This window comes from Phascolarctos cinereus, unplaced genomic scaffold, assembly GCF_003287225.1.
Source record: "Phascolarctos cinereus isolate Bilbo 61053 unplaced genomic scaffold, phaCin_HiC Scaffold_1;HRSCAF=81, whole genome shotgun sequence".
NCBI classification, from domain to species: Eukaryota; Metazoa; Chordata; class Mammalia; order Diprotodontia; family Phascolarctidae; genus Phascolarctos; species Phascolarctos cinereus.
This window is the reverse complement of record NW_027555514.1, coordinates 615,304-684,451: the sequence shown is the minus strand read 5'-3', so window position 1 is coordinate 684,451 and position 69,148 is coordinate 615,304. Positions and strand designations below refer to the sequence as shown.

Sequence of the window (69,148 nt, the reverse complement as noted above, 5' to 3'; positions counted from 1 at the left end):
ATTGTTTCACATGACAGTATAAGTATAAACCATATCAAACTGCCTAGTTTTCCAGAAGATGGGAGGGGAGGAAGGGAGGGAGGGACAAAATTTGGAACTCAAAATCATGCAAAAATGAATGCTAAAAATTTCCTTGACATGTATGGGGAAAAAATAAAATACCATTAAACTTTTACATTTTAATTTTAAATTTTAAAAAATAAATGAAGCTGAATTTAGGTTACATTAAATGAAAGAAAGCCACATTTATCAGCAATGCTAATCAGCTTTCCTAGTGCCTACTCACAATTCTTTGCAATAAGAAGCTCAACTCCAAGTCCAGTTTTAAGTGATTGCATAGAGTTTCCTCCACGTGGGCCCCACCCCCGGATGGGTCTCCCTTCCCTCCGCTCTGGCCCCACCCAGCCCAGACCTGTGGAAGGCCTCAGGGTCCCTCAGAGGTGTCAGCAGGGACGCTGCCACACCAGACGGCATCTGATCAGACCGCAGTGCTTGTTTGCTGTACGTCAACTTTGCTGACACTTGTCTGGGCTTGGCTGAAGTCTCCTGATCATGGGAAGACTGCAGCCTCAGCTAACCTTGTCCACCCTGTGGAACGTTTGGTCCTTTGGGCCTTGGCACCTCCCAGGGCCAAACCCCGGAGACCACAATGGGGACTTGGTGCTATTTTTCCTGTGGCTCCCAAGGGCAGGAGCACCCTAGTCCCACCTTCCCTCCAGTCTGCAGACTTTCTTGGCCTGCTGGAGGGACCACACACAAGCATCTCCTTTCCCCTGGCTGGAGGGGGGTGGGATCTGCAGCCCAGCAGGAACAGAGCAGGGAGAGGAGGGAAAGTCCTGGGCCAAGACCACCCTGGCTCCTCCAAACCCAGGCTCATCTGGGCCTCAAGGTTACCTGGCTCCCCTAATCTACCTGCAGGCTCAGCTGTTTCTGGGCACAGCCCAATGACCCCGAAGGCCAAGCATGGGCCAGACTTAGAGGCTGTTTGTATACACATGAAGATAAGTCTCCCGGTGCCCCTTGTTTGAGGCCCCCAATGGATAGGGGCTTCCGTTATTTGCAAGGCAGGGGAGTGAGCATCTCCCGGGAGACATTGAAGTGGACCTTCACCCAGCTGTAATGGCTTCATTAAAAAGCCACTCTTGCTCAGTCTTATCTGGGTGAGAGCTCCAGCTTATCAAATGGTACTGGCCCAGAATTTCATAAATGGTGTTTTCATCCCCGAAGAGGATGGGGTGGGGATGGAGAGCACCTGGTCTGACCTGGGAAATGCCTGAGAGTTTCTGAGGAAGATCTGGGCCCCATAGTGGGATCACCTGGAGGAAACCCTTGGCCATCCTGGGATCTGGGGGTGGGGAAGAACTATAAACCCTGAGGAGGCCGTGAGGACCTCCCCATTGAAGAAAAAAGATAAACTTGAGAAAATCAGAGAGGCCTGGCTTAAAATCACAAGTCAGAGGACACCAGCAGCCACAAGGCAGAGCCATTCCCAGGCAAACTCCAGACCCCAGCTGGTTGTCCCTCCACAAATCCTCCTCTCCTGCCAGGCTCACCGTCCAGTACAGAAGGCCAGAGTGGAAGCAATGAGGGAGCAGAAGCCAGGGTCTGGGGCTTCCTCATCTGGAAGCAGGACTTGACATCTATCCTTCAGTGTCCCCCGTTCTTCCCTAGGCAGGCCTAGGAGTGGTCGGGGTGTCTTACCAGCCTCTGTCAGGATTCTGTCTTCTTCTGGACAAACCCTGATGTCTAAGACGAGCTCCTCTTTGCTCTGCCCACACCCTTCCTGTGCTATTGGTGTCTCTTTTCTCAGCCCCTTAGGGAAGCATCTGGGAACTGGGCAAAGATCTGGCTAGGGTACCAAAGACCTAAGTTCACATCCCACCTCATGCACTGACTTACTAGCTGTGTGTCCCTGGGCAAGTCTCTTGACTGCTCTGTGCCTCAGTTTCCTCACCTGTAAAATGAAGGGATTGGACCTGCCTCCAACTCATGTGTAACTGAATTATTACCTCTTCCCATTCCAGCACCAGAATCCTCTTCTTTTCCTTTATTGCCCCTTCCCTTGGCCCCCTAGGAATGGGATGAGCTGATGCTCACTGAGCTTCCCTCGAGGGGCATCTCAGGGGCTGAGGAAGCCCTTCCTATTCCTCTCACCTTGCCCTCTGCTCCTCCTGGAATGTGATGCCAATCTAGACTCTGTCCACTCGAAGCAGAATAGAAGCCTGCTGAGGACAGGGTCTTTGCCTCCCCAATCTCCCACCCCCCACCCCAAGCCTAGTGAAGAGCTTGGCACAGAGGCAGCTTTGGCCTGATGTCAGGAGGTGAGATTGGTGTAGGGGGACCCTTGTGCAGTCTGTGGCCAAGAGCCTTCCTGCTCAGATCCAAAGTGGACGAGGAGCCTGAGGCTCTGAGGTTCTGTCATTCTAGGGGTGCTGGAGAAGAAGCCTAGCAAAGCCAGGTCACCTCAGCATCCTTGATAAAGGGAATGAGAAGGAGGAAAACAAAGGGCTGGAAAGGTCTGCCACCCCTCTCAGGGAGGCCAGAGGCCCTGCAGAGTGTGGCCACTTCACACTGGGGCAGATGCAGAGTCATCGACCCATCAGCTCTGTTCCAGAGTGAACTCAGAAAAGTGAAGGTGATGTGAGCCCCTTCTACCCAGGGACCAAGGTGGTAAGACAGGGAATGTGTGCCTCAGGTGGGATTTTCTAAGTAATCATCTCCCTATAAACTCTAATCAATGCTAATTTACTAAATGTAACTGGAATGTTAATCCCTGTTGGCTAATAGTGGATGGGAGGGGAACACCTCAGAATTGGGGCTCTGGCCCCAACCATTCAGGTATGCCCTAGACCCCTGAAGGGAAGATGTAGCTGGCTTCATTGTGGAATATCCCAGGCTTAAGGATAGATTAAGACCACGAAGTGGCCAGAGAGTATCTGAGAACAGGTTCCTTCTGCAGGAGAATGGAGAGGCTAGGAGAGGACCAGGTGATGTTCGGTGCGGCACCTGGGTTTCACTGCTAGGTTTCTGTAAGTGTAAGGCCCTCTGCCCACCACCCACATTGTGCGCATTGGTGAGAGAATGTAACTCAGGCTTATAGAATGCCTCTTAAGCTTTCTTTATTCCTGCTCTGTGGGGAGCACACTGGTGGGGGCCCAGGAGCTCCAGAGATGAATGTCTATATTTTTCCCCCGTACTCTCTGGTCCCTAGAGGGAGTTGTAGCAGCATAGTAGCCCTTTTGAGGAACCCCCCAGACCTGTACAGGTCAGGTGAGTGTGAATCTCCCCTAGCCCAGGGATAGTGGGGAGGGAGAAAGGGGGGAGGGGGGAAGAGAGAGGGAGAAAGAAAGAGAAGAGAGAGAGAGAGAGGAGACAGACAGACAGACAGACAGGGGCTATGGTGGGGGGAGGCACTCCATAGGTGGTGCACATTCCTTGAGAGATGCCACCAGAGCCATAACTTTCTGTGCTCCTCTAGAGCAGTACCAAGTGAGATATAAACAGAGAAAGCTCCTCACCAGGGTCTTTGCTGCTGGGGTGGAAGAGGACTCCACACGGGTGGTGAGACATCATGTTGATTGTCTCAAACCCCTAGAATATTGCCAAGCCTCCTTGCTGAGCTGCCCAAGCACCAAGAGCTCAGCCTAGCTGGCAATCCCCCAGGAAACACAAATGGATGAGGAATGCATGTCCAGACAACAAAACCACAGAATCTCAGTCAGAAGAGACATCAGTGGCCATCGAGTCCAACCTGGGCCACCTCCAATGTCGTGAGTATTTGGTTGGAAGACCTGCCGCCCGTCAGGAAGAGGAGCCCATTCCCTTCTTTCCACAGTGCTGTCTTAGAAGCTCCCATACCTCTCAGCGACAGGATCACTGATGGCTACTCTATGGATCTAGTCAATCACCACTGTGGGATCCCCTGCCAACATTCTCAGGGAGCCCACACAGCTCCATTCTTCCCACAATAATAGCATGAGACAGGCTTCGTGGAGGTGAACTTTTTCAACAGCAGCCCCTGGTCTGCAAGTTCAGTGACTCTTCTGTCCTGACCTCATCTTCATGAGGGCTCACTGTGATCATTGCTTCCTTCTCTAGAGCTCTCTAGCCATCTCTTCAATAATAAATTCGAGTTTTGCCAAGAATTGCAGTCAATCTCACTGGCCTGGAGTTTGCAGATTCCATTCCCCCATCTGCTTCCCCCACCCAACGCCACCCCCAAAATGGGATTTCCATCCTTTTGCATCCATATTCTTTAAAATATCCTTGACAGATGTAAGGTCTGGAATTCCCCTAGCTGGGGAACCCTATACCTCCCCCATAACCACGGGGTGAGTTTTTATACCAAAGGAAGAGGCCAAGAGGCTCCAGATTGATTATAAGAGTTTAATCAATCACTATAAATACTTACAAACAGGGGCGATCTGGGACAGCTGCCAGACAATTCAATGGATCCCCCAGCAAAAGACCCCAGGAAAGCCCAGTGACAATTATAGAACTCAGCCAAAGGGAGGAGGAGCCAAAGGGCACTATCCACTTGGGGGATATTTTGGGGTTTTCTGCTTAATAATGAGAGTGGACATTAAGCCAATGCTGTGCCCAAACACAGGCTTTGTTTATTGGCCACGTACCACTCGCATGCGGGTCATGATGTCCTTCTTATGGCTTTCATCTGTCATAGTATCCAAGTTATGACTCAGGATCTAAATTATGACTCAGTAGCTAAGTTATGATTGTTAACAGGTCACCACGTCTGTGCTTCCACCTTTCCCAGAGTTTAAGTTTTACGGTTTTTCCCTTATTACTGCATTTTAGAGCTTTTCCCCCAACTGGAACCCCACTATAGAGGTTCAGGCATCACCTCCTTGGTTCTTCCAGTGCATCAGGGGCAGGTCACTCCCAAGTGCTCCCTCTCCCTATCATCTCACTTATCGTAGCCATCAAATTGTGAGCCCTATTTGTTCTGCTCTTCCCAGTCCAAAGATCAATCTCCTTAGTGGAGAAAACAGGTCAAATTGGACCTAAGGAGTTCATCTCTCACTATTATCATCCCTTCTCACTGGGGCAGGTACAAGTCTTGTCTCCTACCTGTTTTGTCTTCCTCTTCCCCAAGAGAGCTAAGAAACAAGCAAGCAAGTCTTTTCCCCTGCTTTCCTTTGCAGCCTCAGCTCCTGATTCTTACAAATAGGGCCACCCCTTGGGGCTCTTCTTCTGTGACAAGCCCCTGCTCCACCTTTTGGGAGCACCTAAGGGGTCACAGATTCCCTGTGCTAATGACAGGATACAGGCCCAAACCAAGACCTTTGCCCCTTGCCCCAAAAGAATTTGGGTCCCATTTGTTTGAGGAGGGAAAGATGGGGTACAGGTTCTGGAAACCCCTTCCTTGAATTCTCCTTGAATTTCCCCCACTTGATTAAGTCTCTATTGTTGGCCTGAGGCTATAATCCTATCAACTGATCTTTCATTATCCTATGCTCCATCTCCCAATTCTCTATTACATTAACCTAGACCAGCCCTCCATTGTCCTCGGGCTGGCCCACACTACTTCCCACCCTTGATCCCATCTAGACCCTATTCTACCTCCCAGTCACTCCCATCAAGATCCTCCTAGACCCTAAACTACTTGGCCACTCTTAGATCCCTCCCATAGTCTTTCTGCATATAAGGTCCATCTTGTCTCCATTAAGGTGCTCAGATTCTTAAAATCTGGCCAATGGCTGAGATTCAACCTAGCCTGCTTGTCAATATAATCATTACAAACACTCAGATTCCTTAAGAGTCTGGCCAGTACAGCGGATCTTTAACAAACCTTATCTTTGGCTGAAAGAGGGCTTGGGTCAAATTCATTCAGGCAGGACCCATGTGTTACTATTTCGGGGTCCCAGCACCCCCAGCACTCCTAAACCTCAACACTTCCACATTGCCTTCTCCCTTTGGGTCTTCAGAATGTCATTCTTGTGTTTCCCATCCCAGACTAGGCAGGCTTCTCCCGTGCCTCTAACCCATGGGATCCTGTCCTTCCTTCCTCTGAACCTTTTGGACTCTGCTTTCCCCAAATCTGGGGAGCAAGTGAGCAAGGGGGCCTGGCTGCCCTGTACTCGAATCACAAACTCAGGTGGAGAGATTGCTTCCCTCCAAAGTTCATCATTTCCACACACCTCCATTCCCACCCCACCCCCATCCTAGTAAGTTTCCCGCTACTTGTTTAAATGGACAGCGCTGGGATGGAGGCTGCATAGTCCTGACAAAGGACCTCATGCCGCTGCTCTTCACCAACCTCCTCTCCAGTGTCTCCTGCCTTTGCACTCCTAGAATGTGGTGGTGGCAGCTGCTGTTCACTTGTTTCAGTTGTGTCTGATTCTCCACAGCCCCATTTGGGTTTTTCTTGGCAAAGATACAGGAGTGGTTTTAGCCATTTCCTCCTCCAGCTCATTTTACAGATAAGGAAACTGAGGCAAACGGTGCTAAGTGACTTGCTCAGGGTCACACAGCTAGTGAGTGTTTGAGGCCAGATTTGAACTCAGATCATCCTGGCTCTGAGCCCTTCCATCTATTCACTGCACCACCCAGCCACCCATAACCCAGGGTTATGCCCTGGAAAGTTTTGACTCCTCGACTCTTTCTCAGGCATTCCTAGCTTTCCTCCCCACTCTTTCTGTTTGGGCATTATTCTTTATACAATGCCAGTGGCCAACATTGTCTTTGGCTCATCCAGGATTTGCAGCAATGTTATTTTGATGTTCAGTTAACCTTTAGCAGTGCCTTACACTTTCACTGATGGAAGCCTGCTAAGCCTCACTTCACCTAGTCACAGTCTCATACACATTCCACTAAGGAGACAAACGGCCTGGGATGGGGGGAAAGGAAAGGGATTTGCGTTTCTTTAGCACCTGCTAATGTGCCAGGCACTGTGCTAAGCACTTGTATTTTTATTATCTCTTTTGATCCTCATAACAACCTAGAGGGATAGGTACTATTATGACCTCCATTTTACAGTTGAGGCAGCTGAGGCAAACAGGGTGAAGTGACTTGCCCAGGGTCTTCCACACCTAGTGCTCTATCTCTGCTTCACAGCTCTCCCTTCTGTCCATCCAGTTTCAAACTCATAAACATTACTCTAAGGAGAAAAGCAGCCAGCAGGGACTTCTGAGGGTCCGAAGTGGCTTCGAAGGATCAGTCCCCTCTTCTTCATTTGTCAAGGTCCATGGAGAGCATGGACATGGCCATATTTCGCCTTCCCATGAGTCCCCCAGGGCTGAACCCCATTCAGCCTTTTATTTCATGGGGCGGTTATTTGGCAGCAGGTTAATGGGAGCATCATGGCCCAGGGAAAATGGTTCTGGGTTTGGAGTCAGAAGCTACGGATTCCAACTCGGCTCTGCCTCCGATGACCTCTGGGCTGCTCCATGAGTTACTTCCTCTCTCTGGGCCTCAGTTTCCTCATCTGTATAAGGACTGGGTTGGACTGCACAGCTTCTAAGGTCCCTTTTGGCTCTAGGTCAATAAACAAGGGATACCATGAAAAGTCAGGGTAGAGGAGGAGTGTTCCCCAGGTGGGAGAAGGGAGAGTCCTGAGGGAGCAGGGAGAGCCCTGGGGAGCTGGGGGAGGAGAGAGAATCCTGGGAGGAGGAGGGAGAGTCTTGGGGAGGTGGGAGAGGAGGGAGAGTCCTGGGAGAGAAGGGAGAATCTGGGGGAGCTGGGGGAGGAGGGATGGCAACAGCTCCAGGCCCTCGTTCTGTCTATAGAGGTCACCTTCAAAGCACAGCAGCCTCTGGGAGATGGATTCACACCCTCTCGGTGCTTGGGGCCCTCTAGACAAACTGCCCAGGGCTCTCAGACCCACTGAGGGTAAAAGAGCCTCAGAGCTTCCTTGTTTGCCACCAAACAGACCCTGAACCCAAGAGCGGGTTAGAGCAGGGCTGAAATCCAACCGAAGAAAATCCCAAGGGGATAAAACACTCTCCTAGCAGGCAAGGGCAGACATGAGGGGGTTGTGCGGGCTCTGGGACAGGCCGAGGGGGGTGGGAAAAATGGGGGGAAGCCTGTCCAGGTGATCTCTCTGGGGGCCTGGGGCATTTCCCTCACTTTCCCTAGAAGGCGCTTTCTTCCGTTGCCTAGTAGCCTGGCTGCAGCCGGAGCAGCTTCCAGGCAGCGTTTGAACAAGAATTATTATTGTTGTTGTTCGTATTGTTGTTATCAATCCTTCCTCCTGGGTTCCTCCACTAAAAGAAAGTCCAATTCTTGTCGGCTGAGTCAGCCACCGCTAGATGGTCCATACCCCTCTTGTCCCTACTCCCACTTCCGAGCCCGATTTAGCAGCACGAACCACAGGCCCTGAGCTGCTGTCTCTAGGGGGCTCCTCCCAAGAACAGTCCTGAGGAGGCACTAGGCCAGATAACCGGGGCCGACAGGCTGGTTCCTGAGGGGTCTGGGGCTCGCTACTCTCCTGTCAGGGGATGTGGACCTAGGCCCGATGCCCACTCCCTCTCCACCTTGCCCTCCAGTCCCCCTGTTCCGGCAAAACCAGGGCCTCGGGGTTGGGAAGGCAGCTCTTGAAAGCATTTGCATCTTCGATGCCTTGCCTAGGTTTTCATGCGTGAAAAAATTGGGGTTGAGGGTGGAGGGGAAGAAGGAGAGCAAAAAGGGGGAGGGAGCAGGGGGAGGGGGGCCTGCGTCTTGGTTTCTCTTTGAGCCCTCCCGAACCCGCCTGCCGCACGGTCCTCAGGAGTCAGTCTCCTCAGCTTTTTTTCCACTGCGGCTGCCAAGTGAGTGAGGAACGGTGAAGGGGGAGATGCGAGGCGTCGCCCGGGCTGACCTTTCTCCTACTGAGGGCCCTTCCCAGCTGCAGCACTGGCTCAGCAGTCCGTCTCCTGGAAAGTCCTTCGCAACAATGACCCTTCACCTACTAAACTCTCTTCTCCAAGAGGGCGCCTTCGAACAGGATTGGGTCGGGGCTGACCTCTCACCCACTTTTCTTGCTTCTGGCCGGCCTTTTCCCACATAGGCGGGCGGGGGGAGGGGGTGACTGCCGGCTTTCTCAGAGCTCCTCGCTGGCACACATTTTATTTTCGTCTCAGAGGAAAGGAGCGAAGTGAGAAGGGAAGAGAAGGGAATAAACGCCTGCTGTGAGCCAGGCCCTAGGCTAAGGACTTTACAAGTTTTCTCATTTGCACAACAGAAGAATCCCTGCAGAAGGAGAGAAAACACAAACTTTTTTCCGTTTGGGTCCCCCCAGGCCTACTTCACCACCACCACCCCCAATCCAATCCGAGACTCCAACAAAGAGGCGCTATCAATTGTGTGGCGGAAGGAGGGCGGAGGGTTTGAGGTCCGTCTCTGTTATTCCTCACAGGACTTCTCTGGGTCTCAGTTTCCTCGGTTAGGAAGAAGGGAGGAGGTCTCTGCCATCTCTCAGATTGTTTCTCTTTTTTGACCTTGGAGCTAGAATGCATTTCTCAAATACTGCCTCCAACTGTAACCCTAAAGGCGGACAGTGTCATTCTCAGTTAAAATTTAACAGGTGAGGAAACCTGAGTTCTGTAGGGACACGCAGCTGGTTGGTATCCGAGGCTGGATTCAAACCCAGACCTCCTCACCACAAGTTCAATCTCCCTTATTTGGGACTTGGACGTGAGCATTTCCCTCTCCTCCTCCCCCACCTCTTCTCTCCTTCCTTCCTTAGGGCCTCACTTTCCTCCTCAGCTCCCTCCGGCTGGGTACGAATCAGCAGGTTCAAAGTCAGTAACACTGCGTTCCAAGCCACAGCAGCACATTTCTCGGTTCTGCGGCTCAGCTGAGCCTGGCTTGCTTCCAGCTGGAGAATTGGGAAATGGAAAGGACCAGGCTCACGCTGGAGGTACTAGGCAGAGAAGGGGCCTTGGGGTGCCCCCTGCCCTGAAGGGGGATGCCTGCATGACACAGCCCAGATATCCCGAAGACACTGTTTGAGTCCCAAAAACTCATGGGATGGCTCAGCTGGAGGGAAACTTCGGGGTGATGAAATACAGGCCCCTTGTTTTCCAGGGAAGGAAACTGAAGCCCAAAGCCAAGACATGAACCTCGGCCCTTTGACTGAACCATGCTGTCTGCAATAATGCTTGAGCTTCAGGCAGCCTTAGCCACGAGGACTGTGATGCTAACCACAGAGAGGACGGACACGTGGTCTACCACTGCATGCCTCACAAATCCTCTCAGTCCTGATGAGGACCCTTGTGTTTTTGAGCTGCTCACAGCAGAACGGGCAGAGTGGGCAGACGATTCCCCAAATCCCCAGATGCCCTCCCTGGATCTTGCCCTTTCTTTCCACCCTTCCCCTCCCAGGGGGGAGAATCTAAGCCTAAGCCTAAGAATCCCAGAAGAAAGAAAAAAGCCATCTGGATCCAGTGTTTAAGAGGAAGGATAGAATATTAAAATTCTTCACCTCTTAGAACAGGACCCCAAGTGGAAGGCAATGAATGCTTGACCCAAAGGTCTAATGGACTGCAAAGAGCAGTTGTGGGAGAAGTCCTTGGGGAAGGGGACCAGCTGACTCTGGTGTTCCCAGTAAAGTTTTCATGGGGATTGATACAACCAGCACAATGATCAGCAAACCAGGCATCCTGAGGAGCTTGCAATGCCATCCTCTGTGTTGATCTCATGCTGAGCAAACATCATCTATGTCATTGGCACACACCTTTGATAAATATATCTCCCGGTTTTGTTCCTTGCTTGATATAAGTGACCAAGGGGTCATGAAAGTTGTTTCTGTGGTGGCATCTAGCAAAAGCTCCAAAAGCCATGATCCTACGAGTTGTGCCTGGGAAGATCCTCCTGGAAGGAAAGCCTTGAAGGCCAGGTCAGGCCGGGGTCCTGTTCTCTGCACTTCCCAGTCGATCCTGTGGCTGGACAGACATGGTATTCTGTGGAACATTGTTTGGGACAGCCTACCTCTCCCTTTCTCATACCTTCACCAAGGATGTCCTCGATCACCCTTGTATTTCCAGAACTTGTATAGTAGTATGTAGGGGTCAGTTGTGATTAGTGCTTTCTCAGATGCCTTTTCTGGGTAATCAGCCACCTGTTATTTTTCCATTCTTTTAGCAATTTGTCCTCTGGGAGGTATCTCAAGAAATGATCCCCCAGGGCTGGCCCGGTCCTGTCACCTCCAGTATGGAATTAGTTGTTCTCGGTGCTAGCTCATATCCATCCGGGTTTCCCCACCTCTTTTCCCCTTTCAGGCCTTTTCCACTTCCTCATCAGGGCCTAGGATTGTTGTTCAGTTGTTTGGATCTTGTCTGACTCTTCATGGCTCCACCTGGGGTTTTCGTGGTAGAGATACTGGAGTGGTTTGCCACTTCCTTCTCTAGCTCATTTTATAGGTGAGGAAACTGAGGCAAACAAGGTTAAATGACTTGCCCAGCATCCTGAAGCTAATGAGTGCCTGAGGCCATAAGTGAACTCAGGAAGATGAGTCTTCCCCACTAGGGGCCCAGTGCTCCATGCACCATGGCACCAACCAGCTGCTCTGATGGCAGAAGCCAAATGGGGGTGAATTCACTGTCATCCCTGGAGAGATTAAATCTTAAGTCACAAGAGCTCTGGATCCCAGATCTGGCACTGGAAGGAACCCTGAGCTCATTGAGTAACACGCCTCTCCTTCTACAGATTGGGAAAGTGAGTCCCCAAGAGATGAAATGAAGTGACTTCCATGGACACATGGAAGCAAGGGGCTGAGCCAGGTCCCTTGATCCCTTTGAGTTTCCAGTTCCATCCATTAATGCTCTGGGAGTGATTCGGCTTTGTCACCTTCCATCACAATCAAGTTTCCTTTTCCTGACCACCATTTTTTACTGTCTTGTAAGACCATGTGGCCTACAGTCCCATGCTATCGTCCTCTATAACATTTTGCAAATGAGCACATATTCCAAATTAATAACGCTTTTGACCACCATATCTCTTCTTGGCAAAGAGAGCAGATGTATGTCACCTTTACAAGAGAACTCAAGCTATTTGAAGACAGAGACTGTCATTTTTGTCTTTGTATTCCTATCATTTACTGCACTGAGCACACAGTAGGCACTTAAGAAAAGCTTCTTAAATGAATGAATGGTTGACAGTTTCTGGACTCAGCCTCATTGTTGGGAGGACTGTTTTATATCAGGTAAACATCTCAAAGAAATGGTGATATTTAGAGCCCATATCTTAGCTTTTACCCATTTTCCATTTTCCAAAGTAAAAACCTTAAATAGGTTAATTTGGAACTGTTGTAATTACCTTCAGCATTATCTTTTGGTAACGAGATCCTAGATTTACTCTCTCAACCTACATACACACTAACAGGTTGAGTCCCTAGAGAATGACTATCTTCTTCTCCTCAGGGCTCTAGGGGTGCCCCTGAGGGAAAAGTGGGGTTCTTCTAATGCTATAGGCTGGAGGCCCCATCTGGTGTGTTTCCCCAATACCACTGCCAGTGATTAGTGCCACAATATTATTTAACTCATTGACATCTCCCACTGATAACCAATTAATTAACTTTTCACCAAAAAAAATCTTAACTGATAAGATCTATCAAGAACCATAGTACATCCACTGGGATTCTACCTTCATCTATAAATTCGCCACTTCTGGGGGAGAGTAGATTCCTGTTACAACTCATTCCATGGACAAGTCACTCCTCTGCTTGCAAGGCAGAGCTTCTCATTCAGGTTGCTGCACAGAGTGGCTCCTGCCTGTGCTCTGCGGCTGGACCTCTGGTGGCCCTTCTGATCTGTTGAAGCTCAAGAGGTTTCAGCCTGCTCCTTTCCATCTCTGATACTCACTTGTCTAAGAGCAGAAAAGGAGAAACCCATGAATGAGTGGTAGAAGAAACCGCAGCAGCCTAAGATCAAGGAACCATGTGAGTCTCAGGGGAGATGGAAGCTAGCTAGCTCTTTCCCCATCTGGAGGCTTACAAAGGTTCTTGATTCATCACCACCAGGGAAGAGAGAGAGTAATTTTCCTCCTTAGAGCTTTTCATCTGACACTCTGTTCTGCCTTAGCAACCAATCAAAAGTCTTTTCTTCACCCCAAAGTAATCGCATAAGAAACAGTCACAGGATACATGCTGAGTGTCTGTACCTGAGGTGGGGTCCCCTCCATTCTGTGTCATCATTCACTTCCAAACCCTGCCTAGGGCTGGCAGCCAGAGGTGCTCTGAGAGTGCCCTCAGGCACGTGCTTCACACTCTCCTCTTTATCCTTCCTGTTAACTTGATGCTGATTTTGCTTTTGCTTTCAAGCAGCTCTAACTGACCAGTGACTACACAGACAGCTAGCTGACTCTGTCCCACATTAAGAACCAGTTACTTCCCATTTATCCTGCTTACCTCCACTTCCTCTCCTTTCATTCTCTTCTCTCCCCTCGCCAAGCTGGCTTTCAACTACATCACTTCTCTGAAACTGCTCCCCCAAATGACCTCTTAGTTGGCACATCTGATGATGGCCAACTCTGGCACCCTCCTAAGCTCTCTCCAGCCACTGACATCGTCTATCAGCTTTTTTCGCTTGACACTCTCTCATCTGAGTTTTCACGGCAAGGATGTCTCTTGGTTCTCTGAGGTGGCACAGAGGACAGAACATGGGGCCAGGAGTCAAGAAGACCTCAACTGTCAAATGGTGACACCACCCTTTGCATTGCAGAGTTATTGTGAGGACCAAGTGAAATGATGTTTGCAAAGTGCTTACTTAGCATAGTGCCTGGCACACCGTAGGCTATGTGGATAGATAGATAGATAGATAGATAGATAGATAGATAGATAGATAGATAGATTGATAGATAGATAGACAGACAGATAGATAGATAGATATAGATATAGATACATATATGTATGTATATGCTTATGCTTACTCCCTTCCCATCTCCTTCCCCTTCCTCCTACTTCAGCCCATTTTTCAGCAAAGTAAATGTTTGCTTAATCAATGCTAGTTGGGCATTTAACTGACTAAATAATCCATACACCTGTGGCTTCTTTCAATTCTTGCTCCCAAGCTGTACTTTTCAATATCTTTTTCTTCCCCTCCCCTGGAACAGCCTTCAGGTCATAGTGAAATGAGTTTCCTCTGCTTCATTCTCTGCCCAGATGTTGGTGCTATGTCCATTGGGTCTCCTTGGCTTCACTCCTCAGAGTGGTGATTGTGAAATCTTCATTCTTGTAGCCTTGGGCATGTGAAGAAGCCCCTTCTCCACAGGGCCTCTGAGCTGTAACATTTATTAGCATGAAGACCCTGGGTGTCCAACCCTGGGGTGGGCTGGGGGGGGAGCGAGGGGAATCAGCCATGCAGCTGCTGGATGCTCATCCAAGGAATGCCACTCACAGTGCCAATTGTAACATTAATTAGCACTAGCAATTAAATTAATTGACTAGTTAGTTAAATTGAAGGTGACAGGGAAAGAGGTTTTGAATCAGAAGCAGAAGAGACCTGGCTTTCTGTCCTGATGATGAGAGAAACTTTGGATCTCCAAGCAAATCTCTCTCCCTCTTTGAGTTTCAGTGTGCTCATCTGTAAAATAGATATGTAAAATGCACACACCTTTGATTGTCATCTCCAGGGAGATAGTGGATGGAAAGGGCTTTGAAAACTCATTGTTGTGTGCCTGTGAAACCTGGATAGCATACCAGGGCTTTTGTTTTAAATAGTTTTAGGAAGATTCTGAAGATCACTTGACAAGATAAGGTACTGGACATTCAGGTCCTTTCTTGAGCTGAACTGCCAACCATTCAAATTCAACTGCAGAGATGAAAGGTCCGATGGGCTGGCCACCTCACATGGAGGACACCTTCAAGGTCTCTCTGAAGAACTTAGGAATTGATTGCATGACATGGGAGACACTGGAACAAGACCACCCAGCACAGCATGCCCACATCAAAGATGGTGATGTGCAAAGCAGAATTAAAGTAGCTCAAAAGAAACACGAGATGAGCAAATTTGGAGAAATCTCTACATTTCTTTACTTTGTGAGTTACCATGACCAAAACAGTGTCACCCCAATGGCCAGCCAGTGGTTGGAGAACAGCTGATAGACCCGCAGTCCTGGAGCATAGGATCTGTTTAGGGGAAGCACAAAGACAGGGCTGATAAGGTCATTTGGGTCTAGATTGTGCAGGGCCTTGCATGCAGAGCTAAGGAGTGTCTGAAGGGTTCGGTTCCGGGTACCACCATCCTCAAACAGGACAGTGGTAAAGTAGAAATCATCCAAGAGTGGGTGACCAGCACCAGGAGGAGCCCAGATTCCATGTCACGCAAGGAGGAGTTAAAGAAACTGGAGGGTATTTAGCCTGGAGAAGACAGGACTTAAGGAGAGATGAAGGCTGCATTCAAGAACTTGAAGGACTTTCTAGAGGAGGAGGGAAGAGACCAGTTCAGGAACTGCTTTGGAAGATGGAGCCAGGCAGCTGTCGAGAGCCTGGGAAAAAGGCATGAAAACAGAGACAGTTCCTGCCCAAACTCAGGTTCTGCTCAGCAAACACGGCAGGTACAAAAGGAACTGCAACAGATACACCAGGATAGCACTATGTTTACGGAGCCCAGGGAAGACCTCCCGGGGAGGTGGCCCCAGAGTCCTGGCACTTCGGAAGAGGCAGCAAATGCTGAGGATGGGAGTGCAGGAGGGAGGGGAAGCCCCACAGGCAGATGGTGGAGAGTAGGAGGGGGAGGAAGAGCCCAGCAGGTAGACCACAGGGAGAGGAGCATTCGCAGCTTGACAAGCTAGTGCAGAGAGGGAGAGGGTGACCGGCAGTGAGTGCAAATTCAGGTAGGAAGGGAATGGCCCATTGCAGATAGCATCAAATAGCCTGAGGAGTTTGCAGAGGGAGCTCCCAACAGCTCAGTGAGCAGGGAGGTGCCAGTTTGTGTCTCAGGGATGTCCACTGGACACTGGTATGAAGGATGGATTGGAGGGTAAGAGATCAGGGGGGACAGCCCAGGTGTGAGAGGATGTAGCAGACACTGTGGGAGGGGTCGGATGATCGCAGAGAAGGAAGCTCACGCTGGAGACTTTCTGGGGAGGTAGAATCAACAGCACTCAGTGACTGCATTGAGCATGTGGGAGACAGAAGAGCTGAGGCTAACTGAGGGATAGGCTTCGGTGACTGGAAGGGTAGGAGCACTCTCACTGGACATGGGGAAGTTAGCAGGACATGTTGGGTATGAGACACTCATGAGGAAGGAGGGTTGGGTACATGGATTTGGGAGCCATTGTGTAGATGCAACTTAAAGCTGCGGCATGGGCATGGATGAGAACCCCAAAGGAGATTTTTTTTTCTGCCTGGCCTTGGGGGCAGAACCAGTAGTAGTGGGATAAGAGCCATCCCCAAATGGAACATGGTTGCCCTGCCCCGCCATGAGTTATTGCTTGTCCAGAAGGAATGGTGGGGAGGGGGACCACAGGACAATAGATGTAAAGCTGGAAGCTAGTTCAATCCCCACTGTTTTACAACTGCAAACCTTCAGCCCAAAGAAGGGACAGCGCCCCAGAGGGAGTGAGTGGCAGCACCAGGTCCCCAGTGTTTCTGCACCTTTCTCAGAGCCACACTTGCTGTGTCCAGGATGGGCAGACTGGCAATTTCTGGGTGTGGGAATTCCCTTTGGTTTTGTTAGCAGGTCCACGCACATAGTTCTCAGCCTGGCCATAACATAGAACGTTAGAAAATTGTCTGAGGCACAGAGAAGTTCACTGCGTAGTCACATAGATAATAAGGGTCAGTCTGACACGGGATCTGAACTCAGATCTTTAGGACTCTAAGTCCATGCCATGATTCCCATGATGATAGGCTGCAGACAATCCCTAAGCCCCAGAAATCTAGCTCCCAGGTAACACCAGCTCCAAGCTCCTGGGCCAGGGGGCCAAGACCCTCCTAAAGGGGAGAATCCTCAGGGACTCAAGGGGCAGACACAGACTTTCTTCTAGGAAAGGCACCACTGCCCTCCTTGTTCCCAGCGTTGGGCCCTGCCCTTTCCTGACTGCAGGTAAGTCCCCAGAGTTGGTAAACATCCCTCTGCCACAGCATTTCCTCACCTCTGCCCTAGTTGGGCAGACTCCAGGCCTGTGCCTCATTCCTATTCTGGTGCTTTCCCAGCAAGCACCCAGATGAGTGGCGAGCCGAGCTGCTGAGAGCAGGTGTGTGACTACCAAATGGCCATCAGCAGAAGCTGCTCCCAGCACATCCCTTGGAAGTGTCCCATATGAGTAGTCCAAAGCTGGATGCCCCACTTTCCACTGACTTTGCTTTTGGGAGGGAGTGGTGAGGGGGGTCAGAGCCACTTGGAGAAGGTTGTAAAGGAAGCTCTGGGATCAAAGGAGAGTGGGACCCTGCCTCCTCAACAGAACCTCGGGGCTCTGGGTCGCTGCACCTGCTTTCTTCTCTCCCCAAATGCCCTAAAACAATGGTCGAGGTGGTGGGAGTTATTAGGAACCCTCCACAGTGGCTCATGAGCTGCTTAGCACAGCCAGAGGTTCTGCTGTCTCTTTCTGGATACCTTACTCAGCTTTTTAATTCAGGAGCAGCAGGAGAAAGATGAGCCTACTGTCAAAGTGGCCCCCTTTCTGATGATGGCTCATGATGCCTTCCACCATTTCTCTCCTCTTGCTCTGACCCACTCCCTCCTCAAAAAACAAAACAAAACCCTGGGAGAAGAACTCCATGGGAGCCCAGTAGCAGTCCCCCCTCCCCGCCCACCTCACAGCCCAGGGCCCCCAGCTGCTGCCTGCCATCCACTTGGGTTTCACTCCCACATTCCTGGGGAGCAGAAAAGAAAGGACAAACAAATGGGCCAGTGAGTGGGCGTGTGAGTGGGAATTGGGAATCTTCCCGGCAAGACTGAAGGATTCAGTCAGTCAAACAACTGTTTACTGAGCGCTGGTGATGCTCACAGCTTCAAGTGAAAGATCTACTAGGTAGGGGGCAGCCTGAATCTGGGTCCAGCCCCTGCTGCCTTCTCCATGACCCTGGGCAAGGGTCACTTCCCCTCACTAGGCCTCAGTCTCCTCATTTGTCGATGGCAATAATACATAATTCCCTGTGCTGGGAATTCCTCATTCTGCACCTACTATTGGCCTGCCCGCATCCACCACAGAGATTGCAAAGCGCTTTTCCTAGGCGATTTGAGTCTCACAATAAGTGGGCCAAGAAGGGCTACAAACGTTCAATTGTCCCTATTTTCTGGATGAAGAAACCGGGACGAGTTCATTCAGCCACTTAGTGTGAGGCAGAGTTTGAACCCAGGTCTTCCGGACTCCTGCTCCTTTACTCCCCACTGTCACCTGGTGGTGGTGACACTGTCTTTGTTAATCACTCGTTGGGATCATTCAGGCAGGAGAAATACAGTCCTTAGGGAGTCCTGGCCACCTGGGTCTAGCAAGGACAAAGGCGCAGAAGTGGGGACAGGGAAAGACGGGAGGTGTTGCACGTCAGGGAAGCTTCATATAGTTGGGTCGAGGCTCAGGCTGGAAGTCACCCGGCAGAGGGCGACCATAAAGGCTGGAAAGGGAGAAAAAGGGGAAGGATGGAGGGATAGGCTAGCCCAGCAAGGCCTCGGGTCCCGGCTGCGGAGCGCGGAGGTCAAGGAAGCAGAGGCAACTGGGAGCCACGGAAGGTTTGTGAACGAATTAAACACCATTGGCCCTTATGGGCCAATGAGGCCGTGAGGGTGAGGGCTAACCGTGGGCCAGAGTCGGGATCTGATTGAGTATGCAGAAGGCCCTGAGTCCGAGGCGTGGGCCTCAGGGGGCCCACGCTGCACCCACGCCCACCACTGTCACCCCTGCTCAGCACTGTGCCATTGCGGGACTCCAACCAAGCTACATGGGTGAGGCTGTTTACCCCAACCAGTGGTCTCCTCCGATTGGCTGCTGACAAAGGCTGCCCCAGCGCAGACCAATGAGCGTGTGCGGTACTCTCGGCCCCCAGGTCTCCGGGAGGCGGGGGGCTCCCGTTGCAGTCAGCGACCAGCGCCTGGGAAGGTGTTGGGGGGGGCGCGGAAGAAGCCTCTGGAGCTGATTGGTGAGTCTGCATTCCAGGTCTGTCTTTCCCTGTGGCGTCACAGAGCCCCGTGGGCGGTCCCGAGGCTCGGTGGGGACTGACAAAAGCTCGGGACACGCAGGGTCCAACAGAGGCAGAGTGGCCCGACCTGGCTCTGGACGCTGAAGTGGAACTTGAAGATTAAGCAGCAGCCAGAGCTGGAGGCAGGCACCAGATCCGTTCACTGAGAGATCCACGCGAGCCTGAAGCCAGCGGAGTCCGAGCCGCCTGCCCACGACCCCACAAGTCCCGAACAAACCCGTGAGCCCGCGAGCTCCCCAGAGCCCACCGCCGTACAGGCCCGCCGCCCCGAGCCAAGCCTCCGGAATGCGAGCTGCGCGCATCGTGCTCCGCGGAGCCTCCGGCTCGTCGGCCGCCGCTGCGTCCGTGCCCCCAGTTCCGCGGGCAGTGGAGCGCTTCTCCCGCTACAGCCCGTCCCCGCTGTCCATGAAGCAACTGCTTGACTTCGGTGAGCCGGGGCTGGGCTCGGGGTGCGGGACAGTGGGGGAACTGGAGCTAGAGAGCCCCATGTCCCCTCCATTCCCACCGTGTCGTGTGCCCCGTGGTGGCACTCACCAACAGAGTGACTGGGGTGGTGGGGGGGAAGGAGGAGAGGGAAGGGACAGAGAGTGAGCCTCCTCCCCTGAGACGGGCCCCTGGGGCTCCAAGTCAAAGGCTCGGGGTCTCTGCTGGGGAACCTTGGGCCGGGAACAGAAGGAACCTCAGTTGTGTGGAAGGAGCTGAAAGTTGAGGGGAGCAGCCAGTGGAAGGAAGGGGTGAGGACATTACCTCCCTGAGTGCTGGTACGCCGGCAATTCCTCGGCAGTGTCCTGCCCACCAAAGCTCGTGTGTGCCCAGAGGGCGGTGGTCTGGGTTCCCTGTTTACCCAGCAGTGTTTGTTCAGGCCCCAGGAGCGAGGGCACAGGCAAGCCATTCCCCACTCCCTCCACCCCATCCCCCAAGTAATAAACAAGATCGCTCCCTGCCAGGCTCCGAGAACGCTTGTGAGAGGACCTCTTTTGCCTTCCTGAGACAAGAACTTCCCGTGAGGCTCGCCAATATCTTGAAAGAAATCGAAATTCTCCCGGATCGGCTCGTCAAGACCTCCTCCGTGCAGCTGGTGAAGAGCTGGTGAGTGGCGGAAAGCCCGCCCACGGGGGGGGGGTGCTGTCAGTCATTCAGGAGCCCATGAGCTGGGCCAAGGGGCTCCTCCCGCTCCAGGAAGGTGCATCAGGGCTTTCCCCAATAATGCTGCCTGGTGCCTGGCCCTAGGCCCTACAATGCACACAACACACTGTCACCAGTTATGAGGCTGAGGGGAGCAATGTCATCCCAAAGTGAAGTGTGTAGATGGGAAGACATGCCAGTTCCTGGACTCCCTTAAGGGACAAGTGTCCCAGAAGAGGCAGACTCTGCTTCTCAGGTTTTTGCCTGCCTAAGGTTTCCCAGCTAATGTGCAGCCCCCCACCTCACCTTTACTCTCTTGGAGAATCCCTGGGGTGATATCTGGAGATATCTGAGAATGTTTCCAGAGCCTGCACTGCCCCAGAGAGGTGAAGGGGAAAGGGGCCCAAATGCCAGTAACACACCCAGGCTCAGAAGGAGGCCTTTTAGGCGAGCAGGAGCCAGGCCACTGATGCCTCCCCAGTGATGCCTGGATGGAGTGAGAAAACTTTAGGTAGAAATTGGCAGGGGTGGGCCACGTGGAGGGGGCTGGTCAAAGCAATCCTGAGCACAGGGCAGTCTCCTGCCAGAGAAGGTGCCCAGCTAGGGAAACAAAGAGGCAAACCCCCTTCCTCCCTCCAACATCTTCACACTGAGGGACTTGGGCTGACTGGCTTTGGGGGCTGCTCTGAGAGTGTTTGGGGGCAGCCCTGCCCAGAAAGTTTTCCTCCAGAAGCCTCAGTGGGAGTCAGGACCCCCGTGATGCTCGCAAGATTGTACAGTTGCTTTCAGAATTCCTTTCTGCCAGCAGGCTTGTTTTTAAAAAGTCAGATGCATTTCACTTTTGACTCCAAGCTATTCCCTCTCAGGTACATCCAGAGCCTCATGGATTTAGTGGAATTCCATGAGAAGAGCCCAGAGGACCAGAAGGCTTTGTCTGAGTAAGTGATCTTTTCCACTTGGAGAGATTCAGTCAGTCAGTCCACACTGGTACTGGTTCATGCCAGATTTTGTCCTGGGCATTGGGGAACACAGCTCGTATTTTTCTGGGCTCTTTTCTGGGGCCCCAGTTCTGTCATCCACACCCCCTGCCCACCTTTGCAGAGGAGAGGGATGAGTTTTCAAGTGCTAGAGAGTGAATCCAAAAAGTCTGGTGCCTAGCAATTGGCCAGGAGAGATAAGCAGGTGTGGATGGCCTGGCTTCCTTTGGGAAGGCCCCAGATGGAGACAGGAAAGCTTCCTGGTGGGTAACATTGTCCCTTGAACACTGATCTGTGGATGCTTAGGCCAGGTGGCCCACATGCCAGTGGGAGAGCTCAGAGGGATAGATAAAACCAGCAGAAAGATGGTGTTCTGAGAACTGGGATTCTCCTGCTGTGAGTGACCCACATCTCCTGGCAGTATGGACAGCTACAACTGCTATGGCAGTCCTTGGGGTATGTCAGGTCACTCTGGTCCATTCTCAGGACCAAGATGCTCTGTCCTGCCTCAGCCTTGGGATTCAGGGAGGTTCTGAAGGACAAGGGAAGCTGTTTCACGATAAGGGGCAGATATGGCTCCATGAGCGCTGCGAGGCTGGGCCTAAAGCCACAGGTGTGCCCACACCTCCTCTGTGATTGGGCTAAGGAGACTCCCTTGGACTCTTCCTAACCTTGCTTTGGCTTCAGCTTTGTAGATGCGCTGATCAAGGTCCGGAACAGGCATCACGATGTGGTCCCCACCATGGCCCAGGGCATTATTGAGTACAAGGATTTGGGTGCTGTGGACCCTGTCACCAACCAGAATCTCCAGTACTTTTTGGACAGGTTTTATATGAACCGCATCTCCACTCGAATGCTCATGAACCAGCATAGTGAGTTTCTTGGCTTTCCTACTATGCCAATTCAGAATAAGGGACTTGGAGGGAGGTACCAACTTTTTCCTTTTCTAATGACTGTGTCAAATGCTTTCCTTTCAACAGTTCTCATATTTAGTGGCTCAAAGACAGGAAACCCAAGCCATATTGGAAGCATCGATCCCCATTGTGATGTGGTTGCTGTGGTCCAAGGTACAAGTGCCAGCCTCTGGTCTGGGGGAGGGAGATGATTCTTTCTGCCCCATGCCAATCCAGCCTAGGGCACTGAAGTCAGAAGTGTGAGAGATGTTTGCCTTCTGGGCCATGATGAACACCAGGCAGCACAGAGCTTTACACAGGAGGGCAGGGAAGATCTTGGAGTGTCTGAAGCTCCCAGGTGGCCCCTAATAATGAAGTCTTGTGGGAGAACACCCCTCCCCCACTCTGATACTGAAAATGAAGTGATGGCCACTCTGTTGCAGATGCCTATGAGAGTGCCCGAATGCTCTGTGACCAGTATTACCTCGTTTCTCCTGAACTGAAGCTAACACAAGTGAACGGTAAGATCTAGAAAGGACACTCACCCCAGTGAGAGCAGTGACTTGAGCACAACCAGTCAGGGGTAGCCCAAAGGGGACCCTTCCTTTCCCTTCTCCCTTTGATCTCCCCTGGCCATAGTCTCAGCTGGGAGAGCCCAGTTTCAGTCTAAGCACAAATATCCTTTCCCAGTTAGTTGGGGGAGGGCTCAGCTCTGGGGTAGGTTAGCTAGGTATGTAGCTAACATGTTAGACATGTACCCACTTCTCTGAAGACCAAGGTCAGAGCACGAGAGTTTAGGCTGTGAGTGGGCAAGCAGAAGCAGATGAGTCCAGGCAGGCTCATGACCCTGAGTGCATTCAAAGTGACACGGGATTCTGGGACATTCAGGCACAAACCTGAATTCTGGAACACTGTTCAGAGCTCTGGGGTCAGATGCAAATGAGGTCAAAGTCCAGGGCTTGAAAGAAAGACTCATGTCTTTCCAGAGTATAAAAGGGGTTGTTTTTTTCTTCTTTGTACATTAGCCTGTTGGTGAAATTTATACCTAATTTGTACATGGAATTTAGTATGTGGCTTATAGAAAACTAACCAAGCCTTAAGTTTTGATATTGCAAGTAAAAAATGAAAACATGGGACCAAACAGCTTAGGGTTAGCATGTGATTTATTTTCTCTTCTATCTTGATCTGCATAGAGTCAGTGTAGGGTAGCAGATAGGGTTGGCCTTGGAGTCAAGACAATCGGGGTTCGTGTTCTGTCAATGGTGGCTAGCCGTGGCGACGTGACCCTGGGCAAGTCCCTTCTCACTGACTGAACCTCAGAAGGTTCAGATCTGCTCTGCTTTGCCAGAAGGATTTCCTACATTCAAAATTCTCAATGTGGACAAAACTCTAGGTCCTCCCAGCGTGTCTGTGGCATTTCCCCTGCCCACAGTGTTCAGCCCGCCACAGGAGGTCCAGTGCCTGGAGGCTCTGCCCGGCCCCAGCCCCTCAGATGAGGAGCAGGTTCTTCATCCTGCTCTGGCCAGGGCATTGGACAAGTGACACAAAATGTCCTCGCCCTCGCTGGTGTGGGTACTCCACTTAGTGGGGAATGGGCTTGATTTTGTCCAACTGAAGCCCTTCTTTTCCAGTTCTCAGATGGTTTGCTTTCTTTCTTCACAGGAAAAGTACCTAACCAGGCCATTCACATCGTCTATGTCCCCTCACACCTTCACCACATGCTATTTGAGCTCTTTAAGGTAAAGCACCACCCCCCTCACCAAGAAAGATTGGCCTCCCACTCCCAGATGTCCTGGGTACTCTTGAGTGCCTTCTTTCAAATGTTCTGCCCCTTAATCCTCACGGATGTCCTCATGCCATTCCCAGGGTGGTGGGTACTCCTTCAGGGCCTCAGGGCACAGGCAAACTAGCCCAGCAACAGTCCAGACAGACAGACAGACAAACAGACAGACAGCCATGCAACTATCCATCCATCCATCCATCCATTCATTCTCTGCTTCAATGAGGAATGTCCCAAATGAGATCCCTCATCCCTGCTCCACATCCTGATCTCTGGGTGGGCTTTAGGGGCTTCCCTGTGGTCTAGGAGAATCTGCATTCACCGTGTGGCAGGGTATGAGCCAGTGTAGTCAGGTAGACTCAGAGAAAATAGAAAACTTCCCAACCACTCCCTCCCCTGGACTGGTGGAGGGGAAGCCTAGGGACAAAGAGGACTCTGCCTAAACTGAGTCAGCTCGGTGGTTTGTCCTTAGCTTCCACCCATGCGCTTATCCTCTCCTCTGCCACCTCTGGACACCTCTGGGCATTGTCATGCCTCCTGTGGAAAGAATGGTGCAAGAGCTCCTTCTCTTCCCCAGTGGACATGTGCACTCATCAGGGCTTCCATGACAGTGAGTCCTGGCCCAGTGCCTTGAGCCTGGAGCTGCCTGCGGCAGAGACCATGCCCACAGGAGGGATTCAGACTGGAAAAGTAAAAAATTCAGCCACCAGTTTTAGTTTTTATTAGGCCAAAAATATAAATAGGCTTGAAATCTTGTTCCCTTCACCTTAACTGACTCGGGCACAGTAAGTCGTTGAGCTTAAGCTGTCCTAGGGCTGCTGAAGGGATGAGGAGATGGCCTGGGCTGCTTCGGGGGCCCTTCCAGGAGCCAACAAAACCTCTGGGCTTTTTCTTCCTCAGCAAATCATGTTTGTGATTTTTTTTAAGCAAATATTTAACCAGATCAAGTTGTGCAAGGCTAACTCTTGAGTAAATGTGGGGATTTGCTTTTTTACCTTGTAGTCTTTGGCTGTCACCCCCTCCATACACAGCAAGAGGAGAGTAAAAGAAAGGGGGGGGGGGAATGCACTGTTCAAACACCTCTAGTCCTTGTTTATGAGCTTAAGCCTAAAAAAAGATTCATTAGCAGCCACAGCATTATTTTCCCTTCCATGTTAACCTAGTGAAATACATGCAGGCAGAGCCAATGTGTTGTCCACCCCCCTGCTCACCCCACAGAACTCCTGTCCAGCTGTTTTAACTGTTAATGTCTCAGTAAGGGGTCCCTCTTTTGCCCTTCCCTGCCATTATGTTCCCTTTGTTTTAAATGGAACAAAGCATCGAAGTGCACTGTCTATCCTGAATGTTGATGTGGGAGCTTTGAGCCAGGAAATCTTGGGAGTTTTAAGGTCTCCTTGGTTGTCTCCCCAGAATGCCATGAGGGCTACAGTGGAGCACCAGGAACACCAGCCATCCCTCACGCCTATTGAAGTGACTGTTGTCCTAGGAAATGAAGACCTGACCATCAAGGCAAGCACCCAGTCCTTTGCTTTGGGGTTGGCGGGTGGGGGCCAAACCAAGTCAGTGACAAAGTGCCTGCCAAAGGTTATGTTGCCCAAATGGCTTTGAAACAATTGGTGGTAGTTTAGGTGGGGGAGTAGGGTTCTGGATCTGGGGCATTGAGGGTTTGCCTTTTTGGTACAGATTTCAGACCGAGGGGGTGGTGTTCCACTGAGAGTCATTGACCGCCTCTTCAGTTATACCTACACCACTGCCCCGACCCCTGTGATGGATAATTCCAGGAATGCTCCTTTGGTAAGAGGCTTCATCTCTTGTGGCTGGGGGAGGGAGAGGGCTTCGATGAGCAGGAAGTGAGTGTGGTCTCTCCAGTGTAACCCCCTCATTTTAGAGATGATTAGGAAGAAGGGCTGCAAAAAGGAGAGAAAGAATTAACCAACCAGAAGGAGCAGGGAGATCTGAATGGGGAAGCTCTAGTGGGGACCCATGCTGAAGGAGAACACTGATCTTTATCTCCTGGTGCTCTGGGAATGGTGGCCACCCACCCTCTTCAGGTAACCAAGACCCATGTCTCTCTTTCTCTTCTCCAACCCCAGGCTGGTTTTGGGTATGGTTTGCCAATTTCTCGTCTTTATGCCAAGTACTTTCAAGGGGACCTGAATCTCTATTCGTTGTCAGGGTATGGAACAGACGCAATCATCTACTTAAAGGTACAGCTCATGGGAACCAGCATGTGAAAAATAACCGTAAACAACCACCTTCATCCTTTTGAAATGGAGGGGCAGTCACCTACCCTGAGCCAGGGACATGGCACCCGGAGGCTTTTCATCTGTGCCAGGCTGGGCTGAGACCTCAGGTTCAGCTGTTTGTGCTGATACCCACTCCCTGTGAGGTCACCCACATCTGACCATCCCTAGAAAAGCCACAGCTTCTGAGAGATCATGCTAATGATGCTCTAGCTGAAAAAGAGCAGCTCAGGTTACCCAAGGCCTGCATCTGACCTGCCAGAGACTTATTGGAAGGAAATAGGGGTGCTTTGTGGGTGTGGGAAACTGCCCACACTTTCCAAGTCAGCTCTTAAGAGGGCAGGGGAGAGGGCAACATTTTCTCTACTTCTAATCTACCCTTGGGTAAAGTCACTGTCCCAGTGTGTGAATCCCTCACCAGTTAACAAATTGTAAATATCTACATCTGAACATCAGAACTCCAGGGTCCCATCCATGGCCTCCCCTAGTCTAGCTCCCTCTCCCAGTGCCTCCCACGGGCAGCATATCTGGGGAGAGACCCAGGTACAGCCTAGGACCCCTGGGGTATGGGCTTGGCTGTCCAGCTCTTGGAGCTGGATGCTAGATCTCTAGCACAGGTCTCTGCTGGAGGCAGCCACGGGAGCAGTCAGCTCTTTTCACTCTCACTGCTCCCACAGATGTTTTATTAATCATCTGCTGTATATGATGAATGAATGAAGACTTAGGTGCTTACCACAGTTGGCATAGCACTGGGGTTACACACAAAAAAGCCAGACAGTCCCTGCCCTCAGGAAGCTCCCGTTCTAATCAGGAGACTACAACAGGGAAGATTTCAGCTGTCAGGGGTTGGGCAGCTCCTTCCTGCGTCCCAAGGATAAAAATACAAAGCTTGCACTGCAAGAATTCTGGGGTCCCCACTAACGTGCATGTGTCTTCCTCATGTGCAGGCGCTGTCTTCTGAGTCCATAGAAAAACTCCCTGTTTTCAACAAGTCGGCCTTCAAACACTACCAGGCAGGCCCAAATACGGGGGACTGGTGTACCCCAAGCAAAGAGCCAAGGAACCTCTCCAAGGAGAAGGTGGCCATGTGATCAAGGCTCCAACCAGATTGCTTCAGAAAACATGGGGCCTCCAGACTTTGGTGGGAACAAAAAACAAGTCCTGTCTCCATCAGAATCCTGGTCACAGGAGATGGGCATGTGTGTGTGTGCACGAGCCTTACAAAGATGCAGCCCTGTGGACCGACTGCATGCAAGCTGTTTGTGTGGAGGACCTGGCGGGAAGCTACCAAGGGCCAACTGGTACAGGCAGAGGGTGCTTTGGGCCCCCAGCCCTCCCTCACCCCAGGAGAGGAGGGGCTCAGGCACTGAGTGGTCCTTGACACCACATTCAGGCCCCCATTTCTCAGCCCCAAGGTCAGCTCTGATACCACAGCACTGGCTGTTGGAACAGTGGGAGTGAGTAGGGTTTTGTTATGGATTGTTAAATGCGTGCTGTTCCCCTGCTTACTGGCCATTCAGAAGACCACAAGTTAGGATCACATCGATGGAAATGTACACATGTCCTTTAGCCATTGTATTGATAACCCCAAGAAAACAGGCGGCAGCCAAGTCTACACTAGTGTAGACGACCAAGAAAAGAGCAAAACCTCGGTCCACTAGCTTGTAGCCCAGGGACGGAAAAGGGCTGAAGGTGTTACTTCTCCAAACCAAACTATTCCTTGTCCTGCTGGCTCAGCCAGTGGCTCATGTGCTGTGTGGGCATGTGCCCTAAGTGTGGGCACAGGGCATGTGGGAAGGTCGCGGTTTGTGGGAGAAGAATGGAAATCAGGGCCACATGGAGACCCATAGCAGGACCCACCTCCTCTTGGCCAGGTTGGAGATGTGCTTAGAATTGGGGGGGGGGGGGTAAGCCTCACCTGGAGGGTGAAGGTTACACCTTAGGGCCATTGCCAGGTTTGAAAAGAGGATGCTAGCGGTCCAAGGGTGTGGTGGTAAGATCAGACTCCAAGCTATAGTGGGATGTTGGTGGATTTCTTGCTAGGGAGTTGTGTTTGTTGGGATATGGAAGGTGGATAGAAGGGGAAGGAGCTAGTGACCCTGCTGGCCTGGCTGTGTGGCCAGACAGTGGGCAAGGGAGCAGGGCTGGACCTTGGGAATGCAGCACAGATGGGGGATGGAGCGAGTGCAGCAACGCAGGTGGGCCGACCCAGCTCGTGTCCTGTTGGATGTGATACCTCTGTTTGGTGAGTGTTCTTTTTGGCTGCCAGAAACCCCCTTTACCTTGGAGTTTGCATGAGGCCCTCCTAAAGGAGTGAGAGGAGTTCTGGCTGGCACAGGCTCCCTTAGTCCCGTGGGTGCTCAACAAATTGTGATCTGGGGTGAGAGCAGGTGGGGGGTCCTCCCCTCCAGTGTTGGCCTGGGGCTGGTCAGAGCTGAGGGGGCAGGGACAGCCCCATGCAAGTCAATGCTCCCAGATTTCAGCTTTATGTCACCACAAAAGGGGGATGGCAGGCCTGCTTGCTGTGACCAGCCCACATAGCACACAGTGAAGGGAAGAAGGCCTCAGTCTGGGAGACCCCAGGCTGGGGGCTGACTCTGACTGTCTGGCTGACCATTCTGTGGACCTTAAGGAGAATATGGTGCAATTGTAAAGTTATTACTGTGTGAATTAAGCTTTGTCCATAGAAACTTGACACTTTTTGTAATAAATATTTTTACTATAATAATTACCATGAGTGTTCTTGTGTCCTGAATGGGGGATACTGAAGTTATCTGGATTAAGGGAGGTGACCATCCCCTCATTGGAGCTATCAAATGCGGAAGTCACATCTACTCTGATCTCCCAGCTCAGTCTCAGGGCCTGAATGCCTGGCCCATCTCCCCCAGATTCCCAGCTACCAAACTTCCCTATTTTGTGGGTGGTATCATTGTCCCAAAGAATCCTGAGGTCCATGCTGTCCTAACCAACACCTTATTCCCAAATGTCCCAGGTGGGGCTCCTCTTTCTCCCAGGCCCCTCCCTCCAAATTCTTCATTTCTGTCCTGCCCCCCACCCCACCCCCCTTCCAGTCCCCAGGGTCCCACTGTCAGCGTCCTCTTCAGCTCTTCCCTCACCCTCACCCCCCACTTCCAATCCTCACCTCCATTCCCTACTGTCACCCCACGGTGACTACCCTAATCCAGACACGTCCCCTTATCCATGGACCACTGCATCCTCCTTCATCATCCCCTTGTCTCTGGTCATTCCCTCTGCAGAGATGCCAACATAGTCTTTCTAAAGTCCAGGTCTGACCTGGACTCTCCCTTGCCCCCACATCTCCCTGCAGCCCTCTAGGACAAGCTAGAAAATTCTCAGCCTGTCATTCAAAGCTCCTCCCAGCTGGTCTTCTGCCTCCCATCCTTTCATCTCATCTCCCTTCACCCACCCCACAGTCCCCTCCAGCCTGCCTGTCAGCTACTCCCTCTTGTACGCATGGCTTCCTCACTTGGGCTTTCTTCAGAACTCAAGCTGGGGGCCACCACTTATGGGGGGGTGCCTTTCTCATCTGCTCTGATTCCTGAAGTTAGGATGTGTCCATGTTGCACTCTCCATCATAAAAAAGCTAGAACATGTGATGGAATTAAATAAAACCGAACACAAGTATCCAATGGGGAAGACGTGAATAGATAACAGCTGTCCTGAAAAAGACCTGGGGCTTCCAGTGGACCACAGGCTCTACCTGAATCAGAAAAATGATGTATCAGCCCCCAAAAATGTAGCTTTGGGTTGCATTAGGAGGGGCAGAGTCCCTTCATCAGACCTAACCTGCAGTTTTGTGTTCAGTTCTGTGTGCCCCATGTTGAGGAGTGTCCAGGGGAGGGCAGCTAGGAGTGAGAAGGGCCTTGGGTTTATGTCACATGAGGATTGGTTAAAGAAGCTAGGAGTGTGTAGCCTGGTACTCACCAGGCTCTTGCCTTGGCTCCTGCTGTGTCCTGTGTGGCCAGCAAATGGGACCCAGGAGAGCCTGGGAGCTGTCCCTCCAAGGAGCCAGAGCTTGGTCATTCACAGTGAGACTGCCAAGGTAGGCCAGGTTCAGCTCCACCGGAAGGGTATCAATTCGACACCAAACATTTATTAAGCACCACCTACATGCCAGGCCCTGAGTCAGATGCTGAGGGGGCCTGACCTTCTACCGTCGCCTGGATCATCAGACAGAAATCACACATTGAGAGTGCCGGAAACTTGATCGATATTTGGAGACCCTCCGAAAACCTTGGTCCTCAGTTGCCTCTGCCCCCTTTCCTGTGGCTCTATCACAGGCTCCATGGAAACAGATCCCAGGGCCACGAAGGACTGAAGCCACACCTTTCTTACTAAGGGCCCACCTGCTGGTGAGGAGCCTTCTGTCCCTGACTAGGAAGACCCAATGGAGCTTACTTGACAACAATGGACCCCCTGGGAACCTAGGATGACTTCCATGTGTGAGGTGAGGCAGCGGGAAGGACCCCACCAGGAGCACAAGAGAGAAGCTTGGTAAGTGTCCATGTCCACTGGAAGAAGACATGGTATGTTGAGTGATGTGGGATGGCTACCCGGAAGCCAGAAGGAGCAGAGGCCCCAGACAAAGAGAGAGGGAGACAGAGGGAGGGAGGGAGAGAGAGAGAGACTGAGAGATGGAGCCACAGAATTCAAGCCTTTTTTATTCACACTCAGTTGTTCTTGCTCGGCAGCCAATCAGAGGACTCGACATCACCATAAAGTTTTGAGACAGGAAACAGGACACCCAGCCATGCCTCCTCTGAAGTGAGGGGATTAGCCCCTCTGTTACACGTGCCTGGCCCAGCCTCTCCAAGCCTTCCCTTGCTGGACTAGAAGCCAGGAGAAACTGTCTTCTCATGCTTTGTATAATCAATCCAACAGGAAAGGAAGGACTGGAAATTCACTCGTCACATAAAGAAGTGCAAATATACCTGCATGTACACACACACACAAAACTACAAGACAGTTTGGAGCAGGGGAGAGACTAGCAGCCAGGAGAAGGGGGAATGGATTCTTAGGGATGGAGGGGGAGGAGGAGAGCCTCTCAGGCGAAGGGGAGCACCAGGGCAAAGGCATGGAGAGAGAGTTTCAGGTGAGAGAAATGGCCAGATGGCCCATTTTACCACAGCCTATGGGGAAGGCATGAAGTACTCCATTTGGAGGGGTTTTAAATGCTAAATGGAGGAGTTTGTATTTTATCCTATTGAGTGTGGGTATGTGTGTGTGTGGTGGGGGGGCATGGAATGGGCAGACCTAGGCTTTGGGAGGATCACACTGGCATCTGGGAGGAAGCTAGACTGGCATGGGGAGAGGCCTGAGGCAGGGAGACCAAGGAGATGGCTACTGCAGTCATCCGCGTATGAGCCAGTGAAGGTGGCTGTGAGCAGAGACAAGGAGCTGGTTGGGAAGGCTGCTGGGGAGGTCTTGGCAGGTCTAGAGGCACGGATTTGGGAATCATCTGAATAGAGAAGATGGTTGAACTTGGGGGAAGGAGGGACTGGAGAGTGAGATGCCAAGAAGGTATAACTAGGAGAGTGCAGAGACTCAACCTGGGGCTCCCTATTTAAATGGGTCAGAGAGAGGGAGCAGCTAGAGAGGGCAGAGGAGAACCAGGAGTACAAGGCGTTTCGGAAGCTGAAGAAAGGGTACAGTCGGGGATGGGCAGCAGTGCCCAAAGGTGTGAGGAAGGAAAAGAGGGGGAGGACAGAAGATCCGAGGGAGAGCCAGTTCCGAATGAGCCTGGAGCTCTCTGGGTGTTTGTGAGGCACGGCTGACTCTGGCTCATGCTCCTGTGAGGGTCCCTGTAGTTCAAAGCAGTCCTGGGTCTGTGTCCAGAACCCAGGGGCTCCGGAATGGAGGAAAACAACTCCCATGAAAGGAGAGCCCCAGGACCAGATGTGGGAGTGCCTGCAAGGCACAGTCCACACACTTGACAAGCCTTCTTTGTGGACCTGCTGCTTTGATTCCTACTCGGCCTCCTGGGAGTGCTGTGGAAGAGATTTCTGTTCCTCCAGTCTCCCAGCTGGCTCCTTTCCGAGCAAGAATGTGAATGAGGAGAGCCAATTTCCTGACCAGAGCATGGCCTGGGTCATATGCCCTGGGTGATAATCCAGATTACTTTCATGTGAGGTTTTAATAAAATTATGCTCCTCTATGGTCATCAACATTAACTACTTGCACCAGCTAAAGCTCAGTCTCAAATGGTGTGTGCATGTGTGCCACGGCTGTGCATGCCTGTTCAACGAGTGTGCTCCATGTGTACATTGTGTTCCTGTGTGGGTGCACGTGTGGGCCTTCCTGTCTCAGGCAACATCCAGGATATCTGGAATGTGAAAGGATCCAAAGTCTAGCCTCCACCATCTTTGAACAGAGGTGGCAATCGATGCAGGCCTTTAGCCCTCCCTCGGGCCTAGGTGAGGCTCATCTTTCTCAGAACCGCTGAACCAGGCGCACAGACGGGCTTCTGCTAGTGGAAGCTGCTCACCTCCTTCGGGAAAAGCCCAAGATGAGGGCTGGATTCCTCAGTAAGCCGTGTGACCCTGGCCCTGACCCTTGGCCGAGGCCACTGTTTTCTCCTTTGCCTGGCGAGGCCAGTGGCATGGCGGTTGTCCACAGCGGCTGACGCCACCTTGCGCCAGGAAGGTGTTTTCCCCCAGTCTGGAAAGTCCTGAGGCTGCTCTCCGAGGGCCAGCCCAGTTGAGGACAGAGAGGCCCTGCTCCCACAGGGAACTAAGCCACGGATCCTTTAGCTGTGGCAGCCGAAGAAGCCAAGAATGATAACAGATAGACGGCCTCTTCAGCAGTGATGAGACGGGTATGGGGATGCCAGGGGCCAGCCGGCAGTCCCACTGCTTCCGGAACCTCTTCAAGCACCGGCCTCATGGAGAATCCTCTGAAGGCGGCTTCTCGTCCAGCGACCGGAAAGCAGACACATCACTGGGAGAAGCCAACCGTGAAAGAGTGACCTGGGACGGGAAGACAAAGGTTGCTGCAGCTCCAGGATGGGCCATTGTCCACGTTCTCTGGGGAGCGGCCCAAGTTAGGTTCACTGTGAGGGGTGGGTGGGCGGGGCAGTGCACCCCTGACCATGCCCAGCGTCCCATGAGGGGTCTTCCAGCTTCTGCCGAAAGCACTCGAGGGAGGAAGAGCCCATCCTGCTTAGAGGCTGCCTGGGGCCTCCGATTTCTGCCACGCCTGGTTCTTCATCCCCACTGGAACCTCCAGGCCCTTGGCCCCTGCTGAGGCTGCCAGCTCATCTCCCATCTCTGTCTTCCCTCTCCCTTTCAACCCAGTGGCTCAACCAGGCGCTGCCAGTGACCCATGAATCCCTTGTCCCCTTGCTCTGGCACACGGCCATGGCCACTGGGCCTCTCAACATATCTGTCATCTGGTCACAGTCCTCCATTCAGCTTTGTAGCGACCCTTGGATTCTTCCCCAAGTGCCAATCATGCTCTCCGCAGCTGCTCTTACAAACCTCCTCCTCCCCTCCCCCTCCTCCTCCTCTCCTTCCTCTTCCTCCTCCCCTCCTCCTCCCCACCCCAGCTCTCAGGAGAAGGTGGAACTAATTACCCAAAAGCATGTGGCACAGGCTTCCTCCTTTCCTCTCCTTCCAGCGCTCCATGACCCCTCTTCCTCACTGCCCCCTTTTCCTCCTCCTCTGGTCCTAGTTTTGATGTAAAGGTGACCCTCTTTCTTGCTAAAGCCAACCCTTCCCCTTTATTCTCTTTTTTTTCTTTTTTTTTTTTTAGGCAACTGGGGTTAAGTGACTTGCCCAGAGTCACACAGCTAGTTAAGTGTCAAGTGTGTGGTCTGAGGCCGGATTTGAACTCAGGTCCTCCTGACTTCAGGGCAGGTGCTTTATCCACTGTGCCACCAGCTGCCCCTAACCCCTTTATTCTTGATGCCATCCTCTCCTGTCTCCTCCAAGAGCTTTCCCCCTCACTCGTTTCCTCTTAATCTCTCCTTATCCACATTCTCACTCCCCATCAAAGTGGACAGGTCTCCCTTATATTTCCGTACCCTTCCCTTGAACCTGTCTACCCCACCCCTCCAAGCTCCAACTTGACCTGGATCTCTCCTCCCTTCCACAGCAAAGCTCTGAGGAAGTGGCACTTACACTCATGGCCTCCATTTTCTCACTCCCCCCTGCTCTTCCAGGTCTCTGACTTCAGACCCCACACTCCGATGAAGCTAAAAGTCTGTTAACAGCTAACTCCAATGGCATCTTCTCTGTCTTGTTCTTGACCGTGTGTCGCTACTCGCTGTCCTTGGACACCCTCATGGGGAGGGGGATGTCATGTCACTTATCTCTAGGCTCTCCTCCTGCCTATCGGGCCCCTTGTTGGGGTCACCATTCTGTCCTCACACACTAGGTATGGGAAAATCCCAAGGCTCTGCTCTAGATCTCCCAGGGTCCCTTGGTGATAGTCTTATTATATTGTATTGTAAGGGTATTCTCTCCCTTGGAAACCTCATCACCTCCCATGGACTCAACTAATATTTCTAGGAAGATCACTCCCAAGCATTTCTGGCCAGACAGAATCCCACTTCCGGGATCCAGTCCCATGTGTCTCCCTTCCTGGAAGTATCTCTCTCTCAAGCCCAGCTTCCCAGAATCAGGACGTGTGAAGCTGTTTTGTCTCCCCCTGCCTCTTCCAGCCCCTTCCTTCTCCTGACTTCCAAATCCTCTCTGGGCACCACATGCGGCTTCCCACCTCCAGACTCGTCCTTGACTCGCCCTTCCCCAGCCAGACTGATCTGAGCACCATCACGCCTCCTACTCATGACAGCGATGAGAGGACAGCACTACAATTTGCAGATGTGTGTGTGCACCTCTTGTGATGTCTTACCCCTTGAGCCTTCTCCCCCCTCATTCCCTGTCCCCTAGACTGTTGCAACAAGCTTTACTTGGTCGTCTCCGACTATCCTGGCTCCAGGCCAGGTGAGACCACGGCTCCAGAAGGGTCAGGGACCTGTCCCGGCTCAGGATTTGACTTAAGCCTTCAAGGTGCGCTACCTCACAACACCCCAGTGCTTTCTGCAGGGTCAAAGGTAGAGGAGCCAGAGGGTAGAGGACAGACCCGGGGGGACATGACAGTGTCCCAGCATGGTTCAGAGAAGTTGTGAGCCAGAAATCCCTCCTGCCATGTAGGATCAGACCATGTGGTCCCAGAGGAGGTGTCCAGTGACTGACCTGGGGCCCTGGACCTGGGCTCAGGGAGAGATGGTGGCAATGATGGGGCTGGGAAGAAGGAGGGTCACCGGTGTGGGCACTGCCAACGATTGCCTGGCGCCAGCCTGGCAGGAAGGAGACCAAGGTAGCCTGGCCTGAAGAGTATCTAAAGGCCCCCCTTCCTCAAGGGCCTTTGCCAGTCCTTAATCCTGCTGCCTGTGCTGGGAGGCAAGTCCTCCTTTGTCCTGCCTAGAGCCTCCTCTGGTCAAACCTAATGGTTTGCCTGGTATCTCCCCCATCAGACTGGGAGCTCCCTAAGGCCAGGGACCCCCAGCACCAGCAGCACAGGGCCTGGCACACAGTAGGCACTTAGTAAGCAAGCACACAGTAGGCACTTAGGTAGGTAAGGCTGATTCTCCTGAATCAACACATTCCTTGGAAGGAGGAAACTTCAGCTCAGCGAGTGAAAGCCAGCTTCTCTCCCACCTTTGCCTCCCCTGGTCTAATTTCAAGCAACCTGTGGACCTGGAGCAGAGGCTGCTGAGCCTGAGAGGTGGGGGAAGGGTGCTGCACTTCCAGGGGCCCTGGGCTACTGGCTGGGGTGGATGGGCCTCTGCACCCTGGCCTTTGGCCTCCCACCAGAGGAGCCCTGCCTGGTGTGAAGGTTCAAGCTGCTTTCCACAACAAGGCCAAAACAACTCTGGTGGTCAGGAAGGAGGGAGGCCTGAGCCCACTAACTTGAGCCCCCCACAGCTGTCTTCAGCAGCCATGCACAGGCACACCAGCTGCCAGGGCAGAGAGGGAAGGCCACAGCCGCCCCTCCCCTTCTCAGAACGGCCCTGCTCCCGAATCTGGCAGCCTCCCAGAAAGGACGGCCTGTTCCCTGCTGAGTGGATCCCAGGCCTGGTAAACATGTTTGTGAGCATAGCCACCCGAGGCTGAGTCACAGACCCACGTCATCAGTCCCTCTCAGAGCCACCCCTGTAGGGTGGCTCCAGGGAGATCCTGATTCTACCACCAGGCTCTACACCTGCCATCTTGGGGGAGGCCTTCTTGAAACAGTGCTGGCTGCCTGCACAAGGCACCTGGAAAGACCAGGAAAGGAGTGAAAAACAAGAGTGACTCATAGCCTGGGCCTGCTGACCATGCTGCTGGAGGAGTCTCAGGACATGCCCGTCACAGGCCTGGAGGCAGGAGGAGCTCAGGATGTGTCCATCACAGGCCTGGTGGCAGGAGGAACTCAGGACATGCCCGTCACAGGTCTGGTGGCAGGAGGAGCTCAGGACGTGCCTGTCACAGGCCTGGTGGTGGGAGGAGCTCAGGACGTGCCCGTCACAGGCCTGCTAACCATGCTGCCAGAGGAGTCCCAAGATGTGCCCATCACGGGCCTGGTGGCAGGAGGAGCTCAGGATGTGCCCGTCACAGAGACCTAACCCCCGGGGCAACTGAGCAGGCAGAGCTGGCCCATCTCCCCTCACCTCACACTGACTTCCGTTTGAAGCTAAGATGATTCAGGGCCAGTCTGTACCATGAGTAGGTGGGGTTAGCTTAGGGTCTCTGAGGTCATTTCCTACCCTAATGGTCCCTGACCCTCGGGTGTCTCTCCAGCCTCTCCCTAAACAGAGCATCCCTGGGGCCTTGGGGGCAGCCAGTGCTGGACTCCTATGCAAGAGAATTGTTAGCTGCAAGGGTCCCAGGCCCCACAGGCTGCCACTATCTGCCCACAGACCCCCAGAAGACCTCGGGGTGATAAGAAAAAAAACAAGGGCTAAGGAGACCCCAAGAAAGTGCCTTCCCCTGGATTCTGAGTTTCTGACACTTGCTCTCCCTGCCTATGGCGCAGGTGGCTTCAGAGGAAGTCAAGGCCCAGCCCTCTGCCTTCCCTGACCCCCAGCCTTCAGCCTATGCTCATGGCGGTGTTGATGGGCCTGACTTGTGATATAAGCTCAAGGGTAGAGCCTCCGACTGGACCTCCAGGACAAGCCCACCACCTCTCTTTTCTGTCGAGGGACACAGACTCACAGAATCTCAGAGCTGACCATGAGTCAGGGAAGCTCTTCACACTTATGAAATCCTCTGTTCCAGCCACTCCCCAAACTGGCCCGTTGGGCTGGAGAATGCAGGGGCTTGTGCCAAAGGGCAAGATTCTGGGAATGAGAAGCCCTGGGCACATACCGGCAGGTAACCCTGGCAGTGACTGACCCTTAATAAGCCCGTGTCTTTCCAACTGCAAAATGGGGTTGACGGCCCATTTTGACAGCTCAGAGGGTCCTCAGGAGGGGCCAGGGAAGGGTTCTGTGTGCTTGAATGGCCCAGCAGGCGGACACCCCCTTCCTGCAAAGGAGGGCAAGGTCTAGCAGACTGTAAAGTGTTATGCAACTTAGAGGCATTATTCTTGAGAACTGGACCAGAAAGTCCTAGTGCTTCCCACAGAGGACAGACCATGTGCCCTTGGCCATGGGGAGGGCAGCAGAGCCAGGCTCTTCTGGGGAGATGGCTGAACCATGCAGGGCTGCTGGCCCCTCCTGGGTATGGCTGAGTGGACAGCTGGGACATCATAGGGGGCCCTGGGCATTGCAGAGCCCCAGGCAGGTGGGGGGCATCCTTCACTTCAGAAGCTCTGCCCCCTCCCTCCCATTTCCCATTTCACCCCCACTTTTATCTCCAGAATGATGTATATGCCTTGTCATTCCTGTGGCCTTCGTAGTTGGGACCAAAGAGCCAGGGCAGGAAATAGCAGCAAATGATTGTTTCTAGGTGAGTGTAGAGATAGGTGCCAAGCGGTGGGGGGTAGCAGTGTTCATGGCAAGCCCCCATAGCAGTTTCCCAATGAGTCAGTCTCCACCCCTGGCAGAGCAGAGACCTCACCCTACCTTCCATGGGCCTCCAGCAAGGGCTGGGTCAGGCCTGATCATGCAGGGTGGGGGGGGGGTGTTCACACCTGGTTTGGGAGCTGGGCCCAGACAGGCCAGGCCAGAGAGCCTCCAGGGCCCAGGGCTCAGGCAGGTCCCTGCCCACTCCCATACATGTGCTAACACCATCTCTGACTGAGCCCTGGGGTCCTTTCCCCCCAGGACAGAGAGTACACAAAAGAGGCTGCTATGAGAAAGTGAACAGAAGAGGACAGCGAAGGTTCAGAGTTCAGGTCCTGGCTTGTGCCAGCTTGGGCAAGCTGTGTTCTCTGGGACTAAGAGGGAGGAGAGCTAATGATTTGTGCAAAGCTGTTTTCCCTCCAGAAAAAAAGGAAGGCTCAGTAATTAGAGGTCTGACAGTGGTCCCGGGCAGATGCCTTCAGCTCTGATATCAGGCCCCTGGTCAGAGCCGGGAAAGCCCAATCCTCAGAGGCTCCATCCTGCGGGGTTAGGGCCCCAGAATCCCAGTGGGAGGGGATTTCAAGGAGGGCCCGTTCATTGGCTGGACACTAGGCACCCGCCGAGCAGCTCATCTGGACAGTATTCTGGCCGAGGTTTAGAAAAAGGGGAAATGCTGGGGGTGGGGGTGAGAGGTAGGTGCCAAGGAAGCCCTCCGCCCAGGTTCTCCTGCTCCTTTGCCTGCCCAATAATCAGCCGGGGAGGTCCTGCCCACAGAGATGGAGACCATCCACAGAGCCAGGAGCATTAGGGGCCGAACCTCAGACTAGCAGGGCTGGGCAGGTCACTGGAGATGCACCGCTGGGATGAGCCTGGTTGTCTTGTGATGCTCCAGGGGTAAGGTGAGGAGAGATCACATCGCCAGGCTGGTGCAAGCCTGGTGCCCTTTGTGTGTAGATAGAGAGGAGAGAATGATAAATACGCAGAACATCTTCTCAGAGGCAGCCAGGTGATACAGGGTGCATAGGGCAAGGTCAGGTCAAGAAAACCTGCATTCAAACCTGGCCTCAGGCACTTGCTGGTTGTGTGGCCCTGGGCAAGTCATTTCACCGGGCTTGCCTTAGTCTCCTCATCTGTAAACTGGCACTAATGATAGCACCTACCTCCCAGGGTTGTTGTGAGGATTCAATCAATTGCAAAGCACTTTTCAGCCCTATAAATAAATGAAGGAAGCTAGGAAGGAAGAGAGGGAGGGAGGGAGGAAGGAAGGACCCCAGAAATGCTGGAGGGCCCTACCGAGCATGGTTCGACACTTTTTGGCTGGCTTGAAAGGGGGCTTCCTTTTCCAGTACGGCCTCAATTCTGAGGCTGCTGGGCTTCTTCCAACGCTAACATTCTGCGCTCACCAGGGTCTGTCTGAGCAGATGGAGATCAGAACCCTCTGCTAAGGAGGAAGCAAGGAAGAGCAAGCGGGCAGACTGGCAGCCACAAGGGGGCAGGCAGAGCTCCCACAAAGGCCCGCGGTCAAGGCTGAATGCAGCGCCAATGCATCTGGAGAGGCAGATGTGAAGCAAGGCAGTGTCTGGTGTGTGCCCAGGGTGGAGGGCCAAAGAGCCAGGAGAGGCAGACGGTTCTAGAGGAGGAAAGATTCCCCACGGGCGGAGTGAGAACGCACTGGCTCCGAAGCCCCCTCCTCCCTGGCCTGGGGCCCGAGTTCTTCCCAGACTTGCTTCAGGAGGAAGCCCCAAACCTCTTCCTGCAAGCTCGCGGGACCCCGAAAGAGCCCACCAAGGGGTGCGCCAGGCCTCCTGGTCCTCACTCTGCCTGCTGGGCCCTGTGCCTTTTGCCCTCCCAAGCAGGTCTCTTGGCAGGGGGCTTTGGGGAGGGATCCTTTTTTTTCTCCGCACAAACTGAACCCAAGGAGTGTGTGATACCAGAGTGCAGTGGGATACCCGTTACCACAGAAATATCTCATTGGAGGAGACACTCGAACCCGTACCCCTGAAACATTGCTGTCAATCAGGGCTCTGGTGTTTGGTGAAGGCCTCCCTCAACTCTAACCCCCGCCTCCCCTTTTGGGAGAGCTCCTTCTTGCCAAGTTTGCTTCTTGTATCCCATCCAAACCATCCTTCTTTCCATCCCCCGAATCCTCTCCCCTCCAGGCCAAATACTGGCCTAAAGGCCTCTCAATGTCCTGATGGCCCTCTCTCATCTGGGGTTTTCCTCTTATCACTGGGGTGCCTGGCCAGAGTTGGACCAGTGCCCCCCCTCTCTATTCCTGCCTCTGTGCTTAAGCCCTCTTGGCTGTTCCCCCCCAACCCTGCTGACTCATGTGGAGTTTTGGGTCAACTACAGCATAATCTCATTATCAACAAGGACAAAGAGTGAACCATTTGGCAAGGCCACCAACCTGCCCCTAAGGGACCTTAGCAGAGGGTTCTGATGTCTGCACGCCTCAGGGAACTCTGTGTCCTGGCTCCTTTATCTCACCAGGGCCGGGGGGCCATTAACACCCTCTTGTATTAACTGCTTTGAAAGCCCTGCAGTGTGGTGTTCATTCCGCTCAGAATGAGGACCGAGACATTTATTCAAACCGTTGCTGCGCAGAGACAGACTCCCAGAGCCTGGAAGGGCCCTGGGCAGCCTGGTCCAACCCTCCCTAGGAGGTACCCAGCCAGCTCTTGGTTGTTCAGCCTGTTCCAGGACCTCCCAAGGCAGCCCCTTTCACTCTGGGGCAGCTCTCGTTGGGAGCCAGAACGGCTGCCTGGCCACTTCCACACTGCTCCGGGCCGAGGAGAAGCGTGCAGCCCTCCTTCCAGAGGCCTGCTGGCCTCGCCCATCTTCCTCGGCCTCCTGTGCACCCTGGGCTCGGGAGCTGGCCAGGGAGGCTCAATAGATGATCCCCTCAGGCTCAAGAAGCAGGTAGTTCTTCAAAGACAAAGGTAAGGGCAGGAGCGGGATGACCTGGTGGCATCTGCTGAGCAGGATCCTCCTCACGGCACACCTGGCCAGGTGCATGAGGGACCTCGGGGTGTTGCTGCAGATGCTGAAGAGAGAGTGGTAGAAGTCCCAGTGCCTCTGTGAGAGATGACACAAAGGAGGCCGGTCAGAGCCCAGCCCCCCCCCCTCCACCCCAGTGGCTAAGGCCTGCCATCTTCCTTTTTCTCCAGTGACTTTGCCCTCGAGGGCCCAGTGAGGGCCAGGCCACAGTCCTCAAATGCGGGGAGGCGCCGGGGCCTGCCCTGGAGCAGGGAGCTGCCCAGAGAGGGCTGGGCTGGAGACTGGCTCCACCCTCAAGCCCTGGATGACTTTCCGGGGGCATCTAAACATTCGGAATTCTTCTGGGACCCAGGGGCACAGCCAGGTTAGAAAGGTGTCAGTGATGACCCAGACAAGTGCAGTGTGCTGGGGATGCTGGCCCAGCCCAAGGTGGTGGCTTGTAGACAGAGGCTGGATGGTAGGTGTGGAGGGGAACTCTAGGGGGGCACTCCTGAGCTCAGAAGATGTGACTGCTAAGTAAGGTCAGGGCCCCTGAAAGGGAGACGCTTGCCAGACCCACGGCCCCATCCCTCACATAACTTCTGCCTGCCCACTCCCCTGTCCCTCTCAGCAGAGATGGCCAACAAACACGGCAGCCTGGGGGGAGCTGGTTTCCAAGGCTGGACTGCTGTCTCCCCCCACTCCAGAAGTCTCCGAGGGCTTGGACCAGCCCCACCTGCCTGGGCCACTCTTTCTCACGGGCTCTCCAGAGGTCCCAGCCCTGACCCCCAGTCAGAGGGGTCCCTGATCCCGATCGCCCCCTCACCTCCAGGCTGTCCTCTGGAATCGCCTTCTTCCACTTGGGTGTCCACACGATATGCTCGTAGGCATTCACGACCACCTCCACCGCTAGAGGGCAGGCGTGGCAAGACTCCAACACCTGGGGGACGGTACCAGAAGATCAACATGCATCCATGCTGGTCAGTCAGTCAGTCAGTCAGTCAACCAGCGTTTATTAACTCCTGGTACATGGCAGCCGCTGTGTTCAGAACAGAGACCAGGAATGAGGCAATTCCTTCTCACAAAGAGCTCATACTCTCCCTGGGGAGGCAAGAACAACCAGCCTCCATAGTCACTGTGTGTGGAGGAAGCCATTCCTCTGGAGAAGGGGCTGGCCATCCCCACCCAACTGTCAGTCCCAGGGCAGGCAAGCCAGCCAGGCACCCTGAAGGAGAGGCAGGAAGTGGCATGTGCTGGGCAGCCATTATCTCCCCTCCCCCTCACCCCCTGGTGAAGACAGCCCAGGACCCTGGATCCAAGAGCCCAGGCACAGTGATGCCCCCCAGACCAATCCAGCCCCCACAGTCACCATCCAAGGGAGAAAACCCCTAGGCTTCGAAGTGTGACCTGGAAGCTTCCTCTGCAAGGGCTGCAGCACCACCTTCCTTAACAGCCCCAGCTACTGGACACCCAGAGGAGAGAGCTCTCATTCCCACACACTGAGGAGCTGTGGGATGGCTCAGAAATGAGCCATGGAAATGACACTAAAGACGACCTGATGCTTCTGCTTTGCCCAGGCCCCTCAAAGACCATCAGATGTCCCATCTGACGTGCAGCTAAAGCCTAGCATGTGTTTGTTGTTTCCCCATTAGAATGTGAGTTTCCTGGGAACTGAGACTGCCTAGGTTCTCTATTCAGAGCCCTAGAACTTAGCACAGTGCCTGGTACATAGATGGCACCTGATGAATGTCTTTCATTCACTCGCTCACTCACTCATTCATTCATTCATTCACTCACTCATTTACTCATTCATTCATTCACTCATTCATTTATTCACTCACTCATTTATTTATCACTCATTCATTCACTCATTCAAGCACATACAGAGAGATGTCAAGAACTGATTTCTTGAAGCTATGCCATGTTACTAAGCAGAAGATGTGTCCTCAGGCACCCAAACTCTCCACCTTCCTGTCTTCAGTCTCCAGTCTTCCAATGTGTTCCCACTCTACTGGCTGACCCAGGGCTTAGGTGAGGTGGAGGGAGGAAAGGATCTAGTCGGTGTCTGAAGGCTCAGGAGGATGCCTGAGGGAAATCATCCCAGGCTTGCCAAATGGAAGTCACCCCATATGGGCCTAAGGCATTGACCCAAGAATGCTAGTTCATTCAAAGCATCCTTTGTTGAGAGATGGCTCCCTGCGAGGGCCTGTAGGGGATACAAACAACAGTGCCTTTGTGGGGCTCCTGGTCTTGGGGCTAGGCAGGTGACAGACTACTCCTGGGAAGGGGATTCACTGGCTGAAAATGTATTCCATCCCACCTGGGCTGGAAGACTCCAGGCTTGTTGTTCCAAGACTTCACCATCATGGGAAAGTTAGCCATGGACTCTATTATCTGAATTGATTCTATGAATTGAAACAACAAAGTTACCCAGGAAGGCCAATGAGTCTTCTGAGATAAGACAGAGAATGGTGCTGATAGAACAAGGCTGAGACCCTTAGGTGTTTGTGTGAAAGAAGACAGCCGATCTCGGGTGCTGCTTTGAGACTCCAAATGCCCCCATGGAACCATCAATCAGCACTTACTCAATGCCCAGTGTGGCCACTTCAGTCTCAGAAGAAGCCCCTTTTGGGGTGGCTCTCAGGGCCCAGAGGGGATCATCGGGAAGGCTTGGACAGTTTTATCCCCAGAGTAGGCTACTGACCACCTGGACAGAAAGAGGAATGGGTGAGGGATTGCCATGGGAGAATCACTGTTCCTCAGTCATTTACTACCTGTGTGACCAGAGGCAAATCAGTTTACCTGCTGGGGTCTCAGTTTCCTCATCTCTAAAATGATAGGCTTGGTCCCTTCTAGCTCCAAATAGGAAGGAGAGGAAAGCCAGGCCCTGTCTGATGTGTCCCTTAGATCTGGGAAGAAGAGTTTGCTCCAAGGAGCACAGGAACCTTCCCCAGCTTCCAGTCCAGCGGGGAAGTCAGCCCAGGAGGACAGAAAGTTCTCAAGAGTGAGACGCAGATGAGGGGGAGTAAGGAGGGAGAGATTGGTTCCCCACAGATCTTGGACTTGGCTGACTACCCTCAGTTCTGGAGGATAGGGACTAGTATGGTTAATGGTGAATGGGACCCAAACAGAAGGATGATGAAAAATATCGAGCTCATCTGGCCAAAAGGAGGGAACTTGCCTGAAGTCTGACCCAAGACTCAGTATGTAAAGGTTGATTAGGTAGAGGGCACAGTGGAAGCCTCTGTCCTTGAGTAGAAGGGCACTTTGCAAGAGAGGGTCTCAGAAAGCTAAGAGAGGACTAGGCTGGCTGGTCCTTGGGATACAGCTTCCCTGCAGGAATAAAGGCAGAGTAAACCAAAGGGCCTTCCGATGCCAGGATTGTCCATTCCTCTTCCTTAAGGGACGTTAGTCAAAGATGGAGTGCCTGAAAATATCGGCTACAAAATACGGAATTCTCAATAAAAATTTCCCAAAGCCCCAGAATTTGGAGTCCTGAAAGTCTGAGTGAGAAGGGACCTTCCAGATCACAAAGCCCAGATAACTGGGAGGGACTGAGCACTAAAGCTAGCAGAGACCTTCCAGTCTTCCTGTTCAATCCCTTCACTTTACAAATAAAGAAACCAAGGTTTAAGAAGCAAAATGGCACCTTGGGTCACTCAGGTTGAAGGCAGAAACAAGCATTTATTGAGCACCTATTGCATGCCAGTGGCTGTGCTAGGAATTTTGCAAACATTAACTCATTGGCAGAAACAAGCATTTATGAAGCACCTATTGCACTCCAAGGGCTGTGCTCTGGACTTTGCAAACATTAACTCACTTAATACTCACAACAACCCTGAAAAGTACTTTCTGTTATTATTCCCATCATACAGTTGAGGAAACCAAGCCATATGGAAGTTAAGTGACTTGCCCAGGGTGGCAGCAAGTGTCTGAGGCTGGATTTGAAGGTCTTCCTGACTCAAGTCACGTGCCCTATTTGCCACACCCTAATGTTTACATGTAGGAATGCCTACAGAGGAAGTGACTTGTCCAAGGCCACACAGCAAGGAAGTGGCAGGCAGGATTGGAACCTAAGTCTTCTGATTATGTGACAAGTGCCCCCCACCATATCCCTGTACTGCCTATACAGACGTAAAGAGGAAGAAATATTCTATGATCTAGGCAATCCTTGGGGAGCCTGGGCTGAGCCCTCAACTGTATGCCCAGGATTGGGTGAGTGGAGTTGCCTGTGTCTCTCTGAAGCCAAGGGGCTCTGTCTGCCCTCTGCCTTGAACTTTTTCTGAAGAGCATTCACTCATTCATTCATTCATTCATTCATCATTCCCTTACCCTGTCTCTCTGGTGCACAGACTCACCAGCATCTCTAGGTCAAAGACAGGAACTCACCCTCGGATTCTTCCTATCTTTTATGAGCTCGATAGAATTAGTTTGCAGCATCCAACCCTCTGAATCTCCTCAGCTGACTCACTCACCATTTCCTGATCTCTCATGTTAGTACTGGCCCCAGTGGCTGGTTGTTGGTTGGGGTGGGAGAGGGTAGTCCCTCCATCTATTCCCACATCAAGGAGATATAGGCTCCCTATGGAGTCCAAGGATGTGTTTTGAAGACAGCAGGGCTTCGGCTGGAGAGGAAGCATTGAGGCCACTGGCCCTCAGCCCCATGCTTCCTATACAGATTTCCACAGAAGACAGCACAGTACCAGTGTATAGCTGTGTGACAAAGGATCCTGGATCCTGGGAATACTCTGTACCACAGGAAAGGGCTAAGTGCTTGGGAGCTGGCCAAAAGCCTTAGTCCTGGCCCTGGTGTGTGTGCACATGGGAAGCAGAGCACAGAGATGGACTACTGTGTGCATAATCAGAGGACCTTGGCCTGGTTACCTGGTTATTTCTGACTGTTTGACCCGTTTTCCTCCCACCTCTGGGGCAGTGAAAGTAGATGGATTTTATATAGGGCTCTATAGGGTCCCCATGGTGCTTGACCTTTGGACCTGTCCCTGTCCTGGGATGGGAAGCAGGGTGAGGGAGGGGATGCTACAGGGATTGGTGGCCCCATTCTTGGGGTAGGTGGACTGTAGGGAGGATGACCAAGCTCCCTAAGGGCAAAGCTGTTTCTCTTTCCCCTAGACATCCTGGGGTGCGCCCACTGCAGGAGAGGCTCGGCAAGTGCCTTCACTGAGGAGGCTGAGGTCTGTGGGGCCTCACCTTGTGGAACTGGGGCGGGTAGATGCGCGCAGCCCCGTGGTTGAGCAGAAGTTGGTAGCAGCGGGCAGGTCGGGCTGTCGGGCGCACCGGGGTCACCTTGAGCACGTACTGGATGGCGGCGCAGCCGTTGACATCCAGCAGGTTGGCCTCGGCGCCTGCCTCCAGCAGCAGCCGCATGGCGTCCTCGTCGCAGTTCCAGGCCGCCTTGTGCAGCGGCGCCTTGAAGTCCTCGTCCCGGGCGTTGACCTGGGCCTTGGACGCCAGCAGCAGGCGGCAGACGAGGTGGTGCTGGGCGCTGTACACCTGCTCCTTGAATCGCAGTGCCCAGTAAGCAGCCAGCGCCAGCGGAGTCTCCAGGTGTGCGTTGACGCTGTCCACCAGGGCGCCGTGCTCCACGTAGAAGGCTGCCAGCTCGGGCAGACCGCCGCGCACCGCCGCGTGCAGGGGCGTCTCCTCGTCCGCGTTGTTAGTCTTCATGTTCACATTAGCACCTGGAAGCAGGATGGGCCAAGATGAGAAGAGGTCCAGGAAAGGGGAGGAAAGGCGCAGGAGAGGAGAGGAGTGCAGGGGGCGTTCAGGGGGGCCAGGGCCATCCGGGCAGCTTGGTAGGGCAGAGGATACAGCATCAGGCTTGGAATCAGAAAGACTCATCTTCCTGAGTTCAAATCTGGCCTCAAACACTTACTAATTGTGAGACCCTGGGCAAGTTACTTAACCCTGTTTGCCTCAGTTTCCTCATCTGGAAAATGAGCTGGAAAAGGAAATGGCAAACCAAGAAAATGGGGTCATGGAGTCTGACGTGACTGAACAACAACAATGACACCAAAGTCCCTACAGACACCATGAACACAGGGATTAGGCGCGCGGAACACACACAGGCTCTCACACAGGGACCCTGTGAGCCCTCTAAATGTGGGCCCATGCAATCTAGATCATCTTCCACCCCACTACCAAGTTGATCTTAAAGCCTGTCTCTGACCATGACAACTCTCCCATCCACACTCAATCCGATCCAGGGGCCCCTCATTGACTCCATGATCGAATAGAAACACCACAATATCAAATGGTGGACATTCCAGGAGCATCCCCGCCCCTCCCACCACATATGCTATGCTCCAAGGACAGGCCACCTTGCTGTCCTCACAAGACGATCCTCCACTTCCCCGAATTTTCACTGGTTGTGCCCCAGACGTGGAATTCTCTCTGCCTCCTGGTCGGGGAAACCAGGCTTCCTTCGAGTCCCAGGCAAAGTCTTACCTTCTGCAAGAAGCCTTTCCCAGTCCTACTTAATCTAAATGGCTTCTCTCTGAAATCATTCCCAGTTTATTCCATTTAGAGCTGTCTGTACCTAGTCCTTGGGACGTTGTCTCCACCATTAGACCATGAGCTCCTTGAAGGCAGGGAAGGGCTTTTGCCTTTCTTTATATTGCCTGAACTTAGCACAGTGCCTGGAACACAGTAGGCACATAATAAATTCTGGTTATTAACTTGTTGACCAGGGCCCTGAGTGTGCAGGACTGTGATGCCCATTTGAAAGGGTTCTGGAATTATTTCGTTTGAGTGAAGAGTGCCACCTCCTGGTCATACAAGAGAATGCACCATTGAGAGCAAAGGCCTTGGGATGGAAAGATCAGAGAGCACCTGAAGGACCTTAGGGGTCATGTCAGCCAAGCCTCTGGGGCCTTCCAAAGGCACTCACAGACATCTTCCCCCCACCCCTTCCCACCCAGAGCTGCCGTCTTTTCCCACTATTGGCTGGCCTCCTTGGTGCTGGAAGGCTGGCCTCCCATGAGAATGGAAATGGTTTGGGCTTTTCAGAATAGCAAGCCAGTGCAGCTAAGGGTCCCCTCTGATGACTGGCCTGATTCTCAGGGGGAAGCTAATGGAGCCCAGACTCTAGAAGACCCAGGGACTGGCAGCCCAATCAGGTACTGAGCAGCTCATCCCTGGGCTGACTGCAAGGCGACAGTGTTTGGATACCCATGAAACCAAGGAAGAAAATGCTAAAGGTAGTATGGATGGGCATCTTGGGCATTGTGGCATCCTTTCCAGGCTGCCACCCTCCAGATCCAGCTCTGCTTCCTGCTCACACTCCCTAGAGCCAGTGAGCACCAGAACCTCTCCTCATGCAGCATGGTTCTCTCCCCTCAGTTAAATGGGGGTCCCTGTAGGGAACCCTCCTCCCAGCATGGTGCGTGGCACAGGGCCCTTCTTTAGATTGGACTCAGACCACTCCACTCCACCATCCCTGCTCTCCCTGGAAGAAGATGCCTCCACACTGGACACTCCTGGGGTCCCTCCCATCCCTCCACCCCTTTCCTGCCTCTTTTTGTGTTTTATCTCCCCTTCCCCCCGCCTTAGACTGTAAGCCCCCTGAGGCAGAGACTGTCTCTCTTTTAATTTGGTGTTCCCAGCGCTTAGCACAGTGTCTGGCATGGTAGAGCATCTAATAAATGTTTACTGGATTGGGGGAAAAGGGTTATTGGATAGGTTTCATCTTCAGTTACATATGCTTACATTTCTCACCGCTGTGTTAACAGTGGCTGTGTTTAAAAGTCTGTCCAACTCGCCTCCCTAGTTGGTGGTGTGTGGCTAAGTATCAGAGAGGTTCCCTGGTTCATGCACACAATATGTACATAGAAACACGCGGTTTTGCCTTAACAGCTAACCCCTGAAGTGCTCTGCATCGGAGAGAGAGGGTGAACTGCATTGCAGCAGGTGAGATTTAGATCAGATAAAGGTGACATGTTTCTGATGGGGTAGGCTGTACAGAAAGGCTGTGATGGGGGATGGAAGGTCTCTGGTGATCTTGTAGCCTTAGAAGTTGGACACTCTCTCCTTCCTTGGCTTTGTGGAAGCAACGTCACCATCCTCTTTTTGATTTCCTAATGTGGGTGTTCCTCAAGGGTCCCCTCCTTTCCTCTCTGAATTCACACTCTTGTAAATCTCCCTCACTCCCTTGACTTTAGTCTCTGTGCAGAGGACTTCCAGACACCAGAGAACTGCTCTGGGTCTTTTGCCTTCCTGGGAGGGTCCCCACTCCCCGCTGATGGGCCCCTGTGCTGTACTCCCAAATCCAGGTCTCAAGCTTGGCCCCTTCCTCTGCGCTGCAGACTCGCCTCTCCAGCGGGATGTCCCTCGGATACTTCCTATTGCAGACAGCACATCAAGCTCATCACCCCTGACGCTTTCTGGCTCTGCTGTTCATCTGAGCAGCCAGCCTGCTTGGAAAACGCCCAGTCCCTCCAGCTCTTCCCTCTGCCCCTGCTCATCTCCCATCAGTCACTGAGCCTTGTCGATCCTATGTCTTCCATCCATCACATCCATCTTCTCGCTCCCCATTGCTACCAGCCCAGGGAAGGCCCCTCCTTGTGCTAGGGCTGGACTGCTACAATTACCTTCTTGCAGGTCTCCCTGACTTCTTTCTCTTTCCCCTCCAATCTGTCCTCCATCCTGCCAGAAGAACATGTTTTCTTAGGGAAAAATCTCGTCAGGTAACCTCTCTGCTCACAAAGCTTCAGTGGTTCTGTATTGCCCTCAAAATAAAGTTTTGATCCTTTGCCTAGATTTGAGACATCCACCACTTTAAACCAGATACCCCCACCTTACCCATTGTATCCCATACAAAAAGTCTAGATTCCTGGCATCCAACATGCCTTTCCCCTCCTACTTCTCCAGCTGCAGGAAGTGGTGTACTACCTCCAACTCAGAGAGGATCTGCAGGGTTCACACTTTTTTTTTTTAGGCAATTGGGGTTAAGTGACTTGCCCAGGGTCACACAGCTAGTAGGAATCAAGTGTTTGGTCTGAGGCCAGATTTGAACTCAGGTCCTCCTGACTCCAGGGCCGGTGTTCTATCTACTGTGCCACAGGTTCACACTCTTAAACTAAAGCTCCTGAGCCCCATTGGTCACTTACCTACATAGTCAACCAGTAGACAAAATTAGCTCAGGTCAAAGGCTAAGGTGATGAAATACAAAGTAGCTTAAAGAATTCCCCCAATCTCAGAAAACCTAGTTCACATTCTTCTACAAAAGCACACATCGACAGTGACAATGGGCATGGACAATGATAGAGGATCGTGTGCCCAAGGGACACCTGGGGTCAAAGCTACTCATGAGCATGGTACTGCAGGGCCCTAACACTCAGCTCGGCTCGCTGGGCCTTCCTGTCGCTGGGATTCAGTTCCTAACTGCCAAGGCTAATTCTCTCTCAAGTCCACAGTCGACACTATTCTCTGCTGCCAGGGCTCACACTTCACTCATTTCTTGCTCCCTGATGGGACTGCTATGTCCTACTAGGTAAGCAGCTCTGATGCCAAACACAATGGCCAAAGAGAAAGGGGAGGTGAGAGAAATACTCTCCCTCCCCCCACCCCTTTCCTGCTGCCTCTGATAGGGATGCAAGGAAGATGGCAAAGAATGATCCCCTCCCAAGAGCTGGTACTTCCTCCATAGCTGGCTCCCCTCTGGACTCTGAGGGGCCACACTCCTTGAGCTTTCCTGCCTCAGCTGTTTCTCAGGGCTGGTAAGCTTTCTTCTTAAGGGCCAAGAGGGATGCAAAAATGGCAAGCTACCCCTCAAATTTCTTTATGCTTTGCAAATGAGTACCAGGATAGACATTCTTTGAAACTTAACAAATTAACGCGCTCTCTCTCTCTCCCTCTCCTCTCTCTCTCTGTTCTCTCTGTCTTTTCTCATCTCTTCTCTTCTTTCTCTTCTCTTCTTTCTCCTGTCCTTCTGTCTCTCTTCTCTGTCTCTCTATTTGTCTATCTCTCTTTTCTCCTCTCTGTGTCTGTCTCTCCTCTCTCTCTTCTCTGTCTCTGTCTCTTTCTCTTCTCCTCCCTCCTTCTCTTCTCTCTCTCTATTTCCTCTCCTCTTTCTCATCTCATCTTCTCTCTCTCCCTCCCTCTCTTCTCTTCTCTCCCCTTTTTCTCTGTCTCTTCTCTGTCTCTGTCTCTCTCTCCTCCATCTCTGTCTCTCTTTGTCTCTCTTCTCTGTCTCTCTCCTTTCTGTCTCTCCTCTCTGTGTCTGTCTGTCTCTCCTTTCTCTGTCTCTATCTCTCCTCCTCCTCTCCTCTCTCTTTCTCATGTCATCTCTCTCTCTCTCCCCTCCCTTTCCCTCTCTCTGTCTGTCCTTCTCTCCCTCTTTTCTCACTCCTCCCTCATGCCCCCTTCCCCCCTCTCTCTACCTTTCTCTATCTTCCCTTCCCTTCCCTTCCCTTCCCTTCCCTTCCCTTCCCTTCCCTTCCCTTCCCTTCCCTTCCCTTCCCTTCCCTTCCCTTCCCTTCCCTTCCCTTCCCTTCCCTTCCCGCTCTCCCTCTCTCTTTCTGAAGGATAAATCCCCCCTCCACTCCCCGAGCTAGTAGACAGAATGGCTCTGTGGCTCCCAAATATGTCTGGGGTTGTCCCTCGTGTATACCTTCAGTTTGTTCCATAGATCTGGAATGTCCTTCCCCATGATCAGTTTTTAAATTACTGGCCTTTGTTCAAAAGCTAGCTCAAGTGTCACCACATTCAGAAAAGCCTTTCTTAATACTTGCCATCATTACCAATGGGAATGACTTTCTCTTTGGGACTTCACATAGCCCTTTGTTCTGCACCTCTCCAATGCTCTTGCCATGGAATTTTGTGAATTTTGGCCATTTGACTTGACCTATCCTTATGCTCTTGAAAGCTCTAAAAGACTATGAATTCCTTGAGTGCAGGGACCCCACTTCTCTGAGTTTTTATTGCCCCCAGCCCTAGGACAATTCTGGATTACGTGATGAACGTCATGTATTGTACCATAGCCGATTATGTCATGTTGAATCACGTGGTGTACTGTGGTGTACTGTATCATAGGATGGACTATTTTAATCAGTGATTTTCCTTAGTTGGGGGCTGCAAGCAAGCCACAAAGAATACAGTGATGGAGAACAAAGGTCACCAGTCCCATTGGGCCCTTTTCAGCCTTGCTCCTGAAATGATTTGCCAGCTACTGGGGCACCGGGAGGTTAAAAACAACAACTTCCCCATAGCTCAGGCCTGTACCTTAACAGTTTTGTTCAGTGGAATCCGTGGAATGATTTAAAGGGGACCCAGGCTAATGAGATATGGTATGAGTCAACAGGAATTTTAGATGCTATCAGATAAGGGCTTAGGCTGAAGTACCTGGGAATCGCATAAGGTCAGCAGCAGCCAGCTGGGGCCCTGGCCCTGCATTCCATGATTTCATGTTCCCTACCACACGGATTCCCTGATTACCCCTGTTCCCTGCACATGTCCCCTTTCCCCCAGATGGGCAGAGTATACATCTGTGTCCAAGAGAAAATCCTTCTCATCTCTTATCTTGCTCTATCATTTATTTAAATTCCTTCTGTTTAGAATCAGGAGAAGCAATGCAGAGAGGACCTGACGTCAGTCTTACCTTTGACACACACTAAACGGGCCTTGAGTCTCTGGGCTTTCAGGAGCATCTGTGAGCAGGCCCTTCGGGAGCATCCTTTCTCTAATGCCTTTATGGCTCCCCAGGGCTAAGCCAGGCAGGCAGCGATGGCAGACTGACATCCCAGAACCAGTCTTGCTCAGTTCAGAGTGGCACTGAGGGTAATACCTTAAGTCATAGTGAACAGGAAAGGCCAGTTGTCTATGCTATGTTGGGGAAAAGAGTGACTTCTGTGGGCCCAGGATCTCCTAGTGGGCCTGTGTGCCTTCCCTCAAGCCTGGGGAAGCCAGAGGTCACCAATTATTTTATTATGATGGGCAAAGGAAGTTAATTAATCACATGGGCTCCAAAGCTCTTTACCCACTGGCAGTACAGAACCCCAGAGAGATGGGCCCTGAATGACAGGCCAGAGGCAGGGTGCTGGTGGAAGCTCAGGAAAAGGCCAAGAGGAAGTGGCTTACCTCTCCACACCAGTTGCTTGGCACAAACTATGGAGCTTTCCTTGGTACACAGGTGTAAGGGTGTGTGTCCACTCAAGGAGTAGGCATTGAGCTTGGCCCCATGATCACAGAGGATCTTGACACACTCGACGTTGGCCACTTCACAAGCCACGTGGAGGGGGGTCTTTCCATTGGGTCGACAGTTGATGGCAGCGTGATGGTCCAGCAACACCAAGAGGCTCTCAATGTGACCAAACAGGACAGCCAAATGTAGGCCCGTGGCCCAAGAAGACTTCAGCTTGTAGTTAGGAAGCCAGTACCCTGTAAAACAGAGCCAAAGTCAAGGCTCTGGCTGGGTCGCCTGATCAGTGCACCTGTGAAAGTGTGTACTTCAGTAGGGGTCCTCAGGAAGGACAGAACTGGTGTAGATGTGCCCTGCCTTGAAAGACAGATGGGACTGTCCAGGAAGGTCTGTGTGGCCCCGGCACTGGTCCCTAATGATTCACTGTCTGTGACTTTGGGCTCTTCCAACGTAAGCCTCATGGAGATTCGATCCCAGGCTGAGGCATGTATGTGTGTATATGTATGTATACACGTGGGGTTGTGTTTGTGGGTCTGTGTGTTGGGCTACCCTCCCTCTACTCCTTCCCCTTCCCTCTGCTCCCTTTCCTCTCACTTGGCTGTCTCATGCACTCCCATGGGTTTAACAATCCTCTCCATGCAGATGGCCCTTAGAGCTGCACATTCAGTCCCAGGATTTCTCCTGAGCTCCTTTATCACCATCCACCTGCTGACATCTCTATCTGAGTGCCCTACGGGCACTCAAATCCACTACACCCAAGCCAGAAGCCATCATGTCTTCCTCTCTCTTTCTGTTGAAGACCCCATGATCCTCCTGCTCACCTAGGAGCACGATCTCAAAAGCCTCTTTGACTCCTCCTCCTGCTCCCTCATCCTCCAAACCCTAGCAGTTGTCGTCAATGTTGCTCACACTGTGTCCATGTGGGCAGCTAGGTGGCACAGCAGATAGAGCACTGGGCGTCAGGAATCAGGAAGACTTATCTTCAGGAGTTCAAATCTGGCTTCAGACACTTACAAGCTGTGGGACCCTGGGCGAGTCACTTAACCTTGTTTGCCTCAATTTCTTCTTCTGTAAAATAAGCTGGAGAAGGAAATGGCAAACCACTCCAGCATCTTTGCCAAAAAAAAACTCCCAGCGGGATCATGAAGAGTCAGACATGACAGAAATGACTGGACAACAATGTCTCTTGTATCTCTGTACTCTCGTCTCCATGTTCACATGGCCACCAGCTTCAGCCCTGTATCGCCTCTCACCAGGATTGTGGCTATAGCCTCTGCCGGATTTCCCTGTTCCAGTTCTCCTCTCTCCAATCCATCAGCCACATGCCTGCCAAATCATCGTTGTTGAGGCCGTGTACTCTGACCATGGCATTCTCCTCAATCCCAAAATCTAGAGCCACTATGACAAGGTACAAGCTCCTCCAGCTGGAATTTTGAGCCCCTCATAGCTTGGCTCCCAATGACATTTCCAGACTTCTTGCACATGCCTCCCCTTTATGGCCTCTTCTCCCTTAATATGTTGCAGCTTCTGCTCAATGGTCCTTGCCCTCGAGGGCAGAGCAGAAAAAGTCTATCTCCTCTTCCATGAGACAGGTTGTCATAGACTTGAACACAGTCTTCCCTTCTCCAGTTTATTGATGTCCTTTCTAAAAATGGGGTGCCCACAACCCATGATAACACTCAATCTGGGAATCAGACCGGGGAAGAATACATCAGGGATATCAACTCCTTATTCCCAAATACTTTGCCTCTTTTAAATTAGCTGCCATATTGTCTGTCCTGTTGACCAACACTTTCAACAATTGATTTGGAATCCTCTCCTCTTTAAGATATCTTGAAACTCAATCCCTACATCCATTGAAAATTATCTTCCTTCCATTTTGGATGTCTTCTGGATTTCTTGTCCAGCTCAATTCATATCTCCCCACTCCCTTCATCATCCTAACTGTCATTGCCCCTCTCCCATACAGAGACTCAAGCTAATGGGGTCCAGATATGGTGGCTCCACTGTCCTTACCAACAGGAACAGATTATTATAAAGTACCCCACATCTGTTGGTTGCTCTTCTTCCAGTTTCATCTACAAATAAATGTCTTAGAAATGATCTGGCTTAGCTTAATATCAAGGCAAGCTCTTTTGAGCTGACTCTCTCTTCAGCTACTTGCTACTTCATTGTGTTGTTCTAGGTCTTTTGAGATCTCTCTTTGCAATGTTTAACCAAAGAGCTTATTTTCTTAATTGGTTCTGCCCTGGTGGCCATGACTCTCCCCTCAATGGGGAGATCAGGTGTTCATTGGCTGAGGCAACTGTATGCTCTTTCATCTATAAAAAAGTTTGGAAAAGAGTGAATAGTCAATAACATTTATTAAGCATCTACTACATGCCAAGCATGGTATTAAGTTCTGGAGGTACCAATACAAAAAATAAAGCTAAGCCTTGCCCTCAAGGGGCTTACAATCTAATGGGGGAAGACAGAATGCAAAAGGAAGCTGAAAAGGGGAAGGAGGTGCTAGAGGGTTTCCAGCGCCAGAGCAGGATGTTCATGGAATCAAAACTGAGCACAGCAGCTGTTGGGAAAGATTCCAGCTACTATTTTTGATCATGAAAGTGACCAAGAAGGTACTGGTAACTGCAACCTAATCACTGATTCTGTCATCACTTCCAACAAAGTGACCCACACCCACTTTCAGATCATCACAGAAAGGTTCCTGTTTCCATGCATCTGCTCATTTCAAGTCAATCTAGATCCAGATCAACTTTTCATTCCCAGTCCTGGTCTCTGGACTTGGCATTGTTCAGTCATTTTCAGTTATGTCTGACTCTTCATGACCCCATTTGGGGTTTTCTTGGCAAAAATAGTTTCCTTCTCCAGGTTATTTTCCAGTTGAGGAAACTCAGGCAAACAGGATGAAGCGACTTGCCCAGGGTCACATGGCTATTAGGTGTCTGAGGTCAGATTTGAACTCAGGAATATGAGTCTCCCTGACTCCAGGCCTGGCACTCTATGTACTATGGTGCCCCCTAGGTACCCCTCTGAACTAACTCCTCACTAATCTCAAATCCTCACCTATCCACATGACATCTCCACTGACATAGTCTGGAGTCACTTTTCACTCAACAGATCCCAAACCAGACTCATAACCTAACCATGAACATTGAGTCACCTCCTCAATCTTCCTGACTCTGTTGGTGATGCCATCATGAGGCTAAGAAGGTTAGTGTCAACATTGACTTCTCCTTCACCTCACATCTGATGTCCAGCTTCACCATACCCTCTTGATTCTTTCTTAGAAATGACCCTCAGAAGGAAAATCAAATATGAAAAGGCGAAATCACAATAAACAAAAAAGAATCATCAGAACACAATTCTACGCCAGCAAAACTGAGACTTCAAAAGAAATAGAGGATTATCTAAAAAATATGAAAGTACCCAATTAATAAGACATCAAATGAGATCATAAATAATCCAGTTTCAGAAAACAAACTTGAAACAGCTATAAATGAACTACCACTAGCAAAAACTCATGTTTAGCTGGATTTATAGAAAAATTCTGTAAAAATTTTAAAGAACAATTACTATGCATACTACAGCAATTATCCTGAAAAACGGAAATAGGGGCAGCTAGGTAGTGCAGTGGATAGAGCTCCAGCCTTAAAGTCAGGAGGATCTGAGTTCAAATCTAGCCTCAGACACTTGATACTTACTAGCTGTGTGATGGTGGGCAAGTCACTTAACCCTGATTGCCTCATTAAAAAGAAAAGAAAAAAGAAAAAAATGGAGAAAGATTTCATAAGACAAATGGCTAATAACACTAACGCCTAAAACAGGGAAGGATAAAGCAACAACAACCAAAAAAAAGATGCCTATGGATCAATATCATGAATGAATATTTATTTTTGCTTAACCTTTTTTAAAAATCCTGTCCAAAAAGACATCAATTTATTTTCCAAAATCATTCACCATGATAAATTCAGATTTATACCAGGGATTCAAGAGAGGTTCAGCATTATTAGACCAATATACAACTTATTCATATGAAAAACAAAAGTCTCCCAAATCACAAGATTATGTCCATAGATGCATAAAAATCCTTTGAGAAAATATGACACTTTTTCATGCTCAAAACAAAACAAAACTTCCAAAGCATAGGCATAGAAGGGCATTTTTCCAATACAATAAAAAAGGCCTAACACTAAAAATTGGCATTATATGCTTGAAATACTAGAAGCTTTCCCAGCAAGTGCTGGCGAAAAGCAAGGATGCCCTTTTCCCTAGTGTTATTTGACATAATTCTAAAAACTGCTTTAAATCTAATTCACAACGAATCAATGTCATTAGCATAACATGGAGGCAGTGGATTAGGCAGCAATTGTCCTGCTAAAAAGCTAGGGTTTAGTGGGATTCAAAAGTCCAATGCAATCTTGGGCTTCATTAAAAGGGGCACAGCTTATGGGAATAGGGTAGGGATAGTCCCACTGTTTTGTCCCCACATAAGATCTTACATGGAATATTGCATTCAGTTCAGGGCACCATTGACCATCTGGACAGTCCAAGAGGAGGGCAACCAGGATAGTGAAAAGCTTTGAGTTCATGTCATAGGAAGATCTATTAATGATACTTGGCATGCTTAGCCTAGAGATGAGAAGACTTTGGGGTGGGGTAGGGGAGACATGATATCTGCGTTTAAATATTCAAAAACTTATTGTATGAAGGAGGGATTTGACTTGCTTCGTTTGCCTGAAGAAGGCAGAACTGGGAGTAATGATAATAATAACAATAACAATGATAGCAACAACCATAAGCACTTTACAATTACTATCTCATTTTTATCCTCATGACAACGCTGGGAGGCAGGCGCTATAATTATCCCTATTTTTCAGATGAAAAAACTGAGACAAAGAAGTGTAGTGACTTGTCCAAGGTCAAACAGCTGGTAAATGCCTGAGGCAGGATTTGAACTTGGACATTCCTGACTCCAAGTCCCACTCTACTGTGCCACCAAGCTGCAACGTTTTATGTCAGTAAAAACTTAACAATTTGAGGTTTCCCAAAATGGAATAGGCTGCCTTAGAAAGTGGGGATTCCCCCTGCCTGGAGGTCTTCAGGTAGAGGCTGAGTGCCTATCACTTGCTGGGTATGATAAAGTACAGATTTCTTCCGTGTAGGGGTTGGACTGGATGGCCTCTGGTGTCCCTTCCAACTCTCAAATTTTTGTGAAGCTGTGATAGAAGAGCTTGCAATTGCAGCAAGACAAGAAAAATAAATTAAAGGCATAAATACAGACAAAGAGGAGACAAAATGAGTTGTCTATGACATTATGGCTTACATAGAAAATCATAGGAATCAACAAATAAATTAACTGAAACAATGAATACCTTCAGTAAAGTAAGATACAAAATAATCTCCCCCCCCAAAAAAAAATACACAAAATTTCTACACAGCAAAATCCTGAAGAGAATAATAGAAAGGGAAGTCCCATTCAAAATAACTACAAAATACATAAAACATTTGTGGCTCAATCTACCAACACATATTTAAAACCTGAACATACACAATTACAAAATTCTCCTAAAAGAAATAAAAAATAACTCAAATGACTAGAAAAATATTTAGTGCACATGGCTGGGTCATGTCAATGTAATAAAATGACAACACTTCCTAAATTAATTTGCATATTTAGTGGTATACCAATCAAACTACAAAGGGGATACTTTATGAGGGCTGGACAAAAATCATAAAATATATTTGAAAGAATATTAAAAACTAGAATATCATGGGGAAAATGAAAAAAATCAGGAATGAAGAAGAAATAGCCCTTCTATGCCTCAAGTTATATTATAAAAGAATTGTTGTTGTTCGGTCATTTTCAGTCATGTCTGACTCTGTGTCCCCATTTGGGGTTTCTTGGCAAAGATACTAGAATGGTTTGTCATTTCCTTCTCCAGCTCATTTTACAGATGAGGAAACTGAGGCAAACAGGGTGAAGTGACTTGCTTAGGGTCACACGACTAGTAAGTATCTGAGGCTGGATTTGAACTTAGGTTCTTTTAACTTCGGGCCCAGAGCTCTATCCACTGCACCACCTACCTGCCCCTTATAAAGGAATAGTCATCCAAATTAGTTGGTACTGCTGATGAAGAATCTTGCTACCCACCTCCTGACAGAGAGGTGATAAACTCAGTCAGCAGAATGAGACATGCATTTTTTGGATGTGGCCGACGCAGGAATTTATTTTTCTTAAATATTTATCAGAAGTGTTTCCTTTCTCTTTCTTTCCAGAGAAGTGTAGGATGGAAATAAAAATCAGATTTAATTAAAAATGAGCATCATCCTTTGCTCTGTCCCTTTCCTCTATGGATGGAGACTGTGATGGGTGAGAAAGATGCTGAGTCCCCTCTCTCCCCCCCTCCATCCTGGAAAAGCACTGTACATATAGTATCTCACTAGAACTTCTCCACAAATCTCTATTATACGATGGAGGAAAGTGAAACAGACAGAGGGGAAGAGACTTATCCAGTGTCACACACCTAGGAAGTATCCATGGCAGCTTTTGAACTTGAGTCTTCCTGACTCCAAGTCCATCGATCTTACCACTGAGACTGTAACCACCTCAGGCCCTTCTTAAGGGAGCTGGAACGATGTGCTATTCCTTTCCTCAGGCAGGGAGTATGGGGAAATGTCACTTTCTGTTTCTCACCAAATCAAAACACCTACTCACAGGAGTAAAGCTTTAGCCCTAGGAAGGGATTCAAACTGACCCAAAGCAATGAACCCTCTAGGATGCATTAAGCATGGAACCCGGGAGCCGAGGGTCCTCAAAGGACTGCAGGTGCTTCTTGAGCCCCAGAGGGTCTGGCCTGAGGCAGGGCAGGGCCAGGCTGGGGATAGGGAATGCTGGGCTGGGCATCTCAGAGCAGGGACGTTAAGTTACCAACCAAAACATTTCAGATTGTGAAAGTAAGTCAATAAATGAAATCTGCACCTCCAAAAAATGCAATCAGTGCCAACCATTTGCTGGTCAGAGTCAAGCAGAAGGAAATTAGCTAATTTGATCTCAGCAACTTTGAGAGGCTGTTTGATGTTGTAAGTGGAAGACCAGCCTTGGGGTCTGGGAAACTTGAATTCCACTTCCTGTCTGACCACTGGACAGAGACATTCCCTCTCCAAGTCTCAGTTTCTTCATCTGTAGACTGGGAATAATAATACTATAGTATCATTGTGGGAGGCCACACACAGTCTGGTGGAGAGAGGGCTGGCCTCAGCGTCATGAGGGCTGGCCTCAGCATCATGAAGGCTTCCTCTGACATACAGGTGACTGTCTGGACAAGTTGTCGATATGTATGGGGGGGTTAAATTGCCACAGTATGAGTCCCCCCCAATAATGAGAACGCAATGTCAGGCTGGTCCTCTCCCTAGTAAAAGGAAAAGGACTAAAAGAATCTCTGGGGTGGAGCTGGAGTGATCACCAAGTGCAGTTTCCCATTTTTTTTCATTTACCTAAATCTGTGAAATTCACCTTTTCCTCCTACCCCTCAAACCCCCTCCCCAGTGAGCAGGATCTTAGGAATGGGGCTTTCTTCTTCTTTTCAGGCAAAGCCAAAGAAAAGCTTACATTGCCACAGTCCATCAGTCCAGCCTCCCCCAGGCCACAGCTGCCTTCCCAGCCCTAAACCAGACATTAGCAAACACCCACCAATTTCTAATCTTGGGAGGTAAAGGCTGGTAGTGCTGGTGGTGTAGACATGTCTAAACAAACAAACAAGTGAACACTCCCAGCAGGTCCCAATCTTCCCTCCGAATCCCCAACCCTAGGGTGGGCCCCTTGCAGTGCTGTACCTGGCCCAGCGGGCTGCCTATTTATGGGGCTCACCCCTGAGCTGGAGCTCAGCTGGGAGACTGAGATGGGCCTACATCTGTTTCACCCCCCTTCAGATGGTCTAAGCAGAACTTCAGGTACATACAGAAAGACAGACAGCTGCAGGCCCTACCTGACCAGCCCTTCTGGAGAGGACTGGTTGGTTCTGGGGTGACAAATCTCTGTGGCAGCAAAGAGAATTTGTTCAAGCGCCTGGGTCAAAGTTAGCCTGCTCCCTAGCTAGGCTCGCACCGAGCAACAGCACCCCTGTGCCCAGGACAAGGCCAGGGCAGAAACTGCACACAAGGACAAAAGATGGTGCATTTCAGAAGGGCTCCAGGGAAGCCTTCTGTGGGACCTGAGGAGCTGGGTCCAAACCGCCTATGGGGTCAGTATAGCAGCTCCTTCATTCCTGAAGCTTGATCTGCCAGGTAGATTCCTTTATCCTAAAGGAAGTTAGGAAAAGACCGACAGAGATGGCTATGTAGACAGAGGGATGGATAAACGGATAGATGGACGGAAGGATGGCTGGATGGACAGCAAGATGGCTGGATGGACAGACAGACACTCTGCTGCCTGAGCTGGACTGCAGCTCCTGGGAACAGAGAGAAGATCGGGGGCAGGGAGGAGTCAGATGCTTCTTTTAGAAATAGGCAGTGCAGAACTGGTTACAGGCCATCTCAAGCCCCCTGGCTAGCCATTGCAGGGTGCAGGCATGCCAATGCACACTGAAGACTCTGTGTTTTTACCTTGTTTGTAAGATGCCAAGACCATGTTCTCATCTTCCACTTCAAACACTGTGTCCACATCAATTTTCCTTTGGACTAAAAGAGCCTTCAGCTTTCCAAAGTCATTGGCCTTCAGAGCCTCCAGGAAGGTTTTCTTGGTGATCTTGGTGGCGGCCCTGATTGTGGATTCAGCGTCTTCCATGCTGCCTTTGCTCCTGAGGATGGCCCCAAACCAGCAGTGGTGCTGACAGGGCTGAGGCTGCAGCTAATTTTATCCCCGAGCTGTGCTGACCTGTGCTATTTATACCGAGGCCAGCCCGAGCTTCCAAACACCCTTGTCAGCTGGTCCAGACTGGCCTTGCTTCTGACTGTGCAATCTACAATGCCTGGGCCGGCAGCAAAGGCCCCGATGGGGGCCTGTGGGAGTGGCTCCCCATCAGGATTTCCAAGGGAACCCAGGGGATCAAGTCAGGAAAGAGAGCCCTGGAGGGGCCACACGTACTCCCAGAAAATGCATCAGGGCCCCTGAAGGCCCTGGTGTCACATGGCCACTCCCGGGCAGGTCACTCTGGGCACTTCTTTCCTGTCTCCTACTCTCAGATTCTGGTATCCTGTAACCTGGAGCTTGTCAGAATGGGAGTCCCAGGGCCAGATACCAAATGTTACTCCTGGCATGCCAGCAAACAGGGGTCAATCAGAGGCCAAAGGCCTCAGCCCAGGAAAGGCCCAGCCTCATGAGGCCCTGCCTGCCTGCAGACCAGCCCGGATGGCTCCTGTTCGAAGCACTGCTCCTCGAGGTCTCGGCCTGACCACTGCAGACAGGGCCTCCATCCAGTGGAGATGAATCCAGCTGCCTCCCCCAAGTACCGACTATGAAAAAGAGCACCAAAATGTGGGCATGTACCCCCCGCCCCCCATTATTGGGAAAGCCACCAATGAATGCCTGCTGTGGGCCACAGGAAGCCAGGCTCAGCCCCTTGGAACTCCTAGAAAACAAAATCCCGGGGCCCATTCTCTGGCCTTCTCACTGTCCCCTGACCACACCCCTCTACCCTCCTGACCCATGTTCCCCTGGGAACAGCACACTCTGCCTCTTCCCCATCCTTTACCGCCTGGGGGCAGGCAGCTCCCTGACTCAGAGAAGGGACCCTGAACAGCTCCCTCACTGCTAGGTCTGCCCTTTGGGGTAACCAGAAGTAAGTCCAAGCTCTCATTCTGAAAGAGGATGGTCAGTGACACCCCACTTATTGGGATAAGGCTGAAAATAAACCGGATGTGGTCAGAACCTCAGGGGAGGGGGAGGGCACGGATGCCTGAAGGAGAAGATCCAGTGGTCTGAGGGTACCCAAGTTCTGAAGGGTCATAATAAGCCCAGCTCTCCCAGGGGCCATTGGCAGGACATCGGGATCCAGCCTTGAGGTTCCCTGAGCTCTGTGTTCCCGATCTCAACCCTCTGAGGCAGGTCCTGGGCATGTTGCCCTTTGAATTGTAGAGAGCGGGAGGTGGGGTTACCCGTGAGGTTCCCTCTGAACAAAGTCTCCACGTCAGCTCTGTCCCTTCACTGCCCTTTCCCTGAGCTGTGACGACCCGCTCCTGCCCCACTCAGAGGTCCTCCTTCTGCAATTGCTCCCACAGTAGTCTGGCCCGTTGCGTGGGCAGGGGGTGCCCCTTGCTGCGGCTCAGCTGTCTTCTTCTACGTAGTAAGGAAGTTCTTGGCCAGCGTTTGCTCGAACTGTGCTCTCCCACCTCCGAGCCTTTGCTCAGGCTGCACTTGATGCTTGGTGTGCCATTTTTCTCTCTTCCTGGGCTAAATTCTTGTCATCCTTTCAAGTTCCACCTCTCCCATAGAGCCCTACTTAATTCCCACAATACCCCAGTCCTGACATTCTTTGGTTGCACTGTTCCCTTTGATAATTCTGTCTAATCTCAATGTTTCTCCCCTAGCACCTGGCAGATGCTCTGCACACAGTCAGTGTTTAATGAACACGACATCTTGGACACCCAGGGTCATGCGGTGTTGGGGCTGGGGGGGGTGGTATCATCCAAAGAAAACATTGAGTCCACCCCCCTCATTTTACAGGTGAAGAAACTGAGGCTCAGAGGAAATGGGGCTTGTCAGAGTCACACCACCCATTGCTGGGCTGGGCTGACAAGGAGGTCTCCTTCCATCTCCTCCCTGTACTTTGTGGCCTGAGGCCTGGGGCCAAGCTGCAGAACCCTGCCTTGCCAAGGGAATTCAGGGAAGGAAGGAGCGGTGGGAGGGCAATAAGGAGACAGTGACTCCCAATTGAGTGTTAGAGCCTTTGTACCCCTTCCCTCCCCCACACACAGCAGGAGCCATATTGTCTGGCTGGGGAGGATCTTCAAGCCCATTTAAGCCAATGGCTTCATTCCACAGAACAGGCACTTGGTGGGGAGGGGGGGAGTGTCTGCCCATTGTCCACACAGAGGGAGCTGCACAGCTAGCAGCTCCTCTGGAGCCATATGCAAACCTCCTGGGTGGGGAGGACTTGGACATGAGGCCCCAGAGCAGCACATCCAGCGGACGTGGAGGCTGCCCTCTCTCCTCTTCCCGAGGGCTCCCAAGGGGGTGTTCTGTCACCATAACCAGTGAGGGGCTAGCCACCATGCAGAGGGCAGGAGGCCAGGAAAAGAGTGACGCTTTCCCACGTCCCTGCAGTGGGCTCTGTTGACAGAAGGGTCTTCACTGCCTCTGGTTTCCACCTTCCCCTCCAGCTTCCTAAGAAGGAAGCTGCTGGCTCAGGACATATAGGAATGAGCTGAGATGATGCCTGATTGGAGGAGAAGAGGAGAGGCAGAAACATCTCCCTGGGGCCTGTTGGGAGCTGCCTGGGACCATAGGAGGTTGGTCCCAAAGCTTATCTTTCTTACTTAAAATTACATTTGTGATTCTGTTTAAATAGCAAGAAAAGAATTTGCCACATTATAGACAGAAAGGCCCTCAGTCTGAAGGAGTTCCTCCTTGACTTCCCCACCCAGGAGTCAGGGCTCAGGCACTGTAGGACAGAGAGCCTCCCTGATTTTTGTAAATCCTCAAAGTAAAACAACAAGCCAGTGGGAGTTGGGTCCCTGACTCCCCCTTGCTTAGGGGTGGGAAGCGCTGGCCAAGCAGGACAATGTTTCAAGCAAATTAATTTCCCCCTTGTTCGCTGACAGGGGTTGTCCTGAGGAAGGGCTATTCACCAGGGGAAAACCACAGCCCTGGGGCTGGCTGAAGTGCAATAGGAGCAGAGCAAGCTGGGCTCCACCTACAGGAAGGTGGTGGAGTGGTTAGATTTCTAACCTGACCCCTTCCAATCCAAGACACTTCCACAACCCTCTGCCCTTTAAACTACCAGGGAGCTGCCCCCTCCTCCTCTGCGCCCTGTGGTCTCCAGGCTTTGCCTCATGCTGAACATGAAAGCAGCCTGCTTGCTGAGGCTTTGGTCCTGTGTCTGTAAGCATTTATTAGGCACTGGGTGTGTTCAGAGCCCAATACTATGGCCAGGAAAACACAAACAAGGCCCCAGGCCTGACCTCAGGCCCCTTCTAGGCAAGCACCCAGTGCCCACAGAGGTGGGGGACCACGAGCAACCTTCACAGAGTGGCTTTTCAGGAGGGCCAGGGAGCCAGGAAGCCAGGCTTCGGAAAAGCCAAGGTGCAATGGCAGCATCCACACCCAGGCCAGGTAGTTTGTGGCCCAGCTTTCTCCTGGTTGTCCTCCTGCCTTCTGGACCACAACTTCTCCTTCATCCACTCCTCCTCCCTGTAGCACCAGTGGCCCCCAGGGCTCTGTCCTGGGACCTTTTCTCTTTTCTCTCCGCACTCTCTCACTTGGTGCATTAATTGGACATTTCAAGCAGTATTTCCTCTGCCTGTTTCAAATCCAACATGTGCAGAAGAGAGCTCTTTCCCCTCACAGTCTCCATCCTCCCAAACTTCCCTTTTTCTGTTAAGGGCACCACCATGTTCTTGACAGATATTGCCATTTCTACCCCCATGTCATCTCTCACCTCCAATCATTTGGTCAAACTCACTGACCCCTTCTGGGCACAAGTGCTCATCATCTCACATCTGAACTATTGCCATGACCTTCTGGCTGCCCTGCCTGCCTGCAGTCTCTCCCTACTCCAATCCATTCTATAAAGTGATTCTCCTAGAGCACAGATCTGACTGTGCTGCTCCCCCTCTCAACAAACTTCTGTGGCTCCCTATTACCCCCAGGAGGACAACCAGGAGAAAGCTAGGCCACAAACTACCTGGCCTGGGTGTGGATGCTGTTTGGCATTTAAAGCTCTTCACAAATTGACCCTAACTCACCTTTCCAGTCTTCTTATACTTTACTTTCCTCCCAGAACCCTCATGGTTAGGCAACACTGTCCTACTTACTGTTCTTTATACATGGCACTCCATTTCTGACCTCCACACCTTTGTCCTGGCTAACTCCTACACATAGAAGGGCCTCCTTCCTGACCTCTATCTTCCAGAATCACTCATTTTCTTCAAGTCTCAGTTCAAGTGCCACCTTCAACATGAGGCCTTCCCTAATCCTCCCTCCCTCCCAGCCACGAATGTTTCACATCCCTGGTCCCAGAAGAGATGGCGGATCCATTTCTGATCAGGCCAGAACCGCTGGGCTGTTGCCATGGCGACCGGCTTTGCTCTCAGAGTGTGGTACCCGCTCCTGTGATGGAGGCAGAGGTGGAGGCTGCCTCACAGCAGCCTACCTGCAGAGGGCCCTCCACAGTACACCTCACCCTGTGTTCCCACTCAGGAACCTGCATGTGATCCCTTCCTGTTCTGGAACTGACTCTAATGAAGGTATCAGATTGATTTCACAGGTTTAGGGTTAGGGAACCACACTGATTAAATAACATAATTGAAAATCAAGTCTGTGCTGGCCAGCCAAAGGATGCTCTCTGTACCTTCAGGAGGATGACCTCCAGCTGTGTCATGAAGTGGGATCAGGATGGGCAGTAAGCAAGCCCTCAGCTCTCCATGCCTCCTAACAAAAGGCAGTAATAGTCTTGTGAGGAGACCATGAGAGCACAGGCATTGCATCATCACAGCTTGTGGAGCCATAGCAACATGCCCAAGGGAAGCCAAAGATTCTCCATGATGGATCTGGGAGGAGGGCATCCAAAGAGGACAGCACCCACATTCCCCATTTCTGGTGTAGGAAGCCTTGGTGTAACTGCAATGGACATTCCCTTGTCCTAACTACATCTAACAGGTGTGGCCCCTGCTTCCCTGGACTTACTCAGGAAGATAATCATCTTCCTCAACAAGCAATTATCTCAGGAGTTCCATTCCCTGGGTCTCACGATCAAAGCAGTAAAACACTGGAGCCAAACGCTGCTTCCCCTGTGCCCCAAGGACAGTGCTGTCCACTGGTTTGGGTCCATAATCCTCTTTTAACAACAAAATATTAGGAACCTTCAGAGTAATTTAACATACTGCTTACAATATTCTCTAAAATTGTCTACTGCCTAAAGCTCCATTAAAGAATTTTTTGCACGAATCCTTTAACCTCAAATCTCCAAGTGGTTCATGAGCCATTCAACAGGAACCACTGCTCTAGGACATGGGATAGACATCAGGGTTGCTGGGTTGGCTTGCTGGCAGAGTGCGTGGCAGGCAGCCAGTGATGAAGAAGGACCCCTTTTGTCTGCAAGGGCTCAGGACTGTACTTTGAACACTCACTAGAGAAGCTTCAACGTCCATGAGCAATGACCAGGCATCTCTCCCACCTTGACTCTGCAGTGATGCTGGGGATCCAGCATCCCCAGAGATTGGGAGTTGAGGGGATTCCTAGATCTTGGTGATGAGCCCCAGGGAGAAGGCTGGGGAATGGGCCTGGACAGTACTGGGCAGTGAGTGAATGGAGCAGGCAGAGCCTGCCTTTCCCTGAGAACTCAGCTCTTTGGGATCTGGCTTTCAGCCTCTTCACTTAACTAGAACCACTCTCTTTAAGGCTCCCAGATCTATTGGCCTCTTTTCAATCCTCACCCTCCCTGAGCTCTTGGCAGTCTCTGACTGTCATTCACACTTTCCTCCTGGATAGCCTCTTCTCCTCGGGCTTCTGAGGTGCTACTCTCTCTCCGTTCTCCTCCTACTCCTCTGACCACTGCTTCTTTGTCACCTTTGCTGGATCTTCCTCAGTAACCATGTTCCCCAAGGCTCTGGCCTTGGCCCACTTTTCTCTCTGCACTCTCTTGGTGATCTCATAAGCTCCCATGGCTTCAATAATCATCTTTACTCAGATAACTCCCTGTAAGGAAGGGGAATTTTAGTGTCTGTAAGGTGGATTTTTTGTTATTCTTTCTTAGAGTTTTCCTTCCAGGATCCACAGCCATAACAATCTCTACTTCCCAGGTGTTAGATATGAGTTCTCATGACCATTGTTGAAAACAGTTTCTACTGTGCAGCTATGGTAGTTATAGGGATGAAGTGATGTAAAATTGTGAAGCTATTGCTGGCAATATGCCTTCTTTGTCTGTTGCCCTACAAAGCAAGTGGGCACTGGTCAGTGACTGGGGATCCCTATGGGGTGAATGTGCAGGCTGAATGCTGTGCATGCCTTGATCGGCCCCCATTGAGGCTTGAGGGGATTTAGGGGAGCGAACAAGTTGTGCTGGTCTCGATTGACCCCATTGAGTCAGAGAGGTTATTGTCCCCCTCTTCACGTGGGCCCCTGTGAGAAGGGCTGTTAGGGAATGCTGTAGGAGTTGGAGCTCCCATTATCAGCAAACTCCCTTAGAGAAGACTAGACTAGAATAAAGTAAGCTCATTTAACCCCTTATCATGACTCCATTCCTGTCTTTCTCTCTGATCAGATCAAAAGTGAACCTGCTAGTGAGAGAGACACTAGTGGACCCCCTGTGTCTCTTTCCTTTAAAAATGGCATATTCAGTGTATTTACTTGTCCAACACTCCCAGATTTATTTATCCGGTTTGAATCTGAGCTCCACTTACATATTAAAAACTGCCTACTGAGGGGAAAAAAAAATAACTGCGTACTGGACATTTCCAAGTGGATGTCAAGTCAAGTTAAGAAGTATTTATAAAATGCCTACTATGTGCTAAGCACTAGGCTAAGTGCTGGGAATATATAGAATTAAGCTTAATTTATTGGATAGATCTTACTAAGACATAGACTTAGGGAAACTCTTCAAAGTGAAAAAACATCTCCACAGCCAAAGAGAACACCATTAAGTCACATATGTTCCCTACCTCGGTACTGAGTGTAAAGGTGCCTCAAAGACGTCCACTCCCCCAGAGACCAACCGTGTGCAGAGGGGAGGGTACATCTCTGTGTTAGGGAATGTGTTAGTA

General features: G+C 51.4%; 3 protein-coding genes across 6 annotated transcripts; 1 reads left to right on the top strand and 2 right to left on the bottom strand.

Moving 5' to 3' along the window:
• Positions 1-14,941: 14,941 nt before the first annotated feature.
• On the bottom strand, positions 14,942-19,377 carry LOC144456100 (uncharacterized). 3 transcript variants are annotated; one of them, XM_078150560.1, is made up of 3 exons: positions 18,836-19,377; positions 16,532-16,638; positions 14,942-15,061 (listed from the first exon to the last, which is right to left on the bottom strand). In XM_078150560.1, exons 1-3 carry the CDS (start codon positions 19,375-19,377, stop codon positions 14,997-14,999), a joined length of 714 nt encoding a protein of 237 aa, XP_078006686.1. In that variant the 3' UTR covers positions 14,942-14,996. The 3 variants fall into 3 exon arrangements, with proteins under 3 accessions (XP_078006686.1, XP_078006687.1, XP_078006685.1); XM_078150561.1 differs by having other exon boundaries at positions 14,942-18,493; XM_078150559.1 differs by having other exon boundaries at positions 14,942-16,638.
• PDK4 (pyruvate dehydrogenase kinase 4) lies at positions 19,361-28,821 on the top strand. The gene is made up of 11 exons (XM_021000007.2): positions 19,361-19,502; positions 20,023-20,164; positions 21,067-21,138; positions 21,865-22,049; positions 22,158-22,244; positions 22,514-22,591; positions 23,733-23,809; positions 25,261-25,359; positions 25,534-25,644; positions 25,944-26,057; positions 27,041-28,821. Exons 1-11 carry the CDS (start codon positions 19,361-19,363, stop codon positions 27,182-27,184), a joined length of 1,251 nt encoding a protein of 416 aa, XP_020855666.1. The 3' UTR covers positions 27,185-28,821.
• An 11,822-nt stretch (positions 28,822-40,643) lies between these two features.
• Positions 40,644-62,107, bottom strand: ASB4 (ankyrin repeat and SOCS box containing 4). 2 transcript variants are annotated; one of them, XM_021000115.2, is made up of 5 exons: positions 61,835-62,107; positions 53,170-53,469; positions 46,285-46,775; positions 41,903-42,016; positions 40,644-41,143 (listed from the first exon to the last, which is right to left on the bottom strand). In XM_021000115.2, exons 1-5 carry the CDS (start codon positions 62,013-62,015, stop codon positions 41,009-41,011), a joined length of 1,221 nt encoding a protein of 406 aa, XP_020855774.1. In that variant the 5' UTR covers positions 62,016-62,107; the 3' UTR covers positions 40,644-41,008. The 2 variants fall into 2 exon arrangements, with proteins under 2 accessions (XP_020855774.1, XP_020855773.1); XM_021000114.2 differs by having other exon boundaries at positions 40,644-41,175; positions 61,835-62,106.
• Between the last annotated feature and the right edge of the window lie 7,041 nt (positions 62,108-69,148).

What these genes read in the sequence shown, in the direction of transcription:
- PDK4 (XM_021000007.2), top strand. Translation starts at nt 19,361, where the DNA reads ATGCGAGCTGCGCGCATCGTGCTCCGCGGAGCCTCCGGCTCGTCGGCC. An exon ending in AATGCTCATGAACCAGCATA is followed by an intron (nt 22,050 to 22,157) that starts GTGAGTTTCTTG and finishes TCCTTTCAACAG; the next exon opens with TTCTCATATTTAGTGGCTCA. An exon ending in ACGCAATCATCTACTTAAAG is followed by an intron (nt 26,058 to 27,040) that starts GTACAGCTCATG and finishes CCTCATGTGCAG; the next exon opens with GCGCTGTCTTCTGAGTCCAT.
- LOC144456100 (XM_078150559.1), bottom strand. Translation starts at nt 19,377, where the DNA reads ATGCGCGCAGCTCGCATTCCGGAGGCTTGGCTCGGGGCGGCGGGCCTG. An exon ending in GGAGGAGACCACTGGTTGGG is followed by an intron (nt 16,639 to 18,835) that starts GTAAACAGCCTC and finishes TGTTATGGCCAG; the next exon opens with GCTGAGAACTATGTGCGTGG.
- ASB4 (XM_021000114.2), bottom strand. Translation starts at nt 62,015, where the DNA reads ATGGAAGACGCTGAATCCACAATCAGGGCCGCCACCAAGATCACCAAG. An exon ending in CTTGGCATCTTACAAACAAG is followed by an intron (nt 53,470 to 61,834) that starts GTAAAAACACAG and finishes TCTGTTTTACAG; the next exon opens with GGTACTGGCTTCCTAACTAC. An exon ending in ACCCGCCCCAGTTCCACAAG is followed by an intron (nt 42,017 to 46,284) that starts GTGAGGCCCCAC and finishes ACCGTCCCCCAG; the next exon opens with GTGTTGGAGTCTTGCCACGC.